Consider the following 72089-nt stretch of genomic DNA (forward strand, 5'->3'; position numbering starts at 1 on the left):
TTCTCAGATGCAAAGAAGAACAAAACAGGAAACTTTCTTGTTCAGAACTACGGGTTCTGAGGAAGGAATTCTGGAGAAACCAAACTGATTCCTAATCCCCGGCAACGTTCATGTTGATTTGTTGCGTTCCAATCGGGTCTCACTGACATGCACAAGACTTGCAAATGGATGTAAGAAGGTTGGCACTTAAATACATTCGTGTTCATGAACCGAGAATGGATCTGGCCGGTGGCCGGTTGCTCCATATTGCAGAAATCACACAAGTCGCTGCACTGCAAGTCATGCCTATTGGCGGCCTCATCTTCTGTGTTTGCTTCGGCCATCAGTTTTTCCGTTTCAACTCTCATCCAGCTTTCCTTCAAATTCAGTCTTCACAGAAACTCTCAACACATGGATGGAAATAGCTTACGTAGAGCTCACAGCCAGTAATACAGATTTGCGTTACGGCAGTCACAAATATTAAACAAGGTCGCTTCCAGAGGGTGATTTTGTATACTTCAACAGTGCCAAAAAAGAACTGAGCTCAACTATACAGAGGAACAGAATGGAAGTCCCAGTTGCGAATATAAATCTTGGAAAGATCACAACATCATGGTATGACAATGCTGAAGTGTAAGCTTCCAAACACAGCTGACAACTTGAGAGAACAATGAGAACCAGCATACTGCACTTTATGATCACCACCTGGGGTTCTATTTCGATGGCATACATGGATCCATATGAATTGGTGGTCCCAAACACCCTAGACGAAAACTTGGGCAAGTATACAGATTGCACAGACCACAAAAATACTAAATGACATGAGCCAAAAAAATAAAAACAGGGCATGAATCTGTCAATTTAGAAAATCTCTTGAAGATCATACACTTCTTTTTCATTCTTGCATATCTGCTCCGTGTGATTTGGTAATTGGACTGCATTATGGTGAAGTCCAGAGAATCAGAAGTAACACACCGAAAAGTACCCAGGAATTAAGTGTCGATATCATCTTCAAGGAATAAGGCACAAGAAGGCATCAAGAGAATGTTATACCAATGTAGAATACATCAACATCTAAAAGTAAGCAAATCCAGTATAAAAATGATGACTTATGGCCTATTTTTCTAATTTTCAAAACAATCAATTTCACAGTTAGTAGACTATCATCGCCATAAAACCTTAAATTCTGCCAGGAAAAAAAATATATTAACTTGAACTAAATCAAGTCCAAATCCAGCATCAAATAACAAATAGCACATAGCTAAGTCAATGCCCAGAGGTATGAAATTATCGAAAAACATTAGGGTTGCCTTCAAAACTGTGGGCAAGTTGGAGAAATCTCTTAAGTTGCCTTGAAAAGGGCATCAGTGATGTTCTAAGTTTCCGTCACATGACAGCTCTAGCTTCTAGAGTAGAGTAGGTATTCATCTCCTTCACCAAACATTTTCTCCTGCCCCGTGCCCACATACAGAATTCATATTGATACAGGATCCATTCACTCTAATATTGTGCCACAAAGTCAGGAAGTAGACATTAATAATTTAATATTCATCCATGCCATTTTATTTCACAAAACATGCACTCAATCCTAACCTGAAGAGAAATCTTGGAGCAAACTTAATAGCCTATCTGCTATTTTTCATTCACATTGATTAGGATAGTATAGCCTCTCAGGCTAACCCAAACTCTCAGACAGTCAAAGTATCAATGAATTTTCCATATAACTTGATTAGGATAGTATAGTAGTTACATTTTTTGTGAAACTGGATGGACTTGGGACATCTATAACCGTAGAGGTGAAATTAGTTATACTATGGTAACAAGGTGGAGTTCATTATGATTTACAGAAAATTGCTCGCTGCATTTCTTTTCTGAAAAAAGGGACCAAAAATCATTTATGATCACCCTAAAGCCAAAACTAACTCAATTTTAGTTGCTATTGCTACATATGCATCAATGTCTGTGGGTGCTTGTGAGAACCTGGTAAGTATTACCAAAATATGTATAGTTGTACATGGAATAAAGAGTAGGGATGAATCTAGCATTTAACAATTAATCACACAAAGCTCAGCAAAATGGGTTAGCCACCCTTGGTGTAGTAAGGATGTCAGGCAATGTTATTTGGAGATCAGTCCAGAGGTTGTTACAGCCTTGTAGGTCTCTCATACAATCTGCTATGAGCCTATGACTCAAAGCCCAATTGTTGTCTCAGAGTTGAAAGTTGAGATTCAGACATCACACCGAGCCACCTAAAGGGCTTAGCAAGTGGCAAGGTCAATTACTAGTCAGGTTATAAAAATAGCTTTACATTATTTGTGTGGTCAACATAATGCTCCAAGAATTGCTTTACCTTCTAACACAGTTACCACATAAGAAACTAACCAAACTAATCCAAACTTTTAACAAGCAACATTGTCCTCATCTCTTAGCAAATAAATAAGAAATCAAAGCTATTGCCTGAGATATTTCACATAGTAAGAATCAAAACATGTTAACAATTGTCCAGAATATAGAGCACAAATGAATTGGCAGCTTGAACACAGATCAATGAACCTTATACGACCTTGCAATAAATATGACAGAAATATGATTCCATGTTATAACTTAACAGGGAATCGCAACCAAACACCATATGCCAAACATTTCCCCAGAATATCCAACAACAGAATCATCCGGTGCAACAGGATATACAGCTACTCTCTCTGAATTTAGAATAGATACATCAGTATATAGTAACTAATGTATGTAAACTCTCTGACATTTAGACAACATAGGATCCATTTTGGAAGAAAAAAGGAAACCAATCAGAACGCGCAAAACCATCTCTGCAGCTACCTCTATGCTATCTTTCATCCAACCGAGTAACAACGTTGTAATTATAGCGACCGATTCCAAATCAAACCACACAACTCTATAAAACCATACGAGTAGAGCTTGCCGTTACCGCGCAGTCCATTCAGGCAGCCACGGCTCGCCCGGCCTTCCAGGTCTCGTACTCTGGATCGTCGGTGGGTAGCTCGAAGCGGCAGAGAGGGCACGAGTTGCGCACCTGGAGCCACGGCACGATGCACTCCTCGTGGTACAGGTGCGAGCAAGGCAGCCTCTTCACGCGCTGCCCGGCCGCAACCCCGTCCCTGCACACCGCGCACTCCTCCCCCTCACCTTCTTCACCAGCGCCGACAACAGAAGAAGGGAGCGCCTCGACGGCGGATCTGGCCGCCCGCGGCTTGTTCTTCAGGAATAGACCCTCCCCGCCGGCGACGAGCACCTCGTACGCCTCCCGATCGGAGGTGTACACGAACCCCTCCTCGGCGTCGGCCGCGGTGGCCGGCGGCGGCACGTCTCCGAGCACCTCCCACTCGGGCTCCGTTGGCTCCCCGCCGGGACCGGACGCGGACGCGACCTCCTCCCACTCGAACTCGTCCGCCGCGGTGGAGGCCACGAACGGCAGATCTGGCTCGGCGTCCTCCAGCTCGAGGCAGTCCCAGCAGATGGAGGTAAGATCTCCGTCGTCGTCCGCGTCCTCGGTGAACCCGAGGTGCTCGATCACGGGCGTGAAGAGGGCATCGCCGAAGAGGGTGACATCCACGGAGTGGAACAGGCTACGGACGCGGTCGGCCGCAGTGGCCGCCACCGAAGCCGAAGCCGAAGCGGAGGAGGCCGAGGGATCCGGGCGGAAGACGGGGACGAAGGAGTCGTCGGAGAAATAGGACGCGGAGGAGGAGGAGGCCTCTAGGGTTCGGCGGATCTCGTCCGCGGCGAATCGCGGGAGAAGAGATGAGGAAGTCATGGATGAGATGCGAGAGGGGACGAAAAGAATCGCGCCCTGGGGAGCGTTTCGGGAGCCCCTTGCTATTATAGAGGCAGTTTGGCACAAGCCTAATAATCGATTCGTTGCCACAGGTTCTCACATCTTAGACAGATGTGGTTGACTGATGGTGGCTAACGTTTGGTTTGCTGTTTGATATTTGACGTGTTAAACTTTTAATTTATTAGGATTTAATTAGTGATTTGATTTCTTGCCAACTTATATTATAGTTATAGTAGACGATTTATTCTTCATAAAAACTATGCCACGCACTTATGGTAAGAAAGTGTATTAATCTTTGTACGCCAATCAAACACGCTCTAAAATTTTATGGAGCTACAACCGTCAGTACAATGATCTCCTATTTGGCAGAGTTTCGATTTTCAGATTCACCTTAGATCTGATGTTGATAGATGAGTATAAAGTGATTTAAATATATATTTTTAGTCTAGAATGTAAATAAGATGATTCACATAAACACTCACAATGTATACTCAGCTCTAGCTTCACAAATTTCTAAATTTACAGATATCTTGCTTCAAGAATTGTTGAAGCTAGAGCTCTGTCAAACATACCTTAAATATGTTTGAGTGAGTCGTATTATTTTTATTTTAGATTAACATTTTATTTAGCAGAGCTCAAACTTCTAACTCCACTCCAAATTTTAAGATTATAAGCTAAAAAAATAAAGTAGTTTAAGTTTTTTATTTTTAGTGTAAAATAAGAAGAAGATGGCTTACCTAAATATCCTAAATGTATTGACAACTATAGCTATACGAATTAATGAAGGTAGAAATACTTATTCTAATTTTTTTAGCTATAGCTATGACTCTTAAAAATATATATTTAAACCAATTTACTTTAGTATAAAAACTTCACATCTGAGATGGAGTTGCCGCCATGATAAACGCCACCCAATTACGTGGGAATTGCATGCTTATCATTATTACAAGTAATAGTAGAGAGATAAAAGAAGTATAGAAAATGAAAAGTCTTATTATTGATTTATAAGGTGTTTATATATTTATATATGCTAAATAGATATAATGAAATGACATATCTATTACGGAGATACTCCTTCTCATAGGCACAACTCTTAATACTTGATAGTGTAATTGATCATATGGTTAAACATCCAAAAGGTGTCTATTTACTAGAGGTGTTTATTTGCAACACTCCTTAATCAATTTGGTTATCCGTATATATCATGTAAAAGCTCCTCTAAAGATCCGGTGGGGAAAACTTGAGGAGAAATAAAATCTAGTGATATGTCATTAAAACCTCTTTAAATACACAATGAGAAAAATAAGGAGAAAATTGTACAATATATATTGATTCTTTTTCTTATTGTAAACTCATATGAGAAAACCTTAAAAGAAAAAACTCATAAGCGAGTTTAGAGAACAATTGATATGATTTATGGATCAATATGTCTTTCATACCCTTTTAAAATCCACGGTAGGGAAATTATGAGATATGTCATATATACACTTGTATAGATGTCTTATTAAAACTTTTTCTGAGAAACCTTATAAGTAAAACACATACAGAGAAAATAGTATGATATGATGTCTGAATATGTTATAATTTAGGTGGAGCCTCTCCCTAAACCTGACAAATCTCTAAGTCGTTGCATACCAATTCTACGAACAAATTTTTAGATTATCAAAGTTGATAAGGACTTTGTGAATAAATCTGCGAAGTTATCACAAGATTTAGCTTGCAAGATATTTATCTCCCCACTTTGTCGTAACTCATGAAGATAAAACAATTTTGAGTTAATATGTTTAGTAATATTATTTTTTATATAATATGTTTGTATCTGAGCAACACAAGTAATATTATCTTTGTAGATAATGATTGATAATTCAATGAAACAAATACCACTGTTGTATATGGTTGATCATTTTGCGAAATCATACGTAAGTATGTGATACATGAACGCTTTGATGACACTAAGATACAAAATTTTAGGTTCAATATCCTCGACCCAAAGTATAAGGATCTTGATTCATATTTAGAGTTTGAATGATCATAAGTATTTGGATGGATATTATTGTCTAATATATTTTGGATATTTGTGGAATGATGGATAAATATTCCTGAAGGAATATGCTCAAGTTGTAGACTTAAACAAAAATTGATCTTACCTAAATTATTCATCTTAAATTCCATCTTAAGATGATTACATACTTTCTCGTATGTGGTTGGAGATGATACAAAATCTAATTGAGATTTTATTATGAATACATATATATTGGTTGGAGTAACCCTTTTATGAAAGGAACTCATTTAGTCAGGTGTATCATAATCAACTTAACTGTTGAAATCATAGAGTGACTTAAAATTTACACAATATATATACTGCGATTTGTACTTAGATTCAGAATACGAAATCCATTAGGGACTTATATGTCCAAATTTATCCAATTTATTTGATCTACCAATAATATCGAATATGAGAGTGTAATTTCCACACATACCATAGGGTATGTAGCATCGTAATTGATGTCGGGTCTTTGTGTGAATCTTTATGCTACAAGTCTCGCTATTTCACCATCTTATGGAATAAAAAATCCATTTTACTTCCGTAGGGAAAATATTGTGTTGTTAAGCGAAAGCAATTTTTCTTAATTACCTCATCTGGTTTAACCAATTTGAGTGTTGAAATACTCTGGCTAGAACTTTGGGTCTGGATCCAGTTCAAGGTGTACGATACTTTTGAGGAGAAATATATGTCGATAATTTGTAGTCTTTGTATTGATTGATTCTATGGAATCAATATAGTTTGTGAAAATATTATCCTGTTTAACTTCATGTATTTCCTAAAACAATAGTTACGGTGTTTCAATGACCTGGCGCCTGTATTTATGTACACATTTGTGTTGGGCTTTCAGATGTTGAACATCTATAGGCTTTAGATAGTGAATATCCATAAGGTGTCTATCAACTTGATATTGATTTGCATTTACTGTCTTGGAGGATGCTTTTCCTTTATTTCTGAGAATGCTTGCAAGAAGTTGTATCCCTTGTGACCATACTTCTCTCTTTCTTATTTTGATTTGGGAGTTAAGTGGTTTTGTTACTTTATGATACATTAATAGCGAGAATCGAATTTGATGACACCTTTATGGCGAGTAAACACATATGCTAGATTATTTGCAATATATTGCAAATATAAGATGTTCTGAATAAAGATTCAGATCTCTGGTATGTGGATATAATGACTGAATGTGAACGTGTATGACATTCTCTTCTGATTCCTAGCATTCTTTGGTATTAATCTCCTCATAATGCCATGAATTATTCTCAAAATGTTATGAGCATACGGGTAATAAATAAGTCCCTTGTGAGGGACTCAAGGTATTATCTAATTGATGGATAATTATCCCTCATATGAATCCCCAATGTCCTTTAATGTATGATGTACGGTGATGATATCAGTACGTGCAAAACATAACCGATTCATAGATGAGAAATATTTGGCTGACGCCAAATTTTCACGTACTAACTGCAACGGAGGGATGCATATGATTGCAGTTGGATGAATTTAGATTAATTATGTGGTGTGTAAGGCCGCATGTCACTAACAAGATGTTGGTAAATTATAATTTTATGGTTGGTCTAGCAAATAATTTGATTCTCTTGATAAGAGATTCAGCTAGACTATTATGAGTATGGATATAAGATACTTATTGATGTAGTGCCCAAACCAAACTATTTTATATGAATGGATTTGATACTGCATCAAGGATAATTTGCTCTAATTTTAAACATTTGAGCAATGAGTTTGGCATAAGTATGGTGTCTTATATATAAGGGACACATGTGAGGCTATTTTGTAGATACATCAATCAGCATTGTAGAGTACTTAGATAGTCTATAAAATTGCTTAATAGAGCCACATATATATTTTTTAATGTGTTCAAGAAATTGTATGGCGCACTATGAATTTTTAAGGAAAAAGAGTCTTAAAATTAAATTTCCTGTGATACATGTGGCGCACACCAATCTAAGGATTTTGGAAATTGATGTTGTGACCAATAGAATTGTTAATAATTTTTTTCATCATCTCTAAGGTAGAATGATTAAAGCAATCATGCTAAGTCTTGATTTGATTCAGATTGAAAAATTATTTTATACGTAATATGTGGTACGGAAATGATGTATGTGTGATACATCCCAGATATAATGAAGCGGTTTTCTTAGATACTTGGTTTTCATACCGTTGTACTAGGTTGAAAGTAGATTTTCATCATAGGTCTCAGTATTAGATTTCGATATTGAAACTATACATACAGATATATTAAAAATAGAATATATTATATGTTAAACTTGCATACGTGTGTGCATCCACGATTAATATTGGAGTATCTATAGAGAGGATGTAGTATCCCTTGATATTGTATTAGTGGATGTAATGATCCACTAAACAAAAATCATTCTATATCTGGTTGAAAGCTCAAATAAGTTCTATATTGAGTATGAGAATTCGTTATGCATTTTAACTCATGATATTATTTGATGATTGTCAATGTACTACATGTATTGAGCTAATAATATTTCTAGGAATAATATAGAGACTTTTTAAAGGTCACGTTTGTTGAAGTGAGATTCAAATTGATTCTCAAGAATTTGCTTGCGTCCAATGGGTTAGATGTATAATTCAGCCAAATATTTGAGAATTTGATATTATAGTCATTATTCTCAAAATAGTTTTTACATTTGTTCGGTCCACTAAGTTTCTGATTGTCATATGACCAGTAGAATTGTAAACTGTCATGAACGTGAAGTCATGATAAATAAATGAGTGAGCATCTACTTATGTTTTGAACAGTAAAACGTTCTTTGTTGATCACTCCTTGAGGGAGTTGCAAATTTTTAGAAATCTGAGTAAAGAAAATGCAGCAAAAATGCAAAGCTGTGTGTGTGGCCATTTTAGGAATGACTGAGCATTTGGATTGTGGTTGGGCTATGGTGACATTGAAGCCATGGACCCCCATGTGGGATAATCAGTCCCATCTAATACAAGTTCAAAAAATTCAGAAATGTTAGCCATATACTACATGAGGTGATCATATATTCATTGAATTTACTATGAGAGTAAATTGAGTAGAATGATTATGCAATATTTTGGAGTCAAGGTGATACTTGATTATAGATGAGCCCTTCTATAAAGAACACTGCTAATATTTTTGGACTCCATTCCTGAGGAAATAGGTGATGTGTGAATCATTGCTAAAAATATAGGCTCTGTGTAATAAATGATAGAAGGTATTCACCAAAATATGTTGCACATTTGCTATTTATTTGAGCAAAATTGAGGTTTAAGCAATTTCAAATTCAAGATGAGTTTTGAATTGATATATGTAAAATTTTGTAAAGTCAAGATAGGCCTTGAATTACAAGTAATGTATAACTCATATTGGATAGGTGATAAAATCACTGCTAATATTAAGGGTGAATAATAGTCACTCCCAAGATATAGTCTCTATCATTATGTAGCAGTGAGTTAACACATTGAAGATAGACACCAAAATGGTATAGACCCCAGAGTAGTGGGTTAGAAACTCGTTGCTATTGGCATAGTCTAAAAATGATATAGTCGTAGTAGATGCCTTACTCTCCATTGCATTATGTTATGTTAGTAGGAATATTTGGTGATCACGTTGAAGGTAGACACCATGTCAGAAGAACATGGTGCAGACTCATAGTAGTGGGTAAGAGACTCACTGCTATAGAACATAGTTTATCATAGTTGCAATAGATACCTTAGTCTCTACTTTCTTGTGTTATCCCAATATTAAAGGAGAAAATTACATTAAATATTTTACATTTAATTATGTTGTTGATTTAAGCAAATAAGGATTAAATAATACATGAAGGCAAAATCTTTTGAATTGCAATTAACTGTAATTATGAAATAAAATGTGTAATAAATTTGCACATTTATAGAATATTACACAATATTAGTATTACTGAGGTAATATATGTTAGATTCCTAATGGTCTGAAAATAAAAATGCATGTTTTTAGAAATACAAGAAATCATACACATAGAACACAAAAGAATTTCAGAAATCATAGGGTCTTGAATATGAATTTATATGAGGTAAACTTAAGTTAGTGCAATAGTACATATCATGATGCAATTTTCTGAGGACCTGTGAGTCTGAAATGAATATTTACATAAGGTAAATATTGTACATCGCAATTTATCTTAAACCTAAGGGCTTAAATAATAAATGTACTAGACATATATCACTATTTGAATGGATAACGCTGCAATTACCGAAAAACCCATGTTTTTTTAAATGTTAATGTGATAACCCATTGGTCATATTGAATAATTGTGACCGTCAAGCGCGAGTTCATTAAACTCTACAGTGGGCGCATTGGGCTTAAATTAGGTGAATTTAGAATATAAATTTTGCAATAAACGAACTTAATTGCAAAATTCAGAGGAGTGGGCCATCAGCTTGGAGATGAGCATGGCTGCCGCTTTGGTTGAGGGCGGCTATTCTATGGTGGGTGTCATGTCGCTCTCCTGGGCCGAGGAGGGCCGAGGAGGGTGCTGTGAGTGTGGTTGTGCGGCGGTAAAGAAGACGTACATCATGGGTAGGCCTATTCATGGGCACCCCGGCTTGAGGAACCCAACCTGACCTGGTCCGAAAAAGCCCAACCTGGCCCGAAAAAGCCCAACCATTGCACGGGCTGAGCTCAAGCTTCAAAACATAGGCCCACAGTTCCAGTTGGGCCAGGCTCGAACATCAAAATAGGCCCAAAACCCAAAAAACCCGACCCGACCTAAAAAAACCCGAAAAAACTAAGCCCGACCAAAAAATCCAATGTCAGGCTGGGCTCGGGCTTAGCAACCTGGCCCAATATCAGGCTCGAGCCCACTGTGAGGAACAGTGACGTTCTAAGAGAAAGGTGAATTATGACACTTAGAAACTATTCAGCTCCAAATATATCACAAGATAAACCTATCTCAATTTTTATCTAAATGTGCTCTAGGTTTATCTAGTGCGTCTACTCTACCGCTTAAGAGGATTGTAACCTACTCTAGCAAGGCAAATTGCAAATAAGTAAATGAGGAAACGTAAATAAGGTAGAGAGATAAACTTGGCACAAAAGATTTTTATCTTATGGTATCAATGACATGAATACCACATCTAGTCCACGTTGGAGCTCTACAAATGATATGCTCACAGTCGGCACCCAGTCACGGCTCTTGAGCTACCAAGTTACCAAAATAAGGTCTTAAGCACGATGAGCCACCAAGCCACCAAGGTAAGGTCTCACCACTAGCATCTTTTCTGGTCACTTGCCATCGTAATCACTTTGGAGCTTGAGCCACTAAGGCAAGGGCCTTCATGTCCCTGTACACATGTCTTGCCGTCGCTCCACACCAAATCGAAGGGTCAACAAGCTTGAGCCACCAAGGCCTAAGATGCCTACGAGTCACCAAGACTTCAAGACACCGATGTACCACTCGGTACAAGTTATGATCACTCTTTGATCCTTTCTTCAAGCCGCAATACATAGCTACAACTCACTATAGGCCTATAAACACTAAACACTCTCTAATTTTATACTTAATCGCCTTTGATGATTACTTTAAGCACTTTAGTGGTTTGAATGTCCTCTCAAGTGTATATAAGCTTTCTCTAGATTCCAGCAACATGCCACACATCAAATGACTGAGTGTAGGAGTATTTATAGTCTCAAACCCGCCAACTAACCGTTTTCCTAACGACTTAGAAAAGCTGTTAACATCGAATGATCCGGTGAGAACAGTAGTACTAACACTAGATCATCTGGTGAGTACAAATTCAAAAACTAGCCGTTGGAACTCCATTCAAAGCCTTTATGGACACTGGACATTCTGATGTGCCTTCAAATCCATCACCAGATCTTACGGTGAGTTATCTTGAACCATATCATGCCACTTCTTCTGTGTAAAATGCTCCAGTGCATTCATCTCTATGATCACCGGACTATCCGATGAGTTGATCTTCATTCTTCAGCATTTGCAGTCGTCTCTGCAAGAAATACTCCGACGATATACTCTAGTGTGCACAAACCAAGCACCAGACCTTTCGGTGGGTTGATCTTCAGTCTTTGCACTTGCATTCTTCTCTGCAAGAAATGCTCTGGTGCTATCCAGTGTAGATCACCGAACTATCCGATGAGGTCCTTAGCCTTCTCTCCTTTGTCAGAAACGCTCCGATGAGTTCAATACACAAAGCACCGGACTATCCTATGAGGCTATCAGCCTCTATGCACAATGCTCCGGTGAGTGTAAACTCTACTGCACCGAACTATCCGATGAGGTCAATTCACTTGGGACTTCCCCAATTCAATCAAACTTAGTCTCGACTGTAATTATTTCTTAATGTATTGCATCCATGAGACCTACTAACATATATTCTTGACAAACATGTTAGTCCCAATAACTATATTATCATTAATTACTAAAATCACAATCATAGTCTAATAGGATCATTTTCGTTACTCCCATGGGTTTCCTGTTAGGCTTTTCAAAGCCCGATCCGAAACCTGGCCTGGCCCAATGTTTGAACAGGCCTAATCGTGGGGATGTCGACATTGGCATTGTTGTAGTGGCTGATGTCGTGATCACGGGCGGTGAAGATGTGTCATTCGCAGTCATGGTTGCCAAGAAGAAGAAGGATGCCATATCCTCCAAAGCGACCATGTGAATCTTTCTGGTGTTGAAGCGCCTCGATTACTATTTTTGTTTGAGGCCAAAGAGCCTTTGTTCTTCCTTGTGGCTGATTAGGTCTAAGCGCAAATGCATGATAATGTATTATAAGTAATTATAGAGAGACAAAGAAGTACAGGGAATAAAAACTCTTGTTATCGATTCATGGGTTGTTTACATGTTTGTGTTGAATAAGCATAACGAAATGATATGCCTATTAAAGAGACATATTTTTCTAATAGATATAATTCTTAATAGTTAATAGCGTAATTGATTATATAGTTAAACATCTAAAGATATTTATTTACTAGAAGTGTTATTGGCGACACACATGACAGGTGGGGCAATGATCGTGGGTCCAGTTCTCAGCGAGATAAAGCGGAGTACGCGTGTTGCCTCAACGAGTGACACGTGGAGCCGAGACTGTAGCTGGTGGTCGTATTGTCTTATGGCAGGTGGGGCATGCACTGGTGGGCCGTTCCTGGAGTATGTGAAAGAAAGCGTGGTCGTGGGAACGGAGGAAACGGCTGCCTGCGACACTTAAGCGGGGTCGATGCAGTGAGAGCAAGGCAGCGAGCTGTCCGGGCCCCTTGCTGACGCAGCTGTTGACCTGCTGTGTAGTGCGAGCGGATCAAAGGTGATCGGTTGCCACGGTAAGGACCTTTCACTTTCGGTCTCTCCTGATCCAAGCATCGCAGGCACAGATCAATCAGGAACACAAGATATAGAGTGAATTTTTTTTGTCGTTTCTCTTTTCTATATTATCAGTTAATTGATAATTTGCTACTGTCAAAAATAAATTTATTTATTTACCACTCTAGCTCACCGTCACATATACTCATAGTCGACTCCAACAGTCTTTCGCCTTCCCGGCCGAGTCATAGACTCAGACGATCACATATGTCATTGGCTTGGATGACATTATAATAAAAAATAAAAAATTTAGATAATAAATCATTATTTTTTCCGTTACAATATAAGAACGGCTTGCATATATAAAGTGGTGAAAAATCCCTACGCTGGTGGGCCTCACTACTGCGCACCGTCCGGCCGACGGTCTTTCGCCTTCCTGCCGAGTCGGCCTCCCCTCCTGTGGGGCCGGTTTTGCTGCAGGTTGCTTGTGCTGCGGGAACGACAGGCTGGACAACAGCGACGCTGGGAAGCCGCTAAGGCTGAGTCGCTGATCGAAGCAGCGTCACGACAGAGCAACCGTTGCTGATGGGCTCGGTCGTTGACCATCTGGACAACCATACGGGCTTCCAAGGCCCAAGCCCAGCCTGTATTTCATGACCTGTTTATACTACATGAATTTTCGCTTTCAGTTTCTGTGAAAACTATAAAAACATTTCGCATTCTAGACGAGCTTTAACAATGATTTATGCTTAATCCTACACCTGAAAAAGTCCTTAAAAACACGGATTGCCTCAGAACTAAACTAATCTGAACTGCTGCCGATAAGGCGCCGTAGCGCTGTACCTGTTCTTGATACGAATTTTTCCAGGTAATAAAAAACTTTGCACGTGCTAGCTTTGAATTCTTTATCGTCGTACTAGCTTCTTCACGTTGGGTTGGTTCGTATCATACACGTGGCATAAGTGGAGTGTGTGAGCGGGCAAATGTGTGGAATTTAAATCGCAAATAAAATTATGAAAAAAAAAAGTTGAGAGACTTGAGCTCTGATGCATGCCCAATCAAGTTTCCCTTTGCACGAACCAGTGATTGGCCATGGCAGGATTTTTAAGTTGGCGAGTCCTAGTAGATGAGCTGGTGAGAGGGACTTGTTACCTATGTGTGTGATGCATCTTCTGTATTCTTGTACGAGGAAGCAAGCATGCCTAATGCCTTGAGACAGGAGTGAGCTTATGCCTCTTCGTCTTCTCTGCCATAACAGAGTTGTCAACTCAAAAGAAATGGTCGTGGATCGATCTCACATGAATTCTACACGAATGATATTAGACTCACTTCTGGTCCTTGCAAAAGGAGACAATGGCACGAATGAAGTAGGCTTGTCGCATCCTAAAGACAACATCACGAAGATTTTCGTCAAATAGGGATGAATGTCTACTTAATAGGGTTTGTGCTTAAAGTTAGCTTTACCATCATGTTTATGAACTATGAACTTTTTTCTATTTGTTCACTTTTCATTGACAGTGGCTAAGACTATGTAATAATAGATGGTTACCTGCATGACTCGTGCATATGCCAAAATAATAAAATTCCCTTATTAAAAAAAGACTGCTACGAAATTTCCATTTTCTTTAACCGGGCCTGAGACTGAGACTTATTCGGTTTGTTTGCAGAGCCTACTCGCACAGCAGCGAGACGAGATTAGCAGCGGTGGTAGCCCAACGGCCTTGTCCACTTGGTCAGAGACGGCCCAATTCGTCGATGCGACAATAGCTCAGATTGTGCAACCAGCTCTGAACAGTGAGCATTGCATTGCTATGCTCAGTACCTTTCGATCTGCACAATGAACGGTGAGTCTTTGAAGGAGTTGCTCTGATTCTTACAAGATTGATATGGAATTCACGCGTTGCAGACATGCTCGCAGTGAGTTCCATGCATAGGAAGCTTGATATGAAATATTTGTCTGGAGGTTGGCCTGAGTCCCTTCGGACGCAAAGTAAGGGGCACCACTGATGCATTTGCAAACCTACATGCCTGTCTCTGGAAGGGAACTACTCACTGAAATATCACCATGGTCACGGAAACCTCATGTAAATAGTGCATTTTTGTAACGCTGCATGCTCCTCAAAATTGCCCTAGCTCACACACAGGGCATGTTTCGTTTCCCGGTACAAAAACTGCGCAAATCATGAAGCAGTCAGGGAGCAGAACTGCTGATTGTTGGGAGTACTTAAATCTGCAGTGACAGCACCTGCTTAATTACAGGCAATCTGCATGGTTCTTCGTGCTCTTCTCTTCTCGATGTGCCTCTGCAACCGCTGTTCTTTGCAACTTTGCACGGGCCTTGTAGGCCAGGTCCTGCAAATTATGACAGGAAGGCATGGTGGATTTTGGATTAGATAGTAGTATAAGTTCTGCTTATCCTTTTGCTTTGAACAGTCTCGATCTGCTACTGCTAGTACTGTGCCATGTACAAACTGAATAACTTGGGTAATCATTTCTTCTCGGTAATGAACCCATTTAGCTGCCTCTGGCAGTCTGGCTCTGTTCTTTGCTTGTCGTTCTGAATTTCCAAAAACTTTTTTACTTCAATAATGGTCAGCATCTAGACCTGGTTTCAAGTTTCGCTGTTCTTTTTTCTTAGCTGATCTCTGAAGAATCTGACGACGGAAACTCTTATGTTTTCACGTTTCTTTTTTCTCCTTTGGGATGTAGAGTTTGCCAAAAGGAGCCTACTGCCAGATAAAATCACACAGAGCTGCAGACATTGCTCGATCATTTGCATAACCATCTTATCAGTTCTGATGCATGCACATGCGTCCGGTGCGTGTGCAAATGATCGGAGAAAGAACAGTCGATGCCAGTAACTTAACTGCATGAAAGAAAAACTTTTCTTCATTGAAAATATGTGAGTCCCCTTGATTTCTTATTAAAAATTACTAGCTGACAATGAACTAAAGATATCGCACATGAAAGCTTATAGTGCAAGTAGCTTTGCTTGGACTGACCGTGCTTTGGACATCTTGTTTGGGAAAGCCTGAAGCCACATTTTTTTTCTTTCATGTTTCACCTCGCATTTTTCACAAATCTTCGTTCGGTTCCGTTTGCCGTCTCAATAATTCCCCTTTCCCTTTTGGAGACCGGCAGCTTTTAGCAGGATGCCGCTAAGGGAAGGCAAGCCACATTGCAGAAAGGCAAAAGGGGAAGAACAGCACAACCGAAAGGAGTAACTTGCAAGTCCCTTCTTGGCTTTGTTGCAATGAGCGAGTACAGTGGAAATTCATTTACTTCTAAAAGGAGGTAAGTAACAGTAGAAAATTACTACCAGGTTGTCAAAATGGATTGCAGGAATACAGTCGGCATAAAAGCTGTGTTTCGATCGAATTAAACTATCCTGTAGATTTGTTTGGTTTAGTTTGATTTTACTAATCAAAGATCAGATTCGCGGCTTCACGAACCCCGAGGCTAATCATAGTTTAGTTTACTGTGGAGGGAATTTAGGGGAATCAGGACTTTACAAGGGCATCTATTCTGAGGTGTTAAACTAACAACATAGGGAAGTCCCACGACAAAAAAAAATTGCATTGGAAATTTTTCTTGAATATTTTCTGTTGAAGTTTTTCTTGTAGGAATATTTTCTGTTGAAATTTTTCTTGAGAAAACGCAGGACAAACTACTTATCTATGTTTCAATAGAAGAAAATTTTACATTGAGCCTCTATCACAACTCCAGAGATTTTTCACATTAAAGTAGTATTAAGTACTACTAATGATGAGAGGCAAGGGGGACACACACAATTTAGAATTTACAGGAAGGCAGATTAAACAATGCTATGCCTGTGAGAGTCGGCAATGTCAGAAACTCAGGATGCCATCAGCTCAGGAGCTTCAGCATTTCCAGATGCCGGATCAGATGGCAGGACCGCAGGAGTAATCAGAAATTATCCAGGGTCAGAAACATAACGAAAACTTCTCGTGTTCTAGACGAGACATGCAAAAACTCCCGTAGGCGGTCAATACGGGATAGTCCTATAAATTCAAGAATTGCCATCTGGTCTCTCTCTCTCTCTCTCTACAATGGATTCCTTTGTATGGGCGTCGGCCTCTCAGAGCGCGGCGCTAGCCGACCGCAGTGCCGTCTCCGACGCGAGAGGTGGGGCTCTCTTGCCGTCGATGCTCGGTTTCCAACTCCCACCGGCGGCCGGTTTGGAGCACTTCTCGGTGGACTCCGGCCTCGTCGAGCGGGCGGTGCGGTCGTCCTGCTTCGGCGCTGGAAACGGAACAACCACTGCAAGCGCCTCGAATATCACCGCAGAGGGGCCGTTTGGTCACCACGGTGATCACGAGGACGCGGAGCCGGAGCTCAGCTGCGGCGGCGGCCACAACGACGCGCCGAGTGCCGGCGCCGCGGCCAGGGACTGCTCGTCCCCGGGGTCGGACTCCAACAAGAGGAAGAGATCAAGCGAGGTAGGTGCTCAGTTGCTCGCTGCTCAGTGCTCACTGTCTTTGCACCGGTCTCCGAAGCTTCCAATCTTCGCCTCCCAACGTCCTTCTTGCGTCGTCGTAGGGCGTTCTTGGGACGGTTCAAGATCAAGCGAAGGCGTCGAACGTGTCAACCGATTCTGCAACGGAGAGCGCGCGCAGCAAGGGCAACAAACGTGAAGAGAAAGGCCTGGCCGCGGCGGCGACCGGCAAGAGGAAAGGGAAGGGGGCGAAGGAGCCCGACGAGCCGGACAAGGAAGGGTACATCCATGTCAGGGCCCGGAAGGGGCAGGCAACCAACAGACACAGCCTCGCAGAGAGGGTACACACAAGCTACTACAATATACTACTGCTACATACAGATTCTTCAGACCTAGTGTTCTTGTACATTTGCAAAATGCAACTGATCGTCTGAATTAGCTTTAGAACTTGAAGATAAGAATGTTTCATTTTCGCGCAGCTGAGAAGGGAGAAGATCAGCGAGAGGATGAAGCTTCTGCAAGACCTTGTTCCTGGTTGCAGCGAAGTGAGCCTTCTGATCAAAGTAAAAGCTACCCGTAGTTTTTCGATCTGTAAACTTCATAAGAATGACGCACTTTGTGTTTCTTGGGCTGGGTGTGATTCGATTTAGGTCACCGGAAAGGCGGTAATGCTCGACGAGATCATCAACTATGTTCAGTCCCTGCAAAGGCAAGTGGAGGTATGGTCTCTTCGCAGGGGTGGTGCCTGAAAATTTTCATCTGACAAAACACAACGCATTGATCTGATGATCTTCCTTTGCATATCGCAGTTCTTATCCATGAAGCTAACGACGGTCAGTCTAACACTCAATCTCAACAAAGAAGGGCTTCTGTCAAAAAATGTATGGATGCAATCAACCTGGTGTTCTTCCACCCCTTTCCTTTCTTTCTCCTTTTCAGTTTGTCTTTGCAAGAATGTGTAACATGCGCTTGTTCCCTTTCACAGCGACTTATTCGCTTCCCTGGGGCGCCTTCGTCTGCTCCCATCGGATTCTCATTCTCCCATGAAATGGTGCCCAAACCGGAGCTGTTGTTGCAATCAGGCATGTTCCAGGGAGGTGTTCATGGCATGGCCAACCCAGATGTGTTCAGGACAGTCATGCAGGAGCAACTAAATCAGAAAGACTTGTTCAGAGATCCTGCATATCAGGTTTGCACGGCAGAACGCCAATATTTCTTCTTACTCCAGCATAGTTGAGTGAGCTTAAGCCTTAAGATACTAGTGAGAAACAGCTTGAACAACTCATGTCCTACAGGTCTTTTAGAGTACAGACTTCTAACAAGTTATGAATGTTTTCAACAGGTTAATTTTTTATAATTGAACAAAGTTTTGATTTCTTGAACAGATGCCTCGCACTATGGATGGATCATTCCATGATGTGGTGCAAATGGGGTACCGATCCGTCATTGGTTCAGAAGATTTGAGCGACCAGGATGGGTTTCATATGTGAAGTTCGGCCACATGGATGAGTTCCTTGAGATCAGCAAACACAGAGACAAACACATAACTAGCATCTGCACAGTTAGTACATAGTGCAGGAGCAGTACAAGTTTGATTGCTCTAGGAAAGGCTACCGTTGCTTCAGGGTTGTACATTGGGTGTTCAGAGCTGAAAGTGCAGCAACTCAGACACCAAGTAGGGACCCCCAGTTATGAATTTATGATGTTGGAAACCCTGTCTGGATGGCGAGAAAACACCTCTCATTTTACCCCGTTTGTCACTGGGACAACTCAGACACCTTTGGGATCATATAAGCTTCAGCAGCAAGTTTAAACTCGTATAAATGGATCCTTTATCTCTCATTTTACCCCGTTTGTCACTGGGACAGGTTCATGAACTGTTTGTGTACAAGAACCAAAGGAAAAGAAAAGAATTCCACTATCGGGGGATGTAACAGCTCAGGCAATCTCAACATCATAACGGACAATGGTTTCCTTGTTTTATCGAGCATTTTTCATTTCATAGTTGATACTGATCTAATTGCTAATGTCAAGAATACAAGCTGCAGCACTGATCTCCGAAAGCTCCAATCTGTCAGTGACAGAAACTTATATGAACAAAAACGAAACAGCAACGTTTGCAAAATCTTTTAGAGAGTCACAGGACAACTTTGTGATGCAGTAACCACTAAGTATTCCACATGTTTTCTTGATAAGGCCACTTCCTTCAATAAAATAGAAGTGGCCGGTGAGTCTAAACCTACAAAAATGCCATGGCAGCAGCCCGTGCAGAAAGATTATAACCAATGTTCTAACCCATGATTTTAATTGTACCCCCTCATAACTAATTATGAAGCTTTAACAACAGGTGCCGGAGAGAGAACTCACTAATCCCTCCATGGGTCACTCTCAGGTCTCACTTCCGAAGGCTCAATCACCTCTGTCACCATGCCTTCAGATGACTCAGCCTCTGCGCTTGCCTCACCAGCGGTTGCTTCAGCGTCCTCAGTGTCAGACCTCCCCCATCTCCCGCCGAGGGCAATCGCCATCATCTCGTAGATCTTGCCACTCAACTCTGCTGGACTCTCGGGCTGGACATTTCCCAGTAAACAAAAGTTAAACCATTTAGGTAAAGTCTTTTTCTGGCATGACCTTGAAACAAAGGAATGCATTTCAGTGTACTTACAGTATATCCACTGGAGATCAGAGCAGTCTCATACAGCAGCTCGACAGCCCTCTTGGCTTCTGTGCTATCAGGCTCGTTTTTGCAAGCAGCCTGCCAACAATTGTTTCACATTCATATTAGTTATTGCTATTACAAAGAAGAGTGTTGTACATCAATTGTTGATGACTGGTGAGTGGCAATGAGTAATGATCTTACATTCAGGTCCTTGACAATAGGGTGGTCAGGGTTAATTTCAAAAATCCTTCTCCCCCTCATGAACTCCAAACTTGATGTATCACCAAGTGTTTGTGCCTTCATGAGCCTGTCAATTTTGAGAATAATGCATCAAGAAACAGGTAATGATTTTACAAAATAACGATCTAATTGTACAATTGAATAGTGAACCTACCTTTCCATGTTGGCGGACCAACCAAACTTGCCAGATACAAGAACACATGGTGAAGAACTTAGGCGCTTTGATATTTGGACCTTCGCAACCTTGTCACCAAGCTGTTGTTTTACCCAGTCACACAGGAGAGTGTATTCCTGTTTGGTTTCTTTATTCTCATCGTCTTCATCGCCTGTGAAAACAGATACACATACCTATTATTTGACATGATGCAAATAATCGAACAGTGTATAACCAACCAGAGCAAACTTCAGCATTTCCTCACCCAATTCCAGATCCTCTTTGCTGATATCAACAAATTTCTTCTCTTTGTAGGTCTGCAAGTTCTGAATGGCAACCTCATCTATAGGCTCAATAAGGTAGAGAACCTAAATAAAAACAAACATCATCCTTAGTCTACGCAGTGGACGAAGAAAAGAACACCTCTTACTCATAATCACTGTGTCATGTTCATACTTCAATGTCTTTCTGGACCAGCTTTTCCAAGAAAGGAGCAGTCTTTGCACTCTGGAGACTGTCTGTAGCGATGTAGTATATCGCTTTTTGATTCTCAGGCATGTTTTCTACATATTGATCAAGGCTTATCGTATCTCCCTCATTTTTAGAAGAGTGGAAACGCAGCAGAGGAGCAAGGCGCTTGTGATTTCCTGTGTCCTCAATGCAACCAAGCTTCATGAACTTGCCAAAGCTCTCCCAGAACTTCTTATAGTCCTGCAGTACGAAATACAGAGCTTCAACAACAAGTAAACAGATAATTGGGGTAAAAAAAGCCTAGAGAGTTGTACCTCCTTATCATCCTTTTCGGCAATCTCTTCAATCATATCAAATGTCTTCCTGACAAGCCTCTTGCGCATAATTCTTACCTGAACGATAAACATAAGATTATCTCCAAAAGTCTCTAGTAAGAAGAACCTTCAGAGTCTTCAATCTTGGTGTACAAAAGCTGACAGGCATTTTACCCATAACTTACAATTCGACTTTCTTGAAGAATCTCACGAGAAACATTGAGGGGAAGGTCATTTGAATCTACTACACCTTTTACAAAGCTCAAATATCTTGGAAACTGCAAAATACATGCAGAAGTCAGTAACTTTGATGAATAGTAGAAAATAATAGCAACACACTGTAAAATTGTACATGACAGAAATAATTATCATGTGCATTGCGGGATAATGTACCAATTCACCATCAAAGTCATCAGAGATGAAGACTCTTTTGACGTATAGCCGGATATTTTTGGTCTTGGGATTCATTATCTCCTCATTACTAAGTGGTGCCATTCCTGGAACGTAAAGAACACTCCTGAACTCCACTTCACCCTGTTAACGGAAAAGGTCAGATTATAGACAGTATTCAACGTACAAGAGTTTAATAGAGTGATATTTGATGAATTCACACACCTCTGTTGTGAAGTGAGTGTGGGCAAGAGGATCCAAGAACTCGTTGAATGTCTTCTTATAGAACTCATTGTATTCGGTTTTCTCGATTTCCTTCGGATTTCTCATCTGCATCGAGGGAATAGAATTCAACTATCTGTTTTGTGCATTAGCCCTTAGTATATCCCATGCATTTGTTGATATGGAGACTAGAGTGACCACAAGTACCAGAATGGTACTGTTTGAAATATGCATAAGTTGCATTGCAATAGTAACTGCAGACTTACCCATATGGGCTTTGTTTCATTGGCTAGCTCCCAGTCCCAGTATTTCTCAGTAATAGTCTTCTTCTTTTTCTTTCTCTCACCCTGTATGTCAAAGTATTCTGGATCAGTTGCAAACGAAGCAAGGTCCTTAGAAACATAAGAAAAACTAGAAGCAGTCCATTCAGAAAAGCTAACCTCTATTGCATCTTCGCCTTCTTTTGGCTCTTCATCCTCTTCAACCTGTCAATCAAGGTGGATACATCAGTGAAACAAATGAAAAAGCAATACATAAAAGTAGCTCAAAAGAACTTATATAGTCAAGAGAATCAGCAAGAAGCACATCGAGATCTTACCTCGACAGTTCTTGATTTCTCCTGCCACGTGTATATGGGGAATGATACAAACTGAGAGTAGTTCTTAACTAAGCCTTGAATCCTTGAAGGGTCGGCAAACTCATACTTATCATCAGGCTACAAAATTAATAAGAATGTGAGATTTATATTGCCATTTTTTTGAGGAAAAGTCCATTTTCAGTCCCCCCAACTCTTGTCTTGGTTTAATTTTGGTCCCCTAACTCTAAAACCATATAGAACTCGTCCCCCGTCTTTCAATACCGATGCAAAATACGTCCTAGCCTAGTTTTGAGAATGGTTTTGACATCTTAGCTGTCACATCATCACTTAGCCCCACATGTCAGAATACAGGGGAGAGGACGGAAGCTCAGTCAGCGCACACAGGGTTGTCCACGGCAACATTCTTCAATCTTCACTGTCATGACGATTGTTGCCGCACAATACCACTTCCTGCCATGGCTCTTTGCGGCGGTGCCCTTGCCCCCATGCAGATCAACGAGGTCACCAAGGAGGAGCTTCACCAATGCGACGGGTCCAACCACAAGAAGCCCCTCCTCATGGGCATCAAGGGCCAGATCTGTTTTAACCCATCGATTAGGCCGCACCGCTTGCCGGTGACAAGCTCATGCGCCACCACGTCATCTCTCAAGTATGGGCTTGATTGGAATTAGCACCTCTGTTGATAGCGCACAGTTGGTCGGGCTTTGCAGCGACTGACGAATGATGCAAATCCTCATTTGATTTCTCTCCTGCCCAAATGGACAAATACCGTGAACTATTCTTCAGCGTCCATCCTCCCATCCATCTCATCCCAAGAAACACACATACACGCATCAAAATCACAAATTCCCAATTCCAAAAGCAAGCAAATCGAACAAGTCTCTCTTTTGGCATCTCCAACCAACCTTTCTAGCACAAGGGTGCAACGGATCTCGCTCTCGGTGTACCGACCTCAGCGGCCTTTGAGGAGCGGCTCGTGACGTGGTCCCACAGTAGTAGCACGGTGGCCGCAAGCGCACCACCATATGCAAGCGAGAGAGCTCGGGGCGCCGGCTGAACCAGGACGGCAGCATGGACACACATGTGAGCTTCGACACATGTCGGCCTTGGCACACGTCCCGCGGTAGCGCCAACTCCACCGGCCGCCGGCGAGGCATAGGTGGCGACCTGCAATTTCCCTCTATTTCTTCTATCTCTCCCTCTCTTATTCTCATTCCCACTCTATGATGCGTGGGCCCATTGCCACGTCAATGAAAGCTTGGATGCCACATGGGTTAAAACCACTCTCAAATGGACAAAGGGACTAGTTTTAGACGGTTTCGATAGTTAAGGGAATATTCATATCTGATATTGAAGTTGAGGGACCAATTTTAGACCAAGGCAAGAGTTAGAGGACCAAATATGGACTTTTTCCTTTTTAAAAAAATAGCATTACATGACATATCAGGTGAGCATACCCTTAAAAAGAGAGTAATCTGAGTTCCACGTGTAAGCATTTTCTCAGGGTCAGTCTCTTCCTTGATGACATAAGAGCTACTGTCAGCCACAGCCTCCCACACATATTGTTTATCTGATTTTGGGCTCTTGGTGGACACCACAACCTATGATGTGTTTCATAAATTGTTAACTTCGTTAATGATCTGAGCTCGCGTGCAAAAATAATAAAAGCGTATTTAAGATACCATCCAAGAAATATTTCATACCTTCTCTGCTACAAGAAAAGCTGAGTAAAATCCAACACCAAACTGACCAATTAGGCTGTTGTCGGCCCCAAGGTCTTTGTTATCCTGAAGAGTAATCCATTTCAAATTAGAAAAGAACAATGAAACAATCACACAGATACGATCATATTTCATACACATAGATGTATCCATAATTGAAAAGGAAGGCGCAACACTGCACCTTGAGGGCCTTCAAAAATTTTGAGGTACCACTCTGAGCAATCGTACCAAGGCAGTCCTTGAGCTCATCTTTGGTCATCCCAACACCAGTATCACTGTAGGACCCAATAACCATTATCAAACAGTGCTATTAAAGTGCCTTCAGAAAACATCAACAAGTACATCTATTAGAAAGAACAACTCACGTGATAGTAATTGTTCCAGCATCAGGGTCGGGTTTAATCCTTATTTCCAGCTCACCACCATCAGCAAGTAAAGAAGAATCAGTCACACCAAGAAACCTCAGCTTGTCCAATGCATCGCTCGCATTACTAGGTAGAACAACAGATAAATATCATCCATAAATCATGACATTAAATGAATAATTGTAAAAACTGAACATTTCTAAATTCATTTTTTCCCCAAGAGCTACTAACCTGACAAGCTCACGAAGAAATACCTCCTTATGACTGTACAGGCTATGGACGATCAAATCCATTAGGCGGCTCACCTACATGGCAAAAACAGAAACAAAACATACATGCATCAATAGCCAGCTCTCGCACACAAATGAAAGCCACACAATTAAACTCAGCCATACAGACTTGACATCATTTCTGCCGAACTCTACATAGCCTTATCGCATTAACCCCCAAGAACCCAAGCTTTAACGACACCGATTGACAAATTGCATCTGAAACAACATGAATTATGAATATGCACGGTGCCGAGGTCTCACCTCCGCCTGGTACTCGAATTTCTCCTCGGCCGCCTCCTCCCCGGCGGGCTTCTCCGCGACGGCCGCGTCGCATCTCGCCTTGACCAACCTCCCCCTGCTACTCCCGGCCCCCCACCTGACCCCTCTCGCGCACCTCGCCGCTCCACTCCCCCGCGGCGCGACCGAGCTCGCGGCGGGCACCCTCCTCCCCGCGCAGGGCCGCAGCGCCGCCACGGACGACGCGCCCAAGGCCCCGCTCATCGCCGGCGCCATGGGAGACAGTAACCGCGTAGGTCACGAGCTGGCGCGGCTACGCTTTGGAGTTTGGAGAGAGAGAGAGAGAGAGGATAAGGGGTTAGGGTTTTTCTAAGCGCTGGGGGCGGCCGGGCGGGCGGGTTCAGGAGGAAGAAGATGAGGCGCTGGGGAAGCTTCTAGAAGCGCTCGAGCCCACATCCGCACGGTTGTGGTGCCTCATCCGTCCGATGCTAAGTTGGACGGTGGATCGAAAGCGAAGAGTCGATTCAATTGTTTTCCCGCAAGCGAGGGCGTCTGAGCCGCTGAGCGGTGGGACCGGGGGGTTGCAGAGAGGCTGAGAGCGTGGGACCTACCTGTCTGTGTAGTTCGGGAGAGCGGGCTGGGCTTCTGTGAGCCGAATTCGTTTATGCGCAGAACGGGCCTCTTTCTTCGGAACATTTATGAGCAGAAATATATCGGCCTTTTTATATGGGACCATTTACCAGTAGTGTTCTTGAGAATTTTTTATTTCTATATCTTTTCTCCAAATTTGTAAATATATGTGATCATTTTCAAAATTGCAAATATATACTCCTGTCTCCCTTCGAAAATAAAAAATTATAGAAATAAATAAAATCCGTGTTCTTGAGATCATATGTGACTGGGCCACTGCAATGTTCTTCAGATTGATTGCATCAGTGCCCGTGTGTGCGTGATTGGGCCACCGAAAGGTTCGCACCTCGCATTCTCCGGTTTCATGATGACTAACCGTACTCGAAGTCTCAACTCTCAAGCACATGGATGCTTAATATTATGTACTGCTACCTCCAATCACAAACCTCATCGTCTTGAATATATAGCTTTGATCATTATTCTTATATGATATTGTGATAGCACACTTCCAGGCAATTGAGGGATATAATTCTCGTGTTTACGATCAGAATATTATAAAAATTTGTCATACTAATGTAATGTAATCATGATCGAGAGGAGTAGCTTTTTTGTAACACAATACATGCATTAAAATGATTGAGCTGAACCAAGGGCATCCATTGTGTTGCATTGAACTTGTTCAAAATCATTCTTTCTGATACCAGACTGAACATTCAACTATACAAATCACAGCTCTGTGTTAACAAACTTCAACCAAAGGGCAAAGAAACAGAAGCTAACTTAAAAATCATGTTATATTTCTCTTTTATGTTCGTGAACATTTTATGATTTCAAGAAATCCACTCACTGACCTTTGCAAGGCTCAGTGCTTGGAAGAAGCTCTTTGAAGCAATCAACATTACACAGTCTCATTGATCTAATCTTCTCTCCAATCCTACAAAAGATTAATAAGAAGAGATTAGCACGAACTAATCACAGGTAATGCAAATGTCCTGGACCTCAGAAATTGATGTTATAAACTTGTTTGGATCAAACTAATGCGATTGTCATGCTCAAGATAAGTTATAGAGAAAGAACCAACCTATCAAAGCTTTTCCTTGGTTTGTCTGGTTGCTCATTTTCTTCCTTAATCCTCTCAAAGCAGTTGGCAGTTCTCCTTGATCTTTCTTTTTTGTATGTGCTGGATCTTGCCTTTTCTCTGCGACCTGTGCTTTGTCTGCGTCTATCTACATGTTCGGTGCTCAAGCTAGGCTGTTTATGAATTGTACTCTTCTTCTAACCTTTGTGAGGTAATGAAAGGAGCATCGTAAAGAGCTACACTATCACATAGTGTTTTGTTCTTAGCAAACAATTTTTCACTTTCAGCTGCTACTTCTTTTTCTGCTGGCAACTTTTTCAAGGCCGATACGAACTTCCCTCAGTCCATAGAGGTTCATACTTCTGCTGGCTCAGCTCCCAAAGCCGCTTTCCATAGGAGCAGTCCACAATATCATCATTTGTGCCTTGAAAAATAAGGAAAACGTTACAATTCAATGATCTGAAGCTATATTGGGAGAATCAATAACACAAAGATGATGAACGATGGAATAACACAAATATGTATATAAATAACTTACATTAATTACCAAAACAAGACATTTAACAAGGGGAATTTTGTCAATGTTCTGCAAAAGAAACAAGTGTTAGCCTATACAAAATGGGAAGTATTTCTCTTGATACTTCAATCAGTGAAGCTAACCTTATATATGTCAAACTAGTATGTTTTCTTCACAAAATACATGACACGTAAGCCAGACAGTATGGAACTGTGCACAACAATAGCTCTTTCGCGATGCAAATGAACAACTAAATTGAGGGTGGGTCCGCTACCGTTAGACTGACCATGCAAAATAATGTCTTCTTCCCTAATACCGTAAACGTCCACAAGACACTTGTATGCACCCTCTATGTCATGAAAGGTATTAGCTTCACTTGCATGAAGATGGATTTTTCAAAAAGATTGCGTCAGTAGTGCTTTTCCTAAGAAAATTAACTATTCAGAAAATTGAACTAGCTAAGACCAAATCCCCTGAAATCAAACTCACTCGAGTTGGAATCAGTTTCATGCCTCTCTCATAACAAGAAAGGACTTAGCCACTGCTATATTTAAATTATTCGAAGAATAATGTTACATGTTGCCCCTCTACTAAAGGCGAAATGATAAAGACCATGTCATTGTTCCCTCCTTTTCTTCAAACTCTAACCTTACTACCATCCCCACCCAATTTCTGGTATGAAGATCCCTCTTATTCTTAATAGGTAGTATGGACATGCACCCTATTATTAGCAGGGCATGTGCATTCAACCATTTACTTCAATATATTGGAAAGGATAGATTCAATAGAAATATGTATTTGTGTAGCTTCCTTGGTGTATTTCAACTTTGCATTTTACAGCTCATGCTAAAGAATAAAGCTCATGCTCCTAGTTCAAGGTGCATGAAAATTTTCCTTGAACATAATAGAACTAAAAAACTATGTAAGTGTTGGGAAATCGGTGTGACCATAATATCCACTAAGTTGAGGACCTATGCTATACCGATCCACATGAGTTAGTTAAGTCCCTTTTAATTTCTAGTTACTTAGTGTACTGGGTCTTTTTCCGGGTGGCAGAGCCAACCTTTAAATGGATCAGGCCAAGGGGGTTCATGGCATGGTGACAAGTGCCCCCTTCTGGAGTTTACAAGCAAAATATCTATATTCCACATTGTTCTCATTTTTTCATGGCAAAAGTATCTAGTGTCTTCATAGAAAATATATTGAGTGATGAGATGTAGGGAGGATTCTAGAAGATTGCATTGCTCTCCTTTCAACAGCAAGCATTTCCTTTGAATAACATAAAAACTAGAATACCACATAAGCCTACTTTACCTAATAGTGTGTGCTAGATAATAAATATTTCGTAAATCCAAATGTTGGTTGAATGAGCACCCTTCCATTTTCTGGGCCATTGAGTGGTTCATTCTTGCAAGATATTAGCATCATTGATGTAACATCAAATTAGCTGTTGAATTATGTCTGGGATAGTTGTTATGAACCCACCGATCATGATTTTGATTCTTGGGTCAAGCAAAGGGATTTCATGGCAGGGAACTCTGGCACAGAGGTTGCACCCAGCAAGCCCATGTTTGAGTCTACCACTCCTCTACCACATACACTCTCTCTCTCTCTCTCTCTCTCTCTCTCTCTCTCTCTCTCTCTCTCTCTCTCTCTCTCTCTCTCTCCTGGTTGGGAGGTCTTCACTGTAGTTTTCGCACGAGTATGCGTAGCAAAATAGCTAACTAAAGAAGCAAATAAATTGAAAACATAAGGTAGGATACTCGAAGACAATATAATGCTTGAGCAAGATAAACAATATGAAGCAAGTCCCGTGCTAAATTAGATTGCTATTGACAAGTGACAGTGATCCATATAAATAAGTTAAAAATCTAGCTTCCACTGGGCAGACTTCATACTTCGTAGGCTATCAAGTAAATTCCAGTGCTCTATCTCTAACTGTTGTCCTATGATTAGTTTTCTATCTACAATACGTAGTAGAAAACAAGCACAAAAACATATTGAAACCTTTGAATGTGCCGTTTTCAAGAAAAAATAGATATAAAGCCGATGTATTGTGGATCAGCCCAACCAAAGAGATAACTAATGCAGAATCAACTTCAGTAGAGTAGATAATTATTCTACCCAGAAAAGTGTCATTAACATTTTCACCTCAAATGGAGATTAAAGATAAAACAAAAAATAGACAAAAAAATAAAAAGGTTACCAAATTAAAGTTAAACAAATTGATTGTACAATGATTAAGAAAAATATCACTTTCTGCAACTACAAAAGTAGCAATAAAATTTACATCAATCAAACCAAAATCCGATGGTAAACTCAATCTTAACCAAAATAATGTGCACACGCTCTCCCATCAATCAAACCAAAATCCGATCTCCCTAGAAGAACCAGAAGCATCAATTGCACATAAACCATTAAAAAGAAATGAAATGGCATTTACAAAATACATGCTAATTCTTTTTCTTTGAGGAAGCAAAATCATATATTTACTAAATGAAGGCTCTAAAGCCCCACGGTGATCCTTAGATGAGACATGCTAAGAAAAAAGAGAAATACTAGAAAATCCCAAAAAAACATATGACCACTGATAAGGCTGCTTAACAAATCATAACCGATAGATCGGCCTAGACTTTGTAATATGCAATTGTGTGTGGTATGGAGACTAGCATCCATATAACTTAGATCTTAATTGTAAGGTACAATATCAGAATACCCTTTCCCTCTATCAACAAATGACATTAATTAAAGAGGAGACGAAGCAATCGAACCTATGTTGTGACCGCTAAGAGCCCAGCACGATGCCACAAGCTCGGCAACGGGTGTGAAAATTGCTTTATTCTAATTCGAATACTTGATTCACTTATGTGTATTTCTCTAAAAAAATCACTAATTAATTTTTCCTTTTTCCATCTCTTTCTTCTTATGGGTTACCACTTGCAACATGACCACCTCATTGAGGAATTTCACTTGAGGTCGAGATCCATTCTTTTGGCCTGTGTCTAGTAACATCTATCGATGATTGATGAATCGCTGATCTTACAAATTTGTAAGAGAGATAGATGATGCTTCGAGTAGACGAATCAAAAGAGCACAGAGAGGGATTTTTATACAGGTTCAGGCATCCCTTAGGATAATAGTCATATATCATGTTTATCTTGTATTGATCTTTGGGACTGTTACAAGGAGGGTGTATGGCTAGCCTAAATAGATCTAACCTAGTCGGTGGCTGCCTTGCAAGTAGTAGAAGAAGATCTAGCTGCGAAAGGCTTGATGGTGGCAAAGCTTCGATAGGCGTGTGATGGCTTGCTGCTCCTTCTTTCTTCCACAGGGTCCACAGGCTCCATATATATAGGATCGTCCTACGTCATCTGAAGTCTTCCTTCCCATTCTTAGAGATAAGCTTACTTGTTTACGAGATATCTTGGGTGCCCACGGGTAGTTTCTATTCATCCAGGGATCCCCTTTCCGAAGATAAAGATACACTCCAAAAATAGCGAAAACCCTAGAGTATCCAAATATGATAGTTACCTACTAGTCATCGTCAAGCCCCCACTAGTATGTGAAATAAGGCTTCAACGGGTCAAATACTTTGTCAGCAAAGATAAGCATTTTGTCCGACCACGTCATCGAGTTAGACTCTGGTTCCTGATTAGGATGATACGTCCAACCGGGCTCTGGGGTCTCAAGCTGTCTATTCGGGATTCCGAATGCCTTCGAGTTCTTAAGTGATTCCTTAAGAAGGTATTCCATCAGAGTAGGATTGTTGATTCACCCAAAAATACCATCCCGTCCTTGAGAAAGGACATGGAGGAAAGACTTGTCTCTGGCCGGGTTTGAAAGTTGGACCATCACAACGAAGATTTTATGTGGTGGTAAAGAGATTCTCTGTCTATTAAAAAGAGCTGCATGAGTACGGCAAAATAATATCCTGTCTTCTCAATTGTCCTGTGCGCTTCGAAGAACACAACGGGTAAATAGCTACATCGACTAACAGCCTCTTTGTTTGCGCAAGCTAGCCAAAAAGACACGTCCTCAATGACCGAGTGGCACTTGGGTGCCCATGATCCATTATGTGGTCGTGCCTGGAGTTAATGCTCTGAAGGCGAAGAGACGTTGTCGCCCCGACCCGTCAGCCTATAAAAGCCCTTGGGCATCGAAGCTTTGCTGCACCAATCTAGAGTACAACTACAAGATCTCAGGTCAGTACATGTGTGGTGATGAATAATGGATATTTACCATATCCAGGTACCCCAAGGTGTAATCCTCGGAGCATATGTTTATCTCTAAGAAGGAGATCCCTAGAAGAAAGGAAACTACTCGTAGGCGTTCTGTAATCGAGAAGGTCTATCTTCAATAATAGGAAGAAAGAGTCTAGAGGATATACGATATCCCCCATATATATACAGAACCAAGGGGTCCTGCAGGCAAGCCAGAATGAGTCGTCACAAACGATACAAGTTCTACAAGCCCATACAAGCAAACAGAAGCTAAGGAAGAAGTCGCCGACTAGGTTTAGATCCATCTAGGCTAGCCACACCCCCTTGTAATAGGCTCGGATCAATACAAGACAAACAGATTGTAGGACTATTATCCTTAGAGAGGCCTAAACCTATCTAAGAACCCCTGTATGTTTCCCATGTGATTCATCTACTCAAAGCATCTCCCTATTCTTCAACAAGTTCGTTAGATCGGCTATTTAACAATTGTCGATAGTTGGCGTCGTTCGTGGGGATCATGGCAAAAGGCGTTGAAGAATCTACACATGACAGGCCGTCTGTCGAAGATTAGTTTCTAACAATATATCCGTAATTGAACTGGGGTACATTCGAGATCAAAGATCGAGTAGGAAATGAGACACATGATGTATAAAGGTTCAGGCCCCAGATGTGGAGTAATACCCTACGTCCTATGTGGATGATGATGTATATAGATTGTCTCGAGTACAAACATAGATTGTCTCGAGTACAAACAAGGTGGCTAAACCTATTACAATGGAGTAGATCGTATCTAAACTAATCTAGGGTTGAATTCGCTCAGTATCTCCAAAGCTAGGGTCTGGGTGCTTGCGTTGAGTTGTGTATGCATTGATTTGTTGTTTGTTCTCCTTCCTAGGGTTCAGGGTCCCCTGACTTATAAAGGGGTCCTAGCGCTGCCCTGAGTCTACCGTAGTCGATAGGGAGTCTTCTGTCTTATCAGCCAAGGCAAGGCAGCCAAATCCAGCTTGGATACTAGTCGTACTCAAGTTGGTTAATCCGATCGAGACTTTCCTAATATACACTTTCGTGATCTCTAAGTATATCAGGTCCCGCAGATTCAGATCCACAATATTCGGAGTTTTCCATCATGTGTATGATGTACCATATCCGTATATAGTGTATTCCTTATGCGCATATACCTATAGTTAGATATTCGACATTAGCCCCTTAACTCTACTCAGCAGAGAGGATTTCCACAAGCACCTACTCAAGTATTACCAAGTTTAAGCCTGGTCAGCAAGGTAGATCAAGCTTGTAGTCCAAAGAATTGAGAAAAGAATATCATGTTCCAAGTATCGAGTGGAAATGCTATTGGATCGAGCGCCCTGCTGTTGTCTGCACTCGATACTCAAGACATGCTTGAAAACTCGACTTCTCGATATCCGTCTCTAAATAGAGTTAAAAAGAAATCTCTGAAATTTGAACCATTGGGTATAGACGCATTTAATGCACTTGAATGGGCGTGCAAAGATTCGCACGACGCCATCATCCCACCTTTCACACAGAATGAGGCGCTACAGTAACGTGAGTGATTACCAAAAAATACATTAAGTACCATCCTATTTATCTGTACAAACATGTACTGCAGCTATCCTTCATCCTCTTGCCCCTAGTCTCCTGCTTCAAGCTCTTGCCTTTCTCCGCCCAGGTATGCACTGTCACACAAAAATCTCACCCTATGTCCTCTATCCCTTTCGCGAATGGAGCTTCTCCTTCCTCGCCTGAGAAAGAATCCAACTTGAAGGCCGTCGACACTTCCCCCAAGCAACTAGACAAGATAAAGTTCCTAACCGAGGCCTAGGCGATCTCGATGATACAAGAATCGAAGCTCCAAGAACTTGAAGGTGAAGGAATCATCCCTCCTCGCGAGCCAGCCAATTGGAGGCTGTTGTTGGGTGAGGAATTCCCATCCTACTAGTTTGATCATGAAATTGTGGTGTTTGAATCATTTTTCCGCTGCGGTTTCAATATTCCCCCTTCCAAGTTTCTTCTCAACATACTCGACCATTACCAAATCGAGCTCCACCATTTAAATCCGAACTCGATCACCATGCTTAGTGTATTTATTCACCTGTGTGAAGTTTTCCTCGGTATCGCACCGAGCTTAAACTTGTTCCAGTATTTCTATCATCTAAAAAGGAATACTAAAAATAAATGTGTCAGAGGTTGTGGTTTCCAAGTGCGGAACGAAATGAATAATTTATATATCCCGGTTGCACTAATCTCCTCGTGGCACAAAGATTGGAAGAAGAATTGGTTTTACGTTTCCAACCCCGACCCGGTCACCTCTCGCGTAGTCTATAAGGGCCTTCAACCTCACCCAAATCAATCCTGGTCGAAGAAGCACCACGATTTTGACCACATTGTACACTACATCAAGAAGATTGTCGAGCTTAGGCAAAGTGGTTTGACATGGTGGTATGTGGCCAAAGACTTCATTAGTCGAAGGTCAAGCTCCTTGAAAGCAAGGGATCACTTCGCTTGAGACTATGCTAGAGACAATGATAGCTCCCGGGATGCGGTTGGATGTAAGATTTAATTTTACTACTTTTGTAGCCGCAGTCGAGCTCTTTTGAGTGACTCCTTTTTTTCCTTTAGCCCTGTCCCTACAGGACACTGCTGCTCGATTGAGAAAATTGTTTGCTGAAGAGGCACAATCATGCCCTGTTCGGTCCTACTCCCTCAAGAATCCTCGACAACCGGTAAGAATTTTCTTGGATTGAGAGAACGGTACTGATTGCTTGTTTAGACTTGACTCATCTCTTTGATTCCAGGTTCTAGCCTTCCACCAAAAGGATACCTCCTCCTCTAGCGCTAGCAACAAGGGGAAAGTACTGATCGGTAAAGAGGCTGAAGGGTCTCTTCGATTCAAGAGATCATCCTCACATCCGACCCACTGCCCCTCAAGCGTACGTTGGGAAAAGGTCAATTGGTACTAAAATCGAATCCTTAGATGATCGTTTATTTAGTTGCTATCATGATTATTGAGCATATTTCAACTGACGTTTGGTCTGTATGGAGGGCTTTACTATAGGGATCAACTGACACATCCCCACAATAACCTCCTCGAGAAACCGCTGTGCTTGATGACTCTATATGAGAGGTAACCCATATCAAGTTAGCCTCCTAACATTGATCATTCCTCTGAGGATTTACTCGATAAGTCTAGATTGATGACGAGTCATTGTGGGCTAATTTTTTGCAGGCAATGGCTTCCTTAACCTTATTGGATTCCCAGTCAAAGGGATCAGTGAAGTCCTAAGAGGGGAGTGAATTAGGATACTTAGAACTATTTTGGCTCCAGAAAATAACATAAGATAAACCTATATCAAATTCTATCTAGATGTGCTATGGGTTTATATAGCGTGTCTACTCTACTGATCAAAGTGCTTGCAACCTATCTAAGAAGGTAAATTGCAATAATGTAAATGCGGAAATGTAAATAAGGTAGAGAGAGCAAACTTGGTACAAGGATGTTTATCCCGTGGTATCGATGGTATGAATGTCACCCATAGTCAATGTTGGAGCTCCACAAAGGATATGCTTCCGATCAGCACCCGGTCACGGCTATTGAGCCGCCAAGTCGCAAAGACAAGGCCTCAACCCGGATGAGCCACAAAGCCATCAAGGTATGATATCACCACTAGCCTCTCTTCCGGTTCCTTGCCGCCGTGATCACTTCGGAGCTTGAGCCACCAAGGCAAAGGTCACCACGTTCCCATACACGCTTTTCATCACCGCTTCACACCAAGTCGGAGTGTCAATAAGTTTATCTGTGAGTCGCCAAGACTCCAAGGCACTGGCGTACCAAGAGGTACAAACTTGTATCACTTCTTAATCCACTCTCTAGGCAGCAATCACCTATCAACACACTCTCTAGGCCTATAAGTACTGATCACTCTCTGATGGTGTGCTTAATCGCCTTGAATGATCACTTTAAGCACTTTAGTAGCTTGGATGTCTTCTCAGGTGTACATGAACTTCTCAGGACTCCAGCTATATACCACATCTTCAAATGACTGAGTGGATGGGTATTTATAGCCTTAAACCCGCACACTAGCCGTTAACCCAACGGCTCTAAAAAACTGTTAACATCGAATGATCTGGTGATAACAGTAGTACTAAGGCCCTGTTTGGTCAGGCTGCTGAGAAGCTGGCTTTTGAAAAGCTGAAAACCTGGCTTCTGAGGAAATGAACTAAAAACTGAAAAGCTGGTTGAAAGGACCCTTTCTGGATTTTGGCGTGATAAGAAGCTAAAAATTTATTGCAAAAGCCAATAGCAAAAAGCCATCAGCCATCAGCCAGCTTTTTAGCCCAAAAGCCAAAAGCCTCAGCCCAACCAAACACAACCTAACACCGAATCATCTAGTAAGTAAACTCTCACAAACTAGCCATTGAAACCCTCACGCAAGCCTCTGTGAACACCGGACACTCCAATGTATACTTCTTCTTTATCACCGTACTATCCGGTGAGTTACCCTGAGCCATCCCAGTCTTTCCTTCTTCTCTGTGTAAATTGCTCCGGTGTAAGCATCCGGTATACATCACTTCATCACTGGACTATCAGGTGCCTTGAACTTCGTTCTTCAACACTTGGCACCTTCTCTATGTAAATTAGTCCTATGTTAAGCCTCCGGTGTTTACAACACATACACTGGACCTTCCGGTGTGTTGAACTCCTTCTGTCCCTTTGCACTGTTCATTGTCCAGTGTATTGTTCGGTGTAGCCTTGCTTCATCACCGGACCTTCCGCCGTGATGATCTTTGATCTTCCACGGCTGCAACCTTCTCTGGTGGAAATGCTCTGGTGTGTATTTTCCTCTAATCATCGGACTATCCGGTGGGTTGTTCTATTCTGCCTTCTGGATAGAAACACTCTGGTGTTGCCATGCTTTGATCACCGAACTATCCGGTGAGGCCTAACCTTTATTCTTCAGTACAGCACCCTTCTCTGGAAGAATTGCTTCGGTGAGCACACTTGCTAATCACTGGACCTTTCGGTGAGGTCTTCATCCCTCTCTCCTCCTTTTTTAGATATGCTCTAGTGAGTTCAACTCCCTGAACACCGGATCATCCGGTGAGTTCATTTCTCCTGGGACTTCTCTAATTCAATCAAACTTTGCCTCGGCCGTAGTTGCTTATTTATATATTGCATCCATGAAACCTACTAACATATATTCTTGACAAACATGTTAGTCTCATTGACTTTGTTGTCATTTATCACCAAAATCACAATATGGCATAATAGGGCCATTTTCGCTATAATCTCCCCCTTTTTAGTGATTGATGGCAACACAACCAAAGTAAGTGGTAAATGATAAATGATACCAAATGTAAAGATCATAAATGAGCACAAAGTCTTACCACATTATTTAGATGCATGTTCTTACTACTTAGTCTCCTTTTGTTGTGGCTCCCCCTTTTTCCATCGTCACTATCTCCCTTGATCGAACCATGCAAGAGTTTCTTCTTCTCCTCCTCCTTTGTCGACTTTGGCATTCCTAGATATCTTGCTAGTTGTTATAATCTCCTCCATATTATTCATCTTGCAAACTTGCATCTTGCTTTGGTCATCAAAATTCTCCCCCTTTGTCAACAATCTCCAAAAAATGACTATAAACACATGTTGAACTCAAGGGAAAAACATTAAAGTACATGGGAGAATGCTTCACAAATCATGATCCAATAAAAGGATATCAATTGTATGAATATCACTACAACTAAATGATATCAATTGTAAACTATGAAAGCACATGGATCATAATTTATGAAACTCACATAATATAGTCTAAACTCCTCCTATATGTATCCATACATACAATGAGAAAGAAACATATGCACAACTAGATAATATGTCAAGATATGAAGTTTAAGCTATATTATGTATGGAGGTAGTTTAAATGAATAAAAGATTTGATAATGATACCAATTGAAGCATTTAAGTATTGCATACCTCCGGGGATATATTGATTGTTTCATGAGACTACAAAAGATACAACTTGCAACACATGTTAGTCTCAAAATCATAAACTATAGGATATACTCTCCTAAATGTGTGCATACAAGTGTTGAATACTTGTGAGATATATATGCACTTGTTATTGATAACAATAGGGATTTATCCTATATATTGGATCATGACACATAAACGATACAAAATTGTAAAACTAGTGTCATATAAAGAACCTACAACTAATAAACCATGTGAGTTGCTTATTGGTTAGAGAGAAACACAAGCAAACTACCATATGAAAAACTTATACTAGGTATTACAATAAATTGAAATAGGCATATGCAATCCTAGACAAAGCAAATGAGCTAGACGCAAAATGAAACGCATGAACAAGAATCTAGCTACACTTATCTCTTTTACCTTTGATTGGGGATTTGGATATGTGATGATCATGATCTTAATCAATGCGCCCATTTTGTATACTTGGCTTCTTTTCTTGAATCTTCACTTTATTTTGTAAGCCAAACCTTCAAATCCCCACAATCGCATTAGGCTTTAAGTGTTCTTTGGAATCCAAACTGATTGGGGCCCATTCATGTTGGTGATGACTTTTTTGGACACCTAAATAGGTTGGTTTCACCCCTAATCCTTTCTTCCAACTGTGTGTGTAACCACCTTGCCATTGTTTCTCTTCTTGAGCTTGAAGTGGTTGCTTTTTATCTTGTTCTTGTAGTTGGGCTTGGTGTAGAGGTTGGAGATCTTGTTGGAGAGATTCACATCTTCTTCTTCTCCTTGGTCTCCTTCTTCACTTGTTTGCATTGGAAGGACTTGTGGCCTTCTTGATGGCATTTGAAGCATGTCACAGTTGACCCCTCTACAAGATTATTCACCATGAAAGCACGGTTATCTTGAGGAGGTTGGACATGTCCTTTGCCCTTTAATCCTGCCAAGTCTTGCTTGAGCTCATCTTTCTCTTGTGCAATGAGGTTGTTAGGTGATTCTACAATAACATTTTCAACACATTTTTTATTTCAAAGAGGTGAGCTAAATATATCAATTAAATCATCGTAAGAAGTAGAAGTATCTACCTTAGGATTTAAATTAAATAAAAGGTAGATTGCTTCAAAGAGACCTTAGTTCGAGATTCAATGTACTCAAATTTAGCCTTAAACTCTTCATGCTCCTTGTTTAATAAATTGAATTTTCTCAATAATTGTTCATAATTAGAAACAAAGGTAGCATGAATGTTATTAAGGGTATTGAGTTTCTTAAGTTCTTTAGATTGTTTCTTAAGGGCCTTTTGTTGTTCATTGATCAAATGAAAGAGTTTATCATAGGAGGGAGAATCCTCATCGGATTCATCATCACTTATATCATTATACATACCTTTGGCCATGAGACACTTATGAAATGGCTTACGTGTCGACTTGCGTGATGTTGACTTGTGTGATTACGACCTTGAGGAAGAGTTTTTCTTGGAGGCGAGGATGGTGAAGTTTTTATTCCTTGAGCTTGACTCTTCATCGTCACTCACCCATCTTTCTATACTTATGAATGCCTTAGCTCTTCCCCTTGTCTCCCTCTTGTTCTTGATCTTCTTCTCCTCCTTCTTGATATGATCAATTGTGTTGACCAAGACTTCAATGGAGATAGGATGATCAACTTTAGAATTGATCCTCTTCATGTTCTTCTCTAACTTTGAGAAGAGCTTGACCATCTTAGAATCAATTTCTTCATTACTTGATGTGCTTTGATCATCTTTTTCATAGCTTGAGATTGACTCTTGTTCTTATCTCCTCATCCTTGCCTTCATGTGTTGATATTGAGCTTGCTTATTTATGAGAGCAAGGTTCTTGGTGTCAGATGAGGAATAAGCTTCCACCCCTATGTTCATTGTTATCTCATGGACGGTGATCTTGCCAAGCACTTGACTTGGAGTCATTTTCTTGATGTCATTGTTGTTGTAGATGATGGAGACTATTAACTTGTACTTCAAAAGAAGAGCTTGAAGTATTCTTCTCACCACTTGATCATCTTCAATTGGTGTCAAACTAACCCATTGATCTCATTAACAAGAATGTTCAAACGAGAATACATATCATTATCACTTTCATGGGGTAGTTGCTTGATGCCATTGAGCTTAGTAACAAGCTCATGATTTTCTCATTGCGCACATCCTTTGTGATTTCATATATTTCGATGAGACTAATCCAAATATCATGTGCATTGGTAAGAGAATAAACATGATTAAATGCATCAACACATATATATGATAAAAAGATACTCTTCGCCAATGCATTTAATTTCCTCTCCTTTTTGATGATGCGAGGTCTCATCCCTTCCTCGATGACTCTCCAAACATCCAACCCTCGGGCTTGCAAATAACAAGTCATTAGAATTTTCCATCGGGGGAAGTTTGTGCCATCGAAAAGTGGAGCACTGTGGGAATCCATCCCAACCCCGAACGTCACAACTCACTAGGTAGTGAAGCCTAACCGATCACAATGAGACTAATGCTCAAATACCACTTGAATTTGCAAAACCTTATAAAAGGTGTGAAACCCTAACACAAATTCTAGAGCTAGATGTGAGCCATATCTCTGATACAAATTGAAGGGATCGGCGACGTCCTAAGAGATGGATAAATTAGGACACTTAGAACTATTTTGGCTCAAAAAATAACACAGATAAACCTATATCAAATTCTATCTAGATGTGTTCTAGATTTATTTAGTGTGTCTACTCTAACAATCAAAGCGCTTGCAACCTATCTAAGAAAGTAAATTGCAAGAATATAAATACGGAAACGTAAATAAGGTAGAGAGAGTAAACTCGGTACAAGAATATTTATCCCGTGGTATCGATGACATGAATGCCACCCCTAGTCCACGTTGGAGCTCCACAAAGGATATGCTCCCGGTCGGCATCCATTCACGGCTATGAGCCACCAAGTCACAAAGACAAGGCATCAACTTGGATGAGCCACCAAGCCAAGGGTCGCCTCCACTAGCCTCTCTTCCGGTTCCTTACTGCCGTGATCACTTCAGAGCTTGAGCCACCAAGGTAAGGGTCTCCGCATCTCCATGCAAGCTTCTCATCGGCGCTCCACACTAAGTCGGAAGGTCAATAAGTTTATCGGTGAGTCACCAAGACTCCAAGGCACCGACGTACCAAGAGGTACAAGCTTAGATCACTCATTGATCCACTCTTTAGGCAGCAATCACCTAGCAACACACTCTCTAGGCCTATAAGCACTAATCACTCTCTAATGGTGTACTTCATCGCCTTACATAATCACTTTAAGTACTTTGGTGGCTTAGATGTCTTGTCAGGTGTACATGAACTTCTTAGGACTCTAGCTACATACCATACCTTCAAATGACTGAGTGAAGAGGTATTTATATCCTCAAACCCACGCACTAGCTGTTAACCCAACGGCTCTAAAAAGCTGTTAACACCGGGTGATCCGGTGAGAACAGTAGTACTAACACCAGATCATCTGGTGAGTACACTCTCATAAACTAGACGTTGGAACCCCCACTCAAGCCTTTGTGAACACCGAACACTCCAGTGTATATTTCTTCTTTATCACTGGACTATCCGGTGAGTTATCTTGAGTCATCCGAGTCTTTCCTTTTTCTATGTGTAAATTGCTCCGGTGTAAGCATCCGATGCATATCACATTGTCACCGGACTATCAGGTGCCTTGAACTTTGTTCTTCAACACTTGACACCCTCTCTGTGTAAATTAGTCCAGTGTTAAGCCTCCGGTGTGTGCAACACATACACCGGACCTTCTGGTGTGTTGAACTCATTTTGTCCCTTTGCACTGTTCATTATCTAGTGTAGCCTTGCTTCATCACCAGACCTTCCGGCATGTTGATCTTCGATCTTCCATAGCTGCAATCTTCTATGATGGAAATGCTCTGGTGTGTATCTTCCTTTGATCACCGGACTATCCGGTGGGTTGTTCCATTCTGCCTTCTAGATAGAAACACTGATGTTGCCATACTTTGATCACCAGACTATCCGGTAAGGCTTAGCCTTCATTCTTCAACACAACACTCTTCTCTGGAATAATTGCTCTGGTAAGCACACTTGCTAATCACCGGACCTTCCGGTGAGGTCTTCAGCCTTCTTTCCTCCTTTGTCAGATATGCTTCGGTGAGTTCAACTCCCTGAACACCAGACCATCTGGTGAGTTCATTTCTCCTGGGACTTCTCCAATTCAATCAAACTTTGTCCTGCCTGTGGTGGCTCAGGCTGCCTGACGATGAAAGTGAAGGGAGTCTTTCTAGCTAATTGTCCATGATCCTTGACTCAAAACATTTTAAACTTGATCCTTGGTTTAGGGATGTCTGTAAACATTACTATTGTTTTGCTTGCCCATTATGCTTTTACCACTATTCCCTTGTTGATGAAATAGAGTTAGCACAAGTAGATACAAAAACCGATTAGCACATGCTAGAACCATCCTCAAAACTTATTTATCAAATATTCGTCAATACCTGAAAGCTCAACTAGATGTACTATTAGATGCATCTGACTTCGAGTAAGCACTTGAAGTAGTCGAAATAGTAAGGAACAGAAAACTAGTACGAAACTAGGAAAAAGAGACAACGTGATGGTTTTTTGAAAACTTTTAGCCGACTTGCGTATTTGACCAGCGTGCGAACACAAACTCAATAGAGAACACATATGGAACCAATTAGAACTTAAAAACCTTGTTGACCGTTAAGCTTGAGATGTCTAACAATCTCTTATGTTGTTATGCCTTATGAGGTGTAGTTGTTCATCATCAACCCAACACATGCCTCTGTTGGTTCTATTCAATGCAGTCGATGCATAGCTAGATAAACTTTTGCAAAAAATATGCATTTACAAAATATGGTATTACTATGTAGCCCCTGACTCTTTGGTCGAGGAACAGGTTTCCCGATCGGAGAGTAAGAAAGAACATATATGTACCATCGAAAGTATATGATGTAGCTCTCGACTCTCTACTCGACGACTAGATCGAGTGGAGAGTAAAGTCACAGTATTGAAAGTATACGATGTAGCCCCCAACTCTATGCTTGATATGATAATCAAGACAGAGAGTATAGCTGTAGCATCAAAAAATACCCGACATGGCCTCTGACTCTTCGCTCAATAATTGAGTTCAAGTAGAAAGTAGAGCATCAGCGTTGACATTAAACAATGTAACTCCTAGCTCTCTAGTTAGCATGATATTTAAACAGAGAGTGAAGCATTAGCATTAAAATTATGTGATGTAGCCCTCAACTCTCTGCTTGATGACTGGATCGAGTGGAAAGTATAGTGTAAGCATCGATTTATTATTCTCGACTACATGCTCAAAGGCGTAAACCTACTGTCATATGGTTGTGGTTATGTTATGGTCATCGAGTGAATTCAAACAATCGGGTAGGTGAACATTAAAAACCCATTCTCGTTCGTGCTCATTTTCACTGCAACCTCTCACTTGTCGTGTCATAATGACGTAATAGCCCTCTACACGGAAATTGGATGCACCATAATGCCTTGGTAATGTCTCGGCTTTCGCCCGACGTGTCAGCATTGAATCATTGTGCACCCGAGGTGATCCCAGAATTTCAATCATCGTTATCAAATCTTGATGGCTCCAAACCTTTTTGTTTGACCCGGTCTCATGACTAGAAATAGGGGGACCCGAAGCCATTCATTTTCATCCCAATCTCCTTTCATTCTCCCTGTGAATCACTCAGTAGAACTTGTAGAACTTGAAACAATGGCCTCCACTCCATCGTTGTCTCCGGAGTAATGTCCAGAAACCGAGTAGGATCTCTCACCCCACAGCCTCTCTCCATGGTTCCGCCAAGAGTCATCATCGTTTCCTCTTATGAGGAGGAATCGAGTGAGAGGCCTAAGATGAGAGGGAACAAAATGTCCATTGGAAGTCATTGACCCTTCACTTGGCACCTCTAGCGCTTCCTCGATGCTGACACCGCGGAGCGAACGGTGCAGGAGTCAGCAACACGGGCTACATAAGAGGGAAATGTCGATGGAGGTGATCTTGACAAAATCATCGACCAAGTCACTGATGAGGTCTTCGGCAATGAAACCCTTGAGCCTCCGGTGATGAAGAAAGCTCAGTCGTCTTCTCTGTCAACAACCGCCATATCGCCTCTGCGTCCCGTGGAGGGTCACTCGGCATTGCCCGCACTAGTCAGCAACTCCAGCAAGGTCTTTGCCTCGGCCACTCTCCTTGGCTATTAGCTTCCACCCCAAGGAGGAGCAAAAGAGGTTCCTCGACTCGTTCGAGGGTAAAGAAGGGTCCACATACTTCTGAACTCTTGGAGGTGGTGGATTTTCACTATTTGCAAGAGCTAGGTGAATCCTTTCTGTCAACTTTGCGCTAGCTACGTAGATTAGAAAGAGACCTATGCAATAGGATAGTTAGTCTAATCAAAATGTAATCGACTTACATTTAACTTACCTTATCTATTAATGAAACTGTCAGAGTTGATCGATGTTCCATGAGTTTTTGAGTTCTTCACCATTTGGAGTAGATAGCCATACTGATCCAGGTCAAGTGACTTTGACTAATATGTAGGGTCACTCCCACTTAGGTGATAATTTATGGCGCCTAGCCTGTTTTTGCACCTTTCGAAGAACAAGGTCCTCAGCGGTGAGTTTCTTAGGCTGGATTTTTTGACTATGATATCTACGTAATGCTTATTCATATTTTGCTACTCGTATGGACACTCGATCACAGTACTTCTGGAGTAGATTGATGTCGTCTACTCATAACTGCTCTTACGCCTCTTACGAGTAACTTTCCACTCGCGACGATCCAAATTGTAGTTCAGTTGGAAGCACTGCTTCTGCTCCGTAGACTAAAAATAAAGGAGTTCACCAGTGGCCCCATTAGTCAAGGTATGAACGGCCCATAGTACCGAGGGAAGTTCCTTCATCCAGCCTTTCGAGTAAGCTTTCATCCTGTTGAAAACCTGAGTTTGATACCCTGCAAGACTATATCATTAGCGTGCTCAACCTGACCGTTACTTTGAGGTGAGCTACTGAAGCGAAACAAGTTTTTATGCCAGATTCTTCACAGAATGTAGTAAAGGTCGTGCTTCTGAACTAGCTACCATTATCCATAATTATTCGGTGCAGAATGCCATATCGAGTAATTATGCTCCTCATAAACTTCTTAGCCACTTCTGCGATTATCTTTCCCACAGGTTTGGCCTCGATCCACTTAGTGATCTTGTTGATAGCAACGAATAGAAATTTGTAACCACCTTGGGCCCTTGGGAGCGGTACCAAGATATCCAAGCCTTAGATGGAGAAAGGCCAAGAAAGAGGAATTGTTTGCAGAGCTTGGGCTGATTGAGTGGTCTGCCTTCCAAAAAATTGGCAGCTTTAGCACTTTTTTAACCAGCTCAGAAGCATCCTGCAGGGCAGTCGACCAATAAAATCCTTGTAGGAAAACCTTTCCAACCAAGGTGCAGTAAGATGCATGATTACCACACGTTCCACCATGGATAGCGAGCAATATCTTATTTCCCTCTTCCTGAGTGGTGCACTTCATCAAGATTTCATTACTCCCTTTTTGGAAGAGCTTGCCACCTACCAAAGCATATATCTTGGACTTACGAGCGATTTTCACTGCAAACGCATCATTGTCGGGGATTTCTTGACCTTTGAGATAGGCTCAGAATGGGGTTATCCAAGTTAGTTCGCGTTCGAGTAGTCTCGCTGAACCGACCAGACTGCTGGCCATGTTAGGCAGCATATGCGCTCGAGGCTATCGAGACAGATGGCTTGAGGAGTTTCTCGATGAAGACTCGTACAATGTGGGAGAACGAGACAAAGTGAGCCTGGCAAGTTCATCGGTGGTATAGTTGTCGCCTCTCTAAATGTGCGTGACTTTCAGCCCTTCGAACTTTTGCTCGAGCTCTCGTACTTTGCTCATATAAGCTGACATATTGTCATCTAAGTATTGATACTCCTTTTGCACTTGGTTTATGACTAGCCGTGAGTCCCCTTTCATGAGTATCTCCTGATTCCAAGTGATCTAGTTATGCAGAGCCCGTTTACCAGTCCTTCGTACTCTGCAATATTATTGAAAGCTTTAAATTCTAATTGAACAATGTACCTAAGTTCAGCCATTGGAGATTTGAGCGATGCCAGCCCCCGGACCTTGAAGTGTAAGCGGTCTATCAAAGAAAAGCATCCAGTGATCCTCGGCCACGTTTGGCTTTGCTTCCTCAACATTTGTCCACTCGGCGATGAATTTTGCTAGTACTCCCGACTTAACGCTTGTGCGTGGTACGTAATCTACATCAAACTCATTGAGCTCGACCACCCATTGCGCGATTCATCTAGTAGCCTCCATATTGCGCATAATATCATTCAGTGGATACGTCGTTACGATGGTGATCTTGGGCGCTTGGAAATAATATCGTAGCTTCCGAGAAGTCATCAGGACTGCATACATCAACTTCTGAACTTGCGGGTATTGTAGCTTAGCATAATGTAGGACTTCGCTTACGTAGTAAACCGATTTCTGGATCTTGGCCTTCTTCTCGGGGCATTCCCGCTCGACCACTAGGACTATGCTTACAACTTGTGGGGTGGCTGCAATGTATAAAAAGAGCTCCTCTTTTTCATTAAGCGGGATTAGAATTAACGGAGACAATAAATACCTTTTTAAGTCTTGAAAAGCCTTTTCTACTTCTTCTATCTACTCGAACTGGTCATATTTCTTTAGCAGCTTAAAGAAGGGCATCCCTCGTTCGCCCATCTTGGATATGAATGGACTAAAGGCTGCTATGCATCCTGTCAGTTTTTAAACTTCCTTCAGTGTCGGAAATAACCGCATCTGGTCGAGAGCCTCGATTTTGCCCGATTGGCCTTAATGCCTCGACTTGACACTAGGAAACCGAGAAGCTTGCTGGACGGGACGCTGAACATGCACTTCTCGGGGTTAAGCATCATACGATACTTCCTAAGGTTACCAAATGTTTCCTTGAGGTCGTCAATCAATACATCTTTGGTTCTAGATTTCACTATGATATCGTTGACATAAGCTTCAATGTTGCGCCCAATCTGGGGATGTAAACAATTCTAAATACATAGTTGGTACGTAGCACCAGCACTCTTGAAACCGAAAGGCATCATTACATAGCAAAATACACCAAAGGGAGTAATAAAAGCAGTTTTTTCTTCATCCTCTATCCACATGCTAATTTGATTATACCCCGAATAGGCATCTAGTAAATACAATAATTCACAACCTGCTATAGAGTCGACTATCTGGTCGATATGAGGAACGGGAAAAGGATCTTTGGGATAAGCCTTGTTGAGGTCAGTAAAGTCGTCACACATTCTCCACTTGCCGTTGGCTTTCTTCACGAGGACTGGATTTGCGGGCCATGTAGGATGACAGACCTCTCGAATAAAACCTACCTTTAGGAGTTTACTGACTTCCTCCTGGATGTCTTACTTCATATCCTCCATGAATCTTCGCTATTTTTGCACCACAGGTTTGGCGCCAGGCTCCACAGGTAGTTGATGCTCGATCACCTCCCTAGCGACTACGGGCATATTGGATGGTTGCCATGCAAACACATCTTAATTTACCTAGAGGAAAGTGATGAGCTTGAATTCCTATTTGGGATCAAGGTCGATCCCTATCTTGACCGTCTTGGCTGGTTTAGACGGGTCAAGGCGCATTGCCTTGATGCCACCACCAACCTTCTTGTCCTTAGCATCGTCGTTGTTCTCACCTTTGGCGGTGTCATCGGACCTCGAGGCATCAGCGAGGCTCACGAGCTTGGAGCCCTTGACCTTGGTGGTGGCTTGGTGCTTTTGGAGCTTAGACTCCACGCCTCTTGAGGTAGTTGCCGTTTGGCAGAAGTGTTCGACCATATCCAGGCTCTGCTTATCGCACTTGACTCCTACACGTTGATCTCCTTTGATGGTTATAACCCCATTAGGGCTGGGATCTTGAGCATCTAGTATGTGTAGTGCACTATGACCATGATCCTGCCTAGCATTGGGCGACATAGGATCATGTTGTAGGCTGTCTCGAAATCTGCAACATCGAAGGTTAGTTTCTCTATATGAAAGTTGTCAGGCTTGCCGAACGTGACCAGCATCTCAATCTGGCCAAGGGGAATGGTCGATGAGTTTAGAGTTATACCGTGGAAAGGCTCAGCTCTTGTCTTGAGCTCTGACCTTTGGATCCTCATCTTGTCTAACGTCTTGGCGGAGATGAGGTTGAGCAAGCTACCCCCATCGACCAAAGTCCTAAAGACTTTGATGTTGAGGATAGTAGGCTGGACCACAATTGGATACTAACCAGGGTGTGAAACCACAGCTAGGTGGTCAACTTGATCGAAGGTGATCAGGACTTCCGACCACTTGAGGTACCGGGGAGGTCCGGTTAGAGCCAGGTTGACCTCCCTTTCGACTGCCTTGTACTTCCTCTTGGACTCATATGAGGCAGACCCTCCGAAGATCTATGCTAGGCTCGAGTCGACCCTGTAGAATTTAGGCTCATCATCCTTGGCATCTGGCTTGGCCTGTTAGCTATGGTAATCAACAATAGTAGCCTTAAGCGTATCGCGAGCTTCTTTTTTGTAACGTGACACTCGTCAAAGTCATACTGCTTGGTTCGATAGATGGGACACCACTTCCCGCCTCCACAGCTCAGGACCTTATTATCCCTAGTGTTGTGCGACTTGCCCCTATCAACCGCAGCTATGGTCGTGTTTGGACCCTTATGCTTGTCACCAGGTTTGTTCTTCTTCCCCTCATTTTTTGAGGATTTTGTCTTGTCCTTTCCAGACTGAGGATTTTTGGCCTATGCCTTAGCTTCAGCATGCTTTGCAGACTTACCGGCCAGCTCAAAGAGTTCTTTTCCTTGACGCATCATTTGAAGGCAATGATCGACCTATCAGAGATGTCTGGGATCGTATTGTGCCTGTCGCTGAACCTATGAATAATGTCTTGAAGAGATTTGTTCTTACCTTGATTCAGCTGATGGAGATCGTCTTCCATTCCTAGGCGCTTGAACGTTCCCTGGAAGTTGGCGATGAACTGAGCCTTTATCTCAACCCACGATCAGATCGAGTTGGGCGATAGGTTCAACAACCAAGACCTTGCAGATCCATCAAGGGCGGTCAATAGGTAATTGGCTATTACCCTGTTGTCACCACAAGCCGCTCGAATAACAGTGGTGTAGATCTGCAACTATTCATTGGGATTGAGCTTCCCGTCGTATTTCAGGATCGAACCCGCTTTGAACTTCTCGGGCTATTGTATCGACCATAGCTCAAGTGCGAAGGATCGGACCCGCTTTGAACTTCTCGGACCATCGTAATGGCTTGCTGCTCCTTCTTTCTTCCGCAGGGTCCCCAGGCTCCGTATATATAGATGACTTACGTCTTCTAGAGTCTTCCTTCTTGTTCTTAGAGCTAAGCTTTCCTGTTTACGAGATATCCTTGGTACCTACGGATAATTTTCATTCATCCAAAGATCCCCTTCCCAGAGATAAAGATACGCTCCAAGAATAACAGAACCCTGGAGTATCTGGATATAGTAGTTACCTACTAGTCATCATCAGCATCACTAAGTATGACACCAAGAGCCCTTGCTTGGAGGGCCACATACAGCTCCTATGGACAAAGTTGATGGAGAACAATTTCCATTTAGTTGTGGGTCACAGCTTTAGATTAGCAATATATTTAGTTCCTTTGATAATTTACCAATTATACAATCTATCTATAAAAAATAATTATATACACAATTGCTGTCAGAAGGAGGTGTTTTCAATATTAAAAATAAAATTTGCATTTATATTTGCAAACATAAAAGGCGTAACTTAAAAAAAATGTCATATACCTTTTCAAATTATAATTAAACCTTTTTAAAATACAACTAATTTTTTAACGACGATTGCTAGCACATGTAGGTGCATGAGTTGAATGAAAGGCATCAATGGCTCGATGCTAACGCTTTTGGGAAGAGGATAAAAAGGCCATCAATGCAAATCTGCAACACTTCACCACACTCAGAAAAAACAGTACGGAGCACCTTATGATCACCTGTATTCATCATATTTACTTCACCAATCAAATATTAAACCATTAACAACAAAAAACAACTGCACTTTTTATGTAACCGATCAAGGCACGCCCATTCTAAATGGTCAAACCATAACCCGATCAGATTGTGATCATTAAAAAAATACTTTCACAGATCATTTAGAAAAACATTTTTTTTTCACAAGATCGCCGTCCAGTAACCAAAGCAGCAAATTTTGTTCACCCAACCAAGTCAAAAGTACCCAAGCAATCAGTCGATCACACTAGCACTTCACTTACCCCATTAGGTTGACGCAGAGGGTGACGCTGAGCTCGATGAAGATCCGGTACATCTTACCGATGTCAGCGTTGTTGTCGTGCGACAAGAGCACGGTCAGGCTTGGTTTGGGGCACCGCACGTACATATCGATGATCTCCGTGTCCCGCCGCATTCGCACATGTCTCACCTCCACACCCACCCTCCATGGCACCCCATGAGCCGCACCCTCTTCGCGGTCACCTCTGCTGCTGTGTCTATCGCCCCCGAGGCAGCGCCCGCTGCCAGCGGCTCCTCATCATCCACGCCATAAGACGACGGGTTGGGAGGGAAGAATGTCATCTCGGAGACCACCGATGATGTCACGCCACCCATATCCGGTGACCTCAGGCCTCCGTCCACCACGGCATTAGGGCTTTCTCCGGCAGGGGAGGTGGAGGCACGACAGGGAGGGGCTTCAACTTCAAGATCATATTCTTTTAGAGGCCTAATTGGGAAGTTGACACCGAAGGGTTGCTCCAAAAAGGGGCTATATGTAGTTGTAAAGTTCTTCAAGGACCTGAATAAAAATAGTCCACACCTCGGGGGGTTTTTCGGAGGGGAGGGAGGGCCGGAGGGGATTAAAGAAGGCAATGGCGCGAAATTAGGGGAGGAGTTGCCGCACCTGAGAATTAAAGGTAAGGGTTGTCACGTGATGACCGGAAGGAGAGAACGTGAGGTCCTGGCTTTACATGTATTCCTGCATTTCCTCTCTTTGATCCAGGCATAATGACCAAAGATTATGGGTTATTACTTTAGTCACGCTTATTGCTAAATATGGAGTAAAGAATCAAATGATCACGGTGCAATACAAGATTTACTCACACATCTCTAGTAGCAGGAACTATGTTGTCAATGGAATGTATGGTCTGATACGACTAGATATGGAGTAAAGAATCAAACGATCTACTTTGAATTTGAAAAGATGCGACTGATGTCAGTAGCTCTAGTAGGTACTGCTACAGTGTCGATACAAGATTTGCTCACACATATCTAGTAGCAGGAACTATGTTGTCAGTGAAATGTATGGTCTGATGGGACTAGATATAGAGTAAAGAATCAAATGATCTACTTTGAATTTGAAAAGATGCGACTGATGTCAATAGCTCTAGCAGGTACTGCTACAGTATCGCTACAGTAACCTGTCAGTGTTTCCCGGACGAACAGTACTGCTACAGTGTACTGTCTCTCTTGGTATGGACTGATGCGACTAGATGTAGAGTAAAGAATCAAACGATCTACTTTGAATTTGAAAAGATGCGATTGGTGGCCGTAGCTCTAGGTACTGTTACAGTGTCACTACAGTATCCAGCAGTGTTCTCTCCGGCCAAACAGTACTGCTACAGTTACTATCTCACTTAGCAGCACTGTAGCACTAGGTACACGATGAATTCTACCGGAAGGGCTGCTACAGTGTCGCTACAGTACTCGATAGTGTTCCCTCTGGACAAACAGTACTGCTACAGTATTCCTGTCTCTCTGGGTAGCACTGTAGCGCTAGGCACATGATGAATTCCGGGTAGCACTAGGTACATGATGAATTCTAGTGCTATAGTACACCGAAATTTTGTGCTGGAGTTGGCCTAACACTGCAGTGCACGCACTAACCTATACAGTCTTGCAAATGCACATGTCGATCGAGATCAAATCCACTGAGCTGCTACATGTCTGTGGATGGAATTATTAGGGCTTGCAAAGGCTGTCTCGAATGGAACACAGCAAATCGTGGCTGAATAAACAAATTGGCATCGATATCATTAGCCTTTTCTAAGGAGAAAACAAACATGCTATGGGACTTTCTAGCTCTGCTTTGGATGCAACTAAGCTCTGCAGACCATTGAAACTCTTTTTTAAAGCTCCCAAGATGAACGCAAAACCCGCTATTTGTAGCATGAATGAAAGGCAGTTCTCACCAGACACTTTTTCTGTAGCCTTTTGACTTTGCTAATGTTCTTGTAACCTGTCTCCCTTTTTCTTGCGATTTGTCTCCGTTTGACCTTTTTCACCTGCTCGGTTCTAGTTTTTTAAGACAATGGAAAAAAGTTTTGTCCTTTTATATCGTGTGATACATAATTATCTCGCTTCTGGTGAGATGTTGTTTTTACCGTGCTTCCAGTTGGGCGATGAAAAGTTGGAGGGGTGAAAAGATGAAGCTCTTTTACGGTAGTCCATAATACCTATAGGTAGGAGATAGTATAAATCTAATCCGACGATTCACGTAATTAGATATTTTGGTAATTATGATAATTTTAACTAATTTTGTTAAAATTACCCACCATGTTTTTGCTAATAGAAAGATCAACACCGCAAACGTCGAATCGCTAACCCTAGTCGATGGATAGCAAATGAACTCTCATGCTAAATGCAGATTAAAATGTTAAAATAGTAATAAAATATTACTTTATTTAGAGACATATAACTACAGTTAATTATTTTCATACCACGTATTTTTCTCCCTAAAATAATCCTAATACTTACCATACTACTCACGTATACTATCTATACTACCAGTGAAAAATAAATAGTATCCTGACTAATCTGAACCGTTGAACTTTAAAACTAGATAGTCCATATTAATTTTAGATCACCGTAAAATTTCTCAAAAGATGACCAAATCAAATGCGCATGCTCACTGCCGTGCTCGTTTGTCTTGGCCCCTTGGGTGTCAGAATGCAAGGCTCGTGTGTTGTCCAAAAAGAATGCAGAGCTGCATGCCTGCATGATTGGGGTAGGCATGCCTGCGTGGTTGGGGTAGACATGCCTGCTGGTTGGGAGGTCAATCATTAACCGATCTGCTGTTCGTTTCCTTGTTGAGCCACTTCCGGCACTCTGCCCTACTGTTTCGGTGAGCATGAAATCTGTCTGAAGAAGAACTCAATAAAACGGACAGTGACATCAAAACGTAGTCCTGGCATTTTGCAGAACATCTTCCAATGGAGTATTTTTTTCAGAAAGGGAAATGATGTAGCACATACTTCAAATTTTCTTACAAATGCTTTACAAATGATGATGTGGCAGATTGTGATTAAAAATCCTTTCAGAAAACATCTGCTTCCAAGCCGAAGTCTAACTTTGTAAGGATGAAATTAATACGTGCCGATTAAACTTGTAGACATGATCCACAAATTTGGGAATCTTGGCATGCTGATGCTACATGAACTTCGGACATGAGAGACTATGGCAGCTTCAGGGTTCAGACACCAACTTCGAGCGACAACTGAATACTCTAATCATCATTAGTCACACAGTCGTTGTAAAACCCATCATTTTACCACACAATTTTGAATAGAAAAAAAAAAAGCTGTTTCCGTGCCAGTTGGCCCATACGTTGTCTGAACCGTATCTAGAGTATTGTGAACTCACCCAGACATTGTTAATTCAGTTGTACTTGCAGCTGCCAGTTGCTACTTGGTACCAGTCTACAAGATCATTGACCACAGTCCACAGTTCATCAAAACAAGCACTAGGTGATAAGTCTACAAGTTTTACTAAAGACAACAGTCGATATTGGCTGATGAGCAATGCAATTGCGTGGGTTCTGAATGGCCATTTTTTTTAGGGAGTATCTAGCGTGGGTCAGAAGCTGATTACATAGTACAACTACTGAACGACTCGCATGACCAGCGACGGTGGATGATACGCAAGCACGCCGCTGTCGTAAACAAACAGAGAAAAAATCACAACAAAGAACATAAGTTGCTTTCGCGCCATCAATAAGACAGCATTTTTCTATAGCAGTTTTAGGGTCGATCGACGCCGAACAAATAGAAAATGATATGCGTCCATATCAATAAATAAATTGACCGGGATGTTTAGCGAGTAGGCAGCAGGTCACCACATCGAGGCCACGAGAATTTTCCTCTAGTAGGATCAGCACGATCCGGACCGCGTAAGCTTCGGGGATGGAGGGATGATGGTAAGTGGAATAGGATGATCTATTTTTTTTATATGTTTGGTTGAAAAATAGATAGAATATGATTATCTTTTTTAATAATATTTCTCATATATGTTTGATAGAGTGAGCTGGGTTTTTTATCGGATAAGATCATCACTTGTCTATTCTTGATCATCAGTAAAATTCTGAAAGATTATGGTTGATAAGTGTTATAATATGTTGATTAATGCATAATTGTATCAATTAGAGTATAATTAGTGATAAATAGCAATTACATACGTGTTTACACATGTGAAATCAATAATATTACGATAAGAGTCAAAATTTTCACGAAAAAAATAATTAAAAAACAAGAAGTTGAGAATACATCTATACAGCTTCTCAACTTAAGATAGCAAAAATATGCACATATTTACACAAGAAAAGAAAAGACAAGAGGTTGAGTTAAGTGTAGCATGGCAAAGTGGGCTTGGAGTTGGATACGACCATGCGAGGCATGTGAGTTGATTGGTTATTGCCTAGAGAAAAAAAGATCACGTTATGTAATTAGTGGGGTCCAAATATGAATTTGAGCCATGTGATTAAGATCCGTGGACAGTAGATATCAAAAACTCATGTATAACTCTTGCATTCTATATCTAATTATTATAGAAGGTATAAATTGACTCTAGTTATTGGATATAGATGGAAGGAAATTATGGTGCATTAATATTTTTTAATACTGAGAGTGTCTATTAATTGCATATTTTCAAATTGATTTTAGTTTTCCAAACAATTGAGGAGAGGAGACAGGAGACCAACTTTGATTTTAGAACGTTTGATCGTGTAATATGTACGGTGGAGATCTGTCGATGTAATAGATAAGGGGGTGACCCACGTGGCAGGACCTGTGCCGCAAAGTGTCAGTGAGCAGTAAATATTGTTAAAACCACGACCGCATCGCGCGACCAGGACGAAGCTCGTGCGACCAGCCCCTGGTTGCAAAGCAAGGTCCGGATAATACCTACTCAAATCAAGTCTCATTTAATGCTACCTACTCGAGCACTTGCTTTCGGCGATGTATGGTCGTGGGGCGGTGTGAAGTTGCAATGACTCGTCCCATATCATTTAATGCTGATATTCTTGAGTTTAATTTGATACGCATATATAGGAAACACAGATCAATGTATCTAACATCCGATATATCTAGGATTATTAATTGTTAAAAATTATTCTAACAAGATCATTTAGAGCCGCTATAACTCGTTCAATTATCATATCTTTATATAGAATAAATTGATGATTTATCATAAAAACTTCGATTTCGTGACATGACTCTGAAGAGTGGCGACCTGACGTCTGTGTCTATTAAACCTGCAGTGTCCTTCTGCTCCTTCCTCCAAACTGTCCAAGTGTCCGTTGCCATCGTCCATGGACATGCCACAACCGACGTGCGCAAGCAACGGCGATGGCAAGCCACACGTGCTTGTCGTGCCGTACCCGGCGCAGGGACACATGCTCCCGCTCCTCGACCTCGCGGCGCTGCTCGCCGCGCGGGGGCTCGCGATCACCGTCGCCGTCACGGCCGGGAACGCCCCGCTCCTCGCGCCGCTCCTCGCGGCCTGGCCGTCCGTGGGCACTGTCACTCTGCCTTTCCCGTCCTCGCCCCTCCTCCCGGTCGGGTGCGGCGAGAACACCAAGGACCTCCCAGGCCACCTCTTCCGGCCGTTTATGGCCTCCCTCGCCGCCCTCCGCGCGCCGCTCCTCTCTTGGTGCAACGCCCAGAGCCGCCGCGTCACGGTCATCGTCTCCGAATTGTTCACGGGGTGGACGCAGCCGCTCGCCGCGGAGCTCGGCGTGCCGCACGTGACGTTCTCGTCTGCAGGCGTGCTCTACCTCGCCTTGTCGCACTCCCTCTGGCGCCATGTGCCGAGGAGGCGCCGCCCCGACGACGATGACGAGGCGGTCACATTCCCGGAGATTCCCGGATCGCCTAGCTTCCCGTGGCGCCAGTTGTCGGGGCTGTTCCGTCAGCACGTGGCCGGCGATGAGGTATCCGAGGCGATCCGCCAGTTCTTCCTGTGGAACCTGGACAGCGCGTACTTCGTCGCCAACTCGTTCTCGGCGCTCGAGGCCGCCTACGTGGAGCGCTCGCTCCCCGATCTGATGGCCAAGCGAGTGTTCGCTGTGGGTCCGCTGTCCGACGCCGTAGGCCCCTGCAGCGACCGTGGCGGAAAATCCGCTGTGCCACGGGCGAACGTGGCCTCCTGGCTCAACGCGTTCGGCGACGGATCCGTCGTGTACATCAGCTTCGGGACGCAGCACGCGCTGTCACCGGCGCAGGCAGCGTGCGTGGCCGACGCGCTGGCGAAGAGCTCGGCGGCGTTCGTGTGGGTGGTGAGGAGCGGCACCGCTGTGCCGGACGGATTCGAGGCGGCGACGGCCTCGCGCGGCATGGTCATTCGCGGGTGGGCGCCGCAGGTGGAGATCCTGCGCCACAGGGCTGTAGGGTGGTTCTTAACGCACTGCGGTTGGAATTCCGTACTCGAGGCCGCGGCCGCCGGCGTTGCGATGCTCACGTGGCCGATGGGCGCCGACCAGTTCACGAACGCATTTCTGTTGGCGGAGGCCGGCGTGGCCGTGCCAGTGGCAGAGGGCGCCGAAACCGTGCCCGACGCTGGACAGGTGGCGAACGCGATCGCTAAGGCGATCGGGAAGGAGGGGAAGCCTGTGAGGGAGCGCGCGGTGGAGCTCGGCCTGAAGGCGGCGGCGGCGGTGGCGAAGGGCGGGAGCTCGCGCAGCGACTTGGAAGACTTGGTGCGCATGCTCACTATGGTAGTCTAGTGCGTGGTCTTTTACTGGGGTCATTGTCTTATTGGCAATTCTGCACATTTCAATCCATGTGACAGGTCAGTTCTTTTTTGGAACTTCAGATGAGGATTGGACCAAGATTTGTTTTCCAGACCAAATGTACCCATAAATTAGAGGGAAATATTGAAGTCACATTTGTCGTGCAACGTTTGAAAAACGTCCCATTACTTATTCTGTGGCATTTAGAGACGCAAAAATTACACATAGAGAAATGATATAAATTTATAGGTTCACATGCCTCGTATGCCAGCTATGAGTAAGTTCAGGTTTCACGCCCATGTAAATTTTCAAGGAGAAAAGGGCAGACGTAAGTTTAATAATGCAGACATACAATTGTGCAATAGTTTACACACCATCTATTGGAGAGTTTCCTCAGTCGACCGAAGTAGCTCGCGGTTTCAGTCGACGACCATTGCAAGAGCCCACCTGCGAAACTAGGGTTTGGTGTGCTGAGCCGCGGGTGGCAAGAGGGGGTGGGCAGTGCCAGCATTGAGGGAGACTAAGCGATGGGTTGTCGAAGATGGATTAGCGCGATGACGGGGTGGTAGCGGCGGACCTGACAGGGAGATGGAGAAGGAGAAGGAGATCTCACACAGGGAAGAAGAAACTGTCGGCTTTGTCTGAGGTTCCTCCTACGGCTGAGATTGATTGATTGATTGATTCCCCCCCCCCCCCTCCAGGCAAGTCCTCTGTCTATTTACCCTTGTCATGTCTCAAAAACGGGATTTTGTTATTATCGTTTTTGCGTGGAGATAGATCGCACCGTAGCCTTTCGTAGCTGACAATTTTTCAACAGATTTTAAATCCTTTACGTATGAGTTTTCAAAGAATTTACACGGTCTTCTAGAAAAGGTTACCGCTAGTCTTGCCGTGATATGGTCCTGATTCGTCAGAGAAAAAACGAAGACCGTGGCCACCGCCCACCAGGGTCAGTGCCAACGACGTAGACCTTGAACCCCTGGTACATGGCAGCGTCGTGCCACTGGTCGATCCGAGCACGACCGGCGGCAACCTTGGACTCTAGAAGCAAGCAAGGAGAGCGATCGCGATTACCTCGCCACCTTCGCTCTTTTGCAAGTGGAGCATGCTAAAGCTAACCACGACTGACTATCCCCGTTGGGTCATGCTATTTTCCACGGTTAGGCGGCGTCCACTAATTCCGCGCGCAACCGCATCCCTCGGTAAGCAAGCAAAGCACATTTTGACGGTGCACCGATGGGTGCTTGGTAAAGCTGGGCGGAGACCGAAAGACACGGGTGGTCCGGCAGGCTTCGCCGTCCAGAGGTCGAGATGCACAGGGCATGCAACTCAGATGACAAGGCGTCTCTCTCTCACACACGCACACTGTGTCTCTGAACAAGTGATGCACTCCTGTTTCCGGGATCTGGACAAACGATGGAAGGAATATGCTGGTCGGCGCAGCGGCTGGGAGTGCTCTTCCAGAGGTGGCGGTCTGATGACGCGGCGGAGGCGAATGCGCGAGATGAGAAGAGCACGAGTGCACGACCCGTGGAGCGCCAAGTCTTCGGCGAGAAGAGCGTCGGGGACGATGGCCGTGGGGGGCTCGTGGTTGGACCGAGCCCACGGGCCACGCAAAAGGAGCGGGCGCGCGGAGAACGAACGGGAGAAGGGAGGGAGACCGGCGAACGCAGAGCGCGATCGGGCAGGTGCACTGCGCCCCGGCGGCGGGGGAAAACTCGGGCCGTTTTGTGGCCACAGCGCGGCGGATTTCTAAAGTGCGCGGGGGGAATTTTTTTTATATATATTTCAAATATTTCAATATTACATGCATATTTAAAAAATAATGAGATCTGCAATATTGTCACCCGTTTAGCATACGAGAAGTTGTGAGTCTCGGCTGCCAACGAATTTAATAACCGTAGAGAAAAATATCTCACTCGTTCAGTGGACGAGAACTTGATCTTTCCCGTCGAACGAACGATGCCTTCATCTCGTTTGTATAACGGACGACATATTTGTATCGTCCACCTTCCGGGCGACATATTCAATTTAATTCAACTACAAAAATATATGTATAGTTAGTTTTTTTAATTAGATTTTGTATTCAGTAAATTGAAAAATATTTCACATTCATTCAGCGAAAAATGATAGCTATGCATACAGTTATAAAAAACGGTTCATTTTATCCTTAATTTTAGTTGGATATTATTTTATCTATATTTCTTTATTTAGTTGGTGTAAAAGTGTGTGAATTTTTTTATGAAGTGATTTTGTGATAATACAAAATCTAATTTGTCGAACAATAGTAGTTATGAAGCGCAAATATCATATAATCCGACACGGAGTTTACATACGCTGATAAACATTACATGGGACATAGATTTTTTCATCGCTACGTGAATGAACCATAATCATAAAGAGATGACAACAAACATTGACATATATTGTATGCCTAACGATTAACCTAATAGCGTGCCGCTACTAAACCTAACATGCCTTAGTGAATAAAAATAGGTCGGGTACAATAGATGATCTCTACTGAGTGCACCTAGGATATTTGTTCTTTCTCGGGGCATCGGGGCCCTCCGCCTTAGCGCGGCAGATCCTCTCACGCTTCATTTCCCTCTCTGTTTTGCGTGCTTCAGCCGCGGCACGCTGCTCCGCTGCATTCCTTATGCACTCCTCCTCCTGACGCTTTAGCTGTAGGTTCTCCTGTTGTTGCTCGTACTCCTGGCGTTCGTAAGCTTCCCTCCTCCACCGTATCTCTATATCAACTCACCACTTCTGGTGCTTATTTTGCTCCATACAACTGTTCCATGAAATCACAGATTGGTGGAGGAGACTGGATAAATGAAACAAGAGGGGAGATTAGTAAGATAATGCATGAAATCATATATAAAGTGGCACATGAGTGATCTATATCGTTATACCGGTGGGTACTCATACGATCCATTTTAAGACGGGATGTACTGGTAGTTGGTACATATGAAGAAGCGTCTGCCATAGATGTAGGAGATGTCATGGAACTCACGAAGCCTACAAGGATCAACATAGAAGCACATCGACGGTTTGACCCCTTGGGATAAAAATCCCATAATATTCTTTGGGTGGGCTTGGTAGAGTTAAGGAAGACATTGCAGTTGAGAGAGCTGAGAAATGAGTAGTCTATCCATTGTTGAGAGTGGGGTTATTTATGGTGGCTGAGCGCTGATGCATAGACTGAGTGCATGGACATGGCTAGGGCTGAAGTATGGGATTCCCTGTAAAAGCTGGAAAAGTTGTAGCATTGATACTTGACAGAGATTTCTTGTGAAAGTTGTTGCTTGGTGTGATCATTTTATTTTACAATAGTTCTACAAGGAGTTATTATTGCCTCTATATAGAAGATAGAATCCTATGAAAATATTGGGCTTAGAAAAAATATATTGGTAAAATGATAAATCCCGGCCAAAAATGCGAAAATACATTAAAAATCGCAAATACCGAACAAAACTATTACACATAAATTATAGTATAGCCCTTACACCAGGAACATAAGTAATACACAACTAATACAACTTAGTTCTCACATCATAAACATCAAATTGTAACTTTCTGACGTATGTGCCGTATGGCAGTGTTATTGTATTATGTAATCATACTTGAATGAATTATCACTGGCCTTTATTGTACATACCTTTTTACCCCACATATTCTTATCTCCCTCCGATGGTCTGCCTTCATCAGCTACGTGACAAAGGGTATATACGACACGTCTAGTCTTACATATTCATAAATGTCTACTTTTTATGTATTACATGTTCAAACGTTACTACTTACAATGTCATTACTGCAATTCTTAATCCTATGTGACATCACGCTACCAGCTTCTTAGATTGAAGTCACCTCTCGCTACCACCTTTTCAGGGAGATGCGACCCCTCGCTGTCAGCGTTTCAGATTGATGCAACCTCTCATTGCCACCTTTTCAAAGCAATGTGACCACACGCTACCGACTACTCAGAGTCTAGTGACCGCTCGCTACAAGAAGACATCCAATGCATGCATTATATCCAAATTACATACCTGCACTTGGTCCGTACACCATCGATCCCTGCTTATAAAATGCGAGGCCGAGACAATGAGAAGGTCATGACATCACAGTTTTTTGAAAAACCACTAGCATCTGATACTTAATACCACACCATGGCTGCCTCCTAAGTAGACATTTCTTGTGGATATCCAAATTCTCAATGATAGCCTTACAGACTATGAGGGAGACCTAGGCAAAAAGTGACGATGTGTTCAAGGAGGAGAACCTGAACAAAATACTGTCGAAATGATAGACCATGACCCGTTGTCCCTGTTTCACCATGGAGGAATGACGATGAATGGTAAGATCTGTGACATCCATGGACCTAAAGACGCACTTGTTAGAGTCCCGTCAGAGATATATCAGCATGTGCGAAATTGCCAACATAGCAAAGTGTTTTAGCAAGCGAGCACACACCATATTTATGCACCCTCAGTAGTACGAGAAGCACAATAAGGTACATTCATCATTATTACATGTCTCGGTTATTTGTTTGGTTACACTTCTAAGACACGTTTATATTTTTGTTTGCTCTTTTTGTATACTAGGTATTCCCTCTTGATTAAGAGTTGCTGAACTAACCCATCAAGAACTTTTAAGGGCTGCAACTACTCTTTAGTGACAGCTACCTACCCGGACATAACTGGAGACACAGAGGTGGTCATTCGAGACCTTCACACCGTTGTGATAGAGGAGGTGGTTTGAGCCACCATGAAAGATGTGGTTGTTCGCCAACCACTACAAGAGGACCTACTTTTACCACTTCCGCCACAACCGAATGGGTTGGTTCCGACGATGATGACTTCATGCTTACTCCTTGGAGAACTCCACATCGTTGCGAATTCTCTGACGATGGGGCAAATGACTGGGATCCTAACTTTGATTATTTTTCGTATATATCGGCACAACGTAGACCAAAATCCCCAGAATACGATACCATTGGATGAACCAGGAGATAAGGCACAGACAACTTCAAAGGCCATTTCATCCATAATGTTTATACTAATAATTTTTACCTTAGCATTTTGTTATATTTTCTTGTACCGTGTTGTTCATAATTGAATAAATTATACCCTGTCATGTAACATTTTATTGTAGTTTCAAGTGTTATAGTAGTAGGGGTTTTTTTATGTGAAGGCTTTTTTATTTCGAAAGTTGCAAGTGAATGATTTGAAAGGGGATATGACTGCACGATGCTATGCTTTGGGATGGATCGAGAACACAGTTAATAAAAACATGGCTGATAACAAAGTTTCGGTATAAACATCCAACATGATATGACAACCACATAATATAAATATTAGCATGGAGTACATGTAAAATAATAACACGGAGTACTAGTACATAACACCATGAAACTAACAATAGCATAGAATCCTACAGGTTACGTCCCCTCTTAGGGATGAGGCCCTTGGTCGCATCTGCCCTGGGGACCCTGCACCTCCTCGCTCGCACCTGGTGAGCTGAGTACGTCAGGCGGTCCGGTGGAACGAGCAACTGCTCAAATCGGCCAGCGAACGGTAGAGTGGTGTACTTGTCCTGGGAGGGATGAGTCCTCGGGAGTGGCGCGCCCGGTAGCTACGACATAGCGAGCTCGTCAATCTATCTGAAGATGAAATCGTACAAGGGGAATTGACTAATGTCCCTGCTAAGCAGCTCTATATAGCTACCATGTACCTCTACTTTCTGGAGATCGTCGATCTCTGCATATGGAACAATGAAGAAAACATGTTAGCACTGGTAAACTGTGACATACGTAATGATATGGCATGCATGAAGCGAGTGTTGTACCTGCATCGGGAGAGTGAGAGCTCGAAGGACCAGGGTGCGTAGAGGAAGGATGCGTCGCACTGTTGTCGGTGTGGAAGTGGTCATCGGCACCGGTGGAGGGTGGCCTAGACGTAGTGACACTGTAACAGGGATCACCAGCGCAGGAGAATGAAATCCGAGGCAACGTGCCACTGTAGTGGGGGTGACTAGCCCCAGTGAAAGACTGTCTCACCGTTGTAGGGGTCGAAGACGTCCTCGACGGCTCAGTGGCGAAGGTCAAAACTACCGGTTGTTGCGGCAGCGCAATGAAGGTGTCGGGCGGTCGGGCTGAGATATGAGCCGATGCTCGTGGTCCCATCGTAACGTCTGAGGATGAACTACAGCTCATCGATCTGAAGGTCTTGGCCACGTTCTGGATAATCCGGCCAAACGCCATGCTCATCTCAGCCCTGGGGACCTCACTACCACTGTCGAGCTGCAGTTTCGACGCACACGCCTCAGCATTAATCTGACGCAGTCTGTCCCTCTACAAAGAAAAACTTCATTTCAGTTCATAATTTTTAAATAAAAATTAAAGTAAATGAGGAATCACGTAGGGTTATTCATACCTCAAGCGAACGAGCCTGGTCCCTGTGCGTAGGGTACGTGTCGCACACATCCGCGGTGTGCTGTGGAAACTCGACCGGTGTGTATGTCACTCGGATCTGCGTTCGACATATGAACCACGAGAGGTACTCCGCGTATGCCTCTTCCGAGTGTGGTCACTCCTCGTCCATGATATGCTCGACAGCTTGGTCCCATTGTTCAACCCACCTCTGCACACACGACGCAAACACGCTCATGGAATGAGCCCCCCTCCTTGTCAACCTGCAGAAAAATAAGTCCATGAATACAAGGTGTACACATGGTTGTATGAAAATGTAATTACAACGTTGTGCACCTGTGTATGTTGATAGGCACCGACCTAGTCAACGGTAGCAGGCACGCTTGGAACTTCCCAAACTATCGTATCACACGATGTGGTGAGTACTCCTCAATGCAGATGTCGAAGACGAGGGCGCGAGTTGTGAGTCAGTACTCCCGGTCACATACGCAGAGGACCAAAAGTCCAAGTGGAGCGCGTCGAAGTACCTCAGCCTCTGTGTACGACCACCATCACACATAGTCCACCATCAGCTCATCAAACTGGCGAATGAAGTTCGGGTACGTTCGGTGTGTTTACACGCTGAACCAACTCAACTGTGCAACCAAACTAAGTTAGAGAATAAAATGAAGTAATTAACATAAATGTACACAAATAGCATAGCAGTTACCCTACGTCTGCACCACAAGGACCCTATGGTCGGGCCGTCAACGTCGTCCGCAGCATACTGTTATGCGCTAAGGTTGACAACGGGCCTATCGATGGCGATGCACTCGTACGACCACATCTGAAGCAACAGAGGACACCCGGTGAGGATCGCGTTGTCGTTAGTCTTCATGCACCCGTCGCACAGGCCGCAGTACATCGCAGCCAGCATAGCTGAAGCCCAGTTGTACTGCAGGACCTCCGTCGGGTCGGTGTCCACAACATCTCTGGCGTAGGGGGTCATGCACCTCGAGACCGTGTTGGCGTGGGTCTTGGTGAAATGGCCCACTCGAACAACCACATGAGGTACGCCTCCAGGTGTCAGGAGACGTCCTCATCGCCTGCCAGTGGGTGGATGGTGTCCGCCTATCAAACAAGGAAGAAGTACAAATATCTGCATCTGTTAATAATGTAAAGGAGATGCCAAACCATTCGTACCACAAACTGAACGAGAAAGGCTTTTGTCGGGTCGTGCTTCTCGGTCGCTGGAAAAGGCCTGAATGGGGCTACGTCGTCCCTTCGTTCAATGACGGAGAAGCGACCCAGCATCTGATCCCGCCAACCCATGCCCATGTCTCTAGCCCCAACAGCGGCACCCGCGCAAGGCAGGCCCATCAGGAGCGAGACGTCCTCAAGTATGGGTGCCATCTCGCCGCACGGGAGGTGGAACGTGTGCGTCTCGAGATGCCACCTGTCGACAAGGGCTGCGAGAAGGGTCCTGTCGTAGCTGAACCGCGTCGCCACCTCCAAGGCCCCCGCCAACACGTCCACCTCCACAAGCTGACACAGTGGAAGTAGGCTAGCAGCATGTAACCTACAAACATATTACAGTTAGCGACCAATATCATGTCTAAATCCGTATGAAACCGTAAATTCAAAAAATAATAAACCTCAGGATCCAGCGCTCGTCAATCCTCATGAGCTCATCTGGCACACCAAGTCGAAGTACCGGGAGGTCCTTATCCTGCACCGCAATGTGGTATGAATGGTGCCTGATGTCGATCTGGGGGTCGAGCAGCTCAAGCTGCGCCATACCTACATGTTCACAAGTTATTTATATTTTTATATGCAAAACAAACAAAGAGTAAGAAGTGTCGACCAGTATAGACTTGGTCTAAACTGCTCTAGATTGGTATTTATTTGTGGGAACTGAACAAGTAAGCATCCAATATATAACATGATATAATAGATTGTTCAAATCGTACACAAATATATGAACAAATCATAACATAAAATGTTACAATCTCGCACATTGTGACCATCTCGATACTAACACAGTAAAGTACAATGGTGTGCACATGAATATTCATCACACCATAAATTACAACATTAATCGATCTCAATGAGCCGATAAAGCTGACGATCGATGACTATGAGGACGTCTCCCATTTGCTACAGACTTGGAATAACCTGCTTTCGCGGGGTTCACATTCGGGACACCAACTATGTATATCTTATAAGTGTGTCCTGTTCTGTTGCACTTGTTGCACCATTTCACGTGATGTCCAGTTTCTACTTCATCCATGTCATTACGGAGCCTCGTAGTCCTGTGCCACCCCTTCTTCTGTTTCATCTTGTTGGGATTAGGTATGAACACAACATCGGGCCTAGGTTCCTTTGTGAAAGAACCATAAATTCTGAAACCATAGACCTCATGGTTCTAGGTGTCAAACAGAGTTTCCTTCTTGAAGTATTCGAAGACATACCTCCGAGTCCTCCTCCCCGTCACAGCACACATGGCAATCATATGGGAGCATGGCTTATACAGTAGCATCGGCTTGTAGCAAGTGCAAACACCCCTGTTATCAAAGATGGTGCACTCATGGATAACTCTCTCACGCTTGCCCTCTCTCGTTCCTTTGTCCTTGCATAGAATTTCGTATTTGTGCTGTGCAATTCCTATGATCTTCACCCGGTGCATCTTTGCATTCTTTGCCTTGTCTTTCATGTACTTAGTCATCTTCATCCCATAAATCATACCTGCATTATTCAACGCCATATGCGCTACTGCATAGCGGTCCCTGAAATACTTACATGTCCCTTGAAGTATGAACTCTACAATCCCCACCAGTGACAAGCCCCTCACACCTTTCATCACCCAGTTGTAAATCTCTGCTAAATTTATAGTAACAATGCCATACATAGCCCTATTTGTATCGTATAGAAGAGCCCACTTCTCCTTGGGCTCATCTCAATCCACTCGCTAAATGACCTGGTAGATGATCTGCTTGTCCGCATGATGCCAGCTTCATTATTATTTGGTAGGGACTCAAGAGGTACTGGTACGTCCTCTAGTCCTATCACGGGTCTCCTTGCATGCTCCTGTATTTTCTTCTTTGTCAGCTTATCCAGTGTCTTCCAAAGAGCATCAAACTTCCGCTGCTGATTATGACCGCACAGCCTCTTGAACATGTTCATGAGGTTCTTGTTCTTGAATTGGCGAAAGAAGTTTGCACCTAAATTCCTCATGCACTACCTACTCTGTAGAGCTGGCCATATATGTCCAATCAAGCCATCATCCATTCCATTTTGCATCTCCACAATTACCTTGAGCATCCCTGCATGCCGGTCATGTATAATGCACACGTTCGGCCAAACACCAACAATTATCATCCTTGCACGGTACAGGAACCAATACTAACTGCTATTATTCTCACTCTCTACAAATGCAAAGGCCAACGATAGAACTTGATTGTCCCTATCAACCCCAATAGCAGTCAGGATCTATCCTGTGAACTTGCTTGTAAGAAAAGTGTCGTCAATGCACAAGATAGGCCGACAATGCTTGAAAGCTTCGATACATGCCCCTATTGCGAAGAAACATCGCTTCAGTACGTACTTGCCAGGTTTGGACAACAATGTGTACTTATCAATATCGTAATACGTCACCGGGTTCTTTCGAGCAATGGTCTGCAGCAAATGTGACAGATTGTTATATGATGTTTCGTAGGTCCCGAACCTCATCTCAATTGTCTTGCTATTCACCCTCCATGCCTTGTTGTAGCTGATAGTGTACTTGTACTCCTCCTCAATTTGTAGTTTAGGTTGTTCACAATCTGGGCGTACATCACATTGGCGATAAAGGCTGAGGTGATGTTCCTGTGGCTAGGCTCAAGTTCGTCCATCATACAAGTATAACCTACCACAATCGACACCTCCCAATAGTCAACCAACTTCCCCTTAAAGCCGTTCACCCGCCATAGACAACCCTCATTCACGCACTTCACATCATATTCCTTCTTGTTTAACTTGACAACATAAAACTGCCATCTAAGCGAGGTCGCCCATTGAGTCACACCATCCTTCATGTCCTGACTGATAGGATACCTAGCACCTTGGATCACCTCATTCTGCGTATACTCCCAGCCTCTTGATTCCCCTCATTCACCATAAGGTTGTTGAAGTTTTGATTGTTCCAGTTCGCGGGAACCGAAGCATCGCCCTCATCATCCAAGATGTTATACTAAGGAGTTTCATTAGCCTGAAGATCATCCCGCTCCATCTGTTTAATTAGAGAAGGGATTTGTTCCCCTTTGTCTGCCTCACCGGTCGGTTTAGTTGGATAATCCGATGAATGTGTGACATCCGGATCGACATGTTCATCATACTCTTACTCATCACCCTCCTCCTCCACATACACTCCACCCTGCATCTCCCCAACTACCTCTGTATCCTTTCATTGCACAAATAACATAGGAGGCCAACATTTGTGCACAACATCCTGTAGGTACCTCTTCCATACTTCACCTTTCTAGAGCGGGAACACCTCCCAGTACACACCTTCTTTGAAATGGTTGCCCACAATGCTAATGATTATCTCTTAAACCTCAAGATCTATTTTGAAACCCCTTATCAACCAAACATGCAAGTGTCTGACATTTTTTTATTGGTCTGGATATACCCTTGCCCATTGACTTAAATACGGACAATACTACCCATTCCGGACCATATAAGATTTCACTGTCCTCGTAAAAAATCCTAAACTGCCACATATCTGATATACCTGCCAACTATCGACAAAAACTATGATACTATTGTGACAGAACAGAAAGAATCATGTTAAAATGCATCTACAATGCAAAATTCATTATAAATATAGTCCAACATGTAATCTATACTGCAAGAACATATTTTCGGTTTACTACATCAAACACATCTAAATCCTACATCTATCATATCAATTATGACTACACTATATTTAAATTCTACATCTAATACATAACATATATCTAAATACTACATCTAATTGCTAAAATATACGTATAAATATGATCGAATTACTAAACTATATCTAACTATAATTCTAAAACTAGATCTACATTTTAACCTACATCTAGTGAATATTCTACCAAGTTTGTAAAATAAAACATAGATCTAACATCTAACCTATGTCAGAACTTAGCACTAGTTGCTATCCTATCGGGTTTGTTAAGAAAATTAGGAAAAAAATTATCTCTTTTTTCCAGCAGGACTTCACCACACAAATCTCCCTCCTCTGCCCTCCTCTCCTCTTCTCTCAGCTGAATGGAATTAAAATGAGATAGTGATATCGGCAGGGTTAACCGCGCCGACCTAAATACTCAAAAGATCTCGCATGCTGAACAGACTATACCTTTTAGGTGGACCCACGCGGTGTCACAGCCACGATGATCTCATCCGTTCAACGGGTGAGATCAAATTCTCGTCCGCTGAACGAGCGAGACCTTTCTCTTTGGTTATTAAATTTGCTGCTAGTTAGGGTCCATAAAGTCTCATCCGTTCAACCTTGTTCTCGCTTGTTAAACGAGCGACGGTAGGATAGATCTCATTATTTTTCAAACAAACATGTAATATTAAAATATTTGAAATATATATATATATATATATATATAAATATATATATAATTCCGCGCGGGTCCGGTGCCTCCACCTTTCGGCCCAGGAGCGGCTTGAGTGGCCTTCGCGACAGGGTCCGAGAGGTGGCCTGCAGCGCACGTCAGCGGCCTGGGCTCTGGAGAGAGAATAACGAGCGGGCCTGCGCTTCGGCAGAATCGAGTTTGCGAGGGCCTTGCTGGACCGGAAGCCTGGAAGGCAAGATGAGAGAATAGTTTTTATTTTATTTTTATTTTCAATATTTGTAAAATACATGTCTATTTCAAAATATTATACATTTAGACTACCATCAAGGGTATCAGCAAGCAACACCTTTAAAAAATAAATAAAATAAAAAATCATTGCATTTCATTTCTCTCAAAATTCAAAACACTATCGAAATAGTCATAGCATTTTTTGAAAAAAAAAGTATGTTGTAGAGGATGCTATAATCTATCTCTACAAAAAATTTCAACTCAAAAAATTAATTTTACAATAAGAAACAAAAAATATAAATTTTATCGTATATAGTTAATGAAATTTATCCTTTTTATTTCTCATTGTACAAATCATATTTTTGTCTACATTTTTTTAGAGCTAGATCATAGCATCCCTTACAACATATATTTTTTAGAATTTTTTATGACTATTTCGATAGTGTTTTGAATTTTGATAGCAATAGAAAATTATGTTTTTTTAAAGGTGTCACTCGGGGGCATGTATTTTTGTAAATATTGAAAAAAATAAAAACAAAAAATTCAAGATGAGAAGTGAAAAAGGCCCTCCGGGAGAATGGAGCGATGTGAAGTTATCAAGTGAAGTGAACACTGCAGGTGCAGTGCAGGGGCAACGAGCTAAAGGCCCGTGGAGGGAAATCGATCGGAATCCCCGTCGACGACGGCCGTTGCCGTCCGGGAAGATGGGGCGTTGTACTCCTATTAGGCGCCGGAACCTAACTGGGATGGAGACTCCACAATTTGAGCTACGACCCTGCTGATTGCAGCCAAGAACAATGCCGTGCAGGCGTACTCCACACGTACGCCTCAACGACTCGCTCCATCGGAGAACGAGCAATCATGCATGCATGTATTGCCCGTAACCATGATGAAAAATCTTGTGCGATATTAATCGAAAGGTACGTTCAAATAAATGAAAGTGACGCGCGCGCATTACGCGAGACAAAGCACAATTGAGACAGGCTAATGATCTGTACACGTACGACGCATGCACGCGCGGCAAATCTCTTACCTGAACGCGTACGTAACCGATCAAAATATATATGCGCGTTTCAGCTTGAGCCTGGCTTGCTAGCTTGTCGGCGAGTTGTGTAGTTCAAGTCATGCAAGTATAGCAGCAGCCAGTTGAGATATCGATCGATCGGTCTTGTCAGAGCCTTGGCGCGTACAGTGGTTCGGTGCAGTTAGGTAAGGAGGCAAATTGAGCTCATCAGCTTCACCAGGACACTTAAAAAACAATTCCATAGCTCCATACAGCACCTTAATTACACATAATTACTACTAGCATGTTTGAGCACAGAGGTACCATTGTTACTAACTTAGCAGGAGCTGACCTAGGAGGCATGTTGTTGGGTTGCTACAAGTTGGACCAGATCGATGAGAGACATTAGTGGTGAAAACTCGATGTATACGGCTACGAGCCAGAATTGAGTATGTACCATTTCTTATTACTTGCAGGGAACTCTTGTGTAGTAGTTACACATTTTTCTTCTTCATGGCATCTTCAAGCTTGGTCGTCAAGTCTTTACTCTTATCATGGCGGTGGGCGACAGAAGTTGTCATAGCTGCTGCCTCCCTCCGACTGCAACTTGGACTTTGCATGCCGATACCGTCCCAAGCTTAGCTTCCGATCCACTTCTGCTCTTTGATGGAAAGGGCTCTTCGATCTGCCAGCGAACATATATCGATCGCAAGTAGAAAATATATTACTAGAGAAATAATTTATATAGACGATTCAAAAACCTTATATATGATATTTTTCAAACCGTCTATACTAAAGAGTCTGTATAAATCAGATTTATACAGATAATTTTAAACCATTTGTATAAATATTTAGTACAAACCATTCTAATGTTTTAAGTTTTTTAGCTAAAAAAATATAAAAAATATTTTTCTACTCACACCAGTTTCCTGTATTATTATGTAGGTGCGGTCGTAAATCACGCGGTTTTTCACACGAAAATACCACGCATGCGTTTTCTAAAAGTCAAACTCCCAAACTGTAACCTCATGCAAAGCTTCTTTACCATCTCACATGTCATTTGATTACTGATCATTATATGAAAATAATCTATATAACATACACACTTCAAATAAATTGGACACTATTAGTACAGACGGTTCCAAACAGACCGTTCTAAACTTGAAACCGTTTGTACTGTTCTATTTGTACAGATGGTTCCAAATTAGAATCGTATTTACTATTACTACTTATAGTACAGACGGTTCTAAACTAGAATCTTTTGTATAAAATGAATATTACATACGATCCAGCTTAAACCGTCTGTACTATTAATATAGACGGTTGCAATTTGGAACCGTATATACTATAGCGTTCTACTTTGTTATAACTGCTTGTTGCTAGCTTTTTTCTCAAAACGGTTCTAGTTTAGAGTCATCTATAATACTCTTTATACAGACGGCTCTGTAGATCCGTCTATATAAAAGTATCCCACTAAATAGATTATATAGTAATGACACACATTATCACTGTGAGCATCTTTGGACTTCAGGTTTATAAAATGAAAGATGGCACTTCCTTGTCCTCTTGGACGAGATGTCAGGTCACTACTAAACCCTACCGACTTCGCAACTAAATGGGAATAAGAGTGCTCACGGCTTATGATGATGATGCCAGATCATGCATATCCTGTGTTACTCAGTATTATGAGCCTACCTCTGTTTGTCACAGCTTATGTTTGTCATAATTCAGTTTATTGGAGAAGCCAGTAAATGAAGAATAAATAATAAATAATGATATATATATATTTAATAGAAATACGATATATCTTTAGAACGGATATCCATAGTACATGTGTCATTAACCCGATACGGTAAATTTCACAACCGTTATGGAGTAAATAAGACATGTGCCAATATTCTAGACAGTTTATCGTGTTCTACACGGAATTATCCCCAGGTTAGAAAGAAGTTTTCTAGATATTCGAAAATAATACAATCCAAAAAAAATTACACTAAGAGATTCCAAGTATATTACGTCTCCTTAACCCGACTATATAAGAAGTGCATCAGAGGC

The 72089-nt window shown here is 42.4% G+C and overlaps 4 protein-coding genes and 1 pseudogene across 5 annotated transcripts; 2 read left to right on the top strand and 3 right to left on the bottom strand.

Annotated features, from left to right (window-relative positions):
* Positions 1 to 2555: 2555 nt before the first annotated feature.
* LOC133895900 (uncharacterized) lies at positions 2556 to 3869 on the bottom strand. The gene has a single exon (XM_062336424.1). The coding sequence runs from the start codon at positions 3767 to 3769 to the stop codon at positions 2936 to 2938; it is 834 nt and encodes a 277-aa protein (XP_062192408.1). The 5' UTR covers positions 3770 to 3869; the 3' UTR covers positions 2556 to 2935.
* A 13402-nt stretch (positions 3870 to 17271) lies between these two features.
* LOC133895348 (transcription factor bHLH49-like) lies at positions 17272 to 19246 on the top strand. The gene is made up of 7 exons (XM_062335599.1): positions 17272 to 17604; positions 17705 to 17941; positions 18080 to 18145; positions 18251 to 18319; positions 18410 to 18481; positions 18586 to 18789; positions 18986 to 19246. Exons 1-7 carry the CDS (start codon positions 17311 to 17313, stop codon positions 19088 to 19090), a joined length of 1047 nt encoding a protein of 348 aa, XP_062191583.1. The 5' UTR covers positions 17272 to 17310; the 3' UTR covers positions 19091 to 19246.
* A 150-nt stretch (positions 19247 to 19396) lies between these two features.
* LOC133895347 (heat shock protein 90-5, chloroplastic-like) lies at positions 19397 to 25631 on the bottom strand. Of its 2 annotated transcripts, XM_062335598.1 has the most exons (20): positions 25268 to 25631; positions 24966 to 25039; positions 24735 to 24860; positions 24551 to 24644; positions 24352 to 24435; positions 24106 to 24249; positions 22649 to 22765; positions 22491 to 22535; positions 22317 to 22397; positions 22054 to 22158; positions 21832 to 21972; positions 21624 to 21716; positions 21439 to 21516; positions 21110 to 21364; positions 20919 to 21021; positions 20654 to 20825; positions 20461 to 20566; positions 20266 to 20355; positions 19968 to 20170; positions 19397 to 19671 (listed from the first exon to the last, which is right to left on the bottom strand). In XM_062335598.1, coding segments are annotated over exons 1-20 (2364 nt in total). In that variant the 5' UTR covers positions 25520 to 25631; the 3' UTR covers positions 19397 to 19670. The 2 variants fall into 2 exon arrangements, with proteins under 2 accessions (XP_062191582.1, XP_062191581.1); XM_062335597.1 differs by lacking the exon at positions 19397 to 19671 and having other exon boundaries at positions 19696 to 20170.
* A 968-nt stretch (positions 25632 to 26599) lies between these two features.
* On the bottom strand, positions 26600 to 50406 carry LOC133895167 (uncharacterized; annotated as a pseudogene).
* A 4931-nt stretch (positions 50407 to 55337) lies between these two features.
* LOC133895661 (UDP-glycosyltransferase 89B2-like) lies at positions 55338 to 56966 on the top strand. Its single transcript, XM_062336126.1, has one exon. The coding sequence runs from the start codon at positions 55376 to 55378 to the stop codon at positions 56786 to 56788; it is 1413 nt and encodes a 470-aa protein (XP_062192110.1). The 5' UTR covers positions 55338 to 55375; the 3' UTR covers positions 56789 to 56966.
* Positions 56967 to 72089: the final 15123 nt, after the last annotated feature.

The sequence above is a fragment of the Phragmites australis genome, chromosome 16 (genome assembly GCF_958298935.1).
Source record: "Phragmites australis chromosome 16, lpPhrAust1.1, whole genome shotgun sequence".
In the NCBI taxonomy this organism is placed as follows: domain Eukaryota; kingdom Viridiplantae; phylum Streptophyta; class Magnoliopsida; order Poales; family Poaceae; genus Phragmites; species Phragmites australis.

What these genes read in the sequence shown, in the direction of transcription:
- LOC133895661 (XM_062336126.1), top strand. Translation starts at nt 55,376, where the DNA reads ATGGACATGCCACAACCGACGTGCGCAAGCAACGGCGATGGCAAGCCA.
- LOC133895347 (XM_062335598.1), bottom strand. Translation starts at nt 25,519, where the DNA reads ATGGCGCCGGCGATGAGCGGGGCCTTGGGCGCGTCGTCCGTGGCGGCG. An exon ending in CTTTTCTTGTAGCAGAGAAG is followed by an intron (nt 24,250 to 24,351) that starts GTATGAAATATT and finishes AACACATCATAG; the next exon opens with GTTGTGGTGTCCACCAAGAG. An exon ending in CTATTGTCAAGGACCTGAAT is followed by an intron (nt 20,356 to 20,460) that starts GTAAGATCATTA and finishes AATTGTTGGCAG; the next exon opens with GCTGCTTGCAAAAACGAGCC.
- LOC133895900 (XM_062336424.1), bottom strand. Translation starts at nt 3,769, where the DNA reads ATGACTTCCTCATCTCTTCTCCCGCGATTCGCCGCGGACGAGATCCGC.
- LOC133895348 (XM_062335599.1), top strand. Translation starts at nt 17,311, where the DNA reads ATGCTCGGTTTCCAACTCCCACCGGCGGCCGGTTTGGAGCACTTCTCG. An exon ending in GACACAGCCTCGCAGAGAGG is followed by an intron (nt 17,942 to 18,079) that starts GTACACACAAGC and finishes ATTTTCGCGCAG; the next exon opens with CTGAGAAGGGAGAAGATCAG. An exon ending in CCCTGCAAAGGCAAGTGGAG is followed by an intron (nt 18,320 to 18,409) that starts GTATGGTCTCTT and finishes TGCATATCGCAG; the next exon opens with TTCTTATCCATGAAGCTAAC.